The following is a 71,779-nucleotide window of genomic DNA, read 5'->3' on the forward strand; positions in this document are numbered from 1 at the left end:
TTCATCCATTCCACATATACCTACATGAAAATACTAAAGTAGATAAATAGCTCTTAGAAACCGCTCCGTAGCCGGTAACGTAGCGCGTAGCTCATCTTTTTAATCCTACTAATCTACACTAATATTATAAAGAGGAAAACTTTGTTTGTTTGTTTGATTGTAATGAATAGGCTCATAAACTACTGGACCGATTTTAAAAATTCTTTTACCGTTCGAAAGCTACATTATCCACGAGTAACATAGGCTAGGTTTTATCCCGGAAATCCCACGGGAACAGGAACTATGCGGGTTTTTCTTTGAAAACGCGGGCGAAGCCGCAGGCGGAAAGCTAGTAATATTATAAATCCGAAGGTTTGTGAGGATGGATATATACTATGTATGTATGTTTGTTACTCTTTCACGCAAATACTACTGAACCGATTACAGTGAAATTTAAAACAACGTGTAGAGGGTAACTTGGATTAACACATAGGATAGGTTTTATCCTGAAAATGTCACGGGAACGGGAACTATGCGGGTTTTTCTTTGAAACGTGGGCGAAGCCGCAGGCGGAAAGCTAGAACTTCGTAGTTTTATGCGCCTTGTTGATTCTTTCATTTGAAGTAATTTACAGTACGATTCCATAAGATTTAACATACCTACATAACTGCGCTCATACAATTTATTACATACATACATATATAACTGCGCTCATACAATTTATTTACATTTTCAGACATACGGTCCCGGCTTATACAAGCTCCTGGTATACATTAAAGATAATTACAATAACCCAATCATTTACATATCTGAGAATGGCTTTGCGACAAGCACAGGACTGAACGACGAAGGCAGAGTTAATTACTATAGAGAATATTTAACTGGAGTTCTAGATGCCATCGATGATGGAGTCAATGTAAAAGGTTATTGTGCATGGAGTCTTATGGACAACTTCGAATGGAGTTTTGGCTACAGGTAATAAATATGATTTACAGATACCTTGAAAAGGCTTAGGATATACATGAACTGTGAAAAAATTTCCATTTGATATAAGTATTTTTAGTTTTATAGCATTCAAATGCTTCATAAATTTTCCATGGGGATGCAGGAAATAACAGCAAAACCTAACTACTGAATAGGAAAACTATGTTATATAACTACTTACCTATTACTTTTCACAGTTCACTACACTAAGAATTCTAATTTCTAATGAAAAACGTTGTATGAAGGCTTATAAGCTTTTTGCTACGCAAAAATATGACACGTCTATATTGTACCTAAGTACCTAACCGTTAAAAATGCGAAAGCGCTATAAAATTCATGAAGCTTTTCATTTGGTGGAAAATATTTTAACTTACCATTTATTTACCGACCTATTAAAAGAGTAGGTATATACTATTATTAATTAACTAATATTATCTGTTATGTTATGTTTTATCAACTGCCTTTTTGATTCCAGTGTCCGTTTCGGCCTCTATGAAATCGATCAAAATGACCCAGAGAAAACTAGAAGACCACGTAAATCTGCACTTGTGTACAAAGAAATAGTGCGAACGAGGACCATCGACATGGACTACAACCCAGATCCTTATGCTAGCTCAGCTATAAACAAGAAAACTTCCATTGTTCTCTTAGCGGCTATATCATTCATTAAAACAGTATTTTAATATGCAATGACTTATATTAAGTATTTATTTTATCTTATAACGCCTAGTTATTAAAATTAAATGTTTATTGTGATATTTTGTAACATATCTTATGTATTATCTGATATATAATCTTATTAGTTAGTTACTACTTAAGACTCGAGATGGAACAAGAAAATTGAATAAAAATTGTAAAGCTTAAAATATGATACTCTATTTATTTCTCCTTTCATATAGGTACCTATAATTGAACCTTCCATACAATATTTCTCGTTTACAACACTATTCATATGTCCATGAATGCTGTATCCAAGGCTTGACAAGGCAGCGAAGAAATACCTATCTATATCAAAACTCTATTCACTAGGTTCTAGGAAAGAAAGACACGTGTAGATTATAATATATCAATTTATTATTTATTACACATGGATTATTTTCTTCAAAACGATCGTAGGTACATTTTTATTATATTTATCTACCTACACAATTTTTCATTACACGTGCGTACATATTATGATTGAAATCCTGACCTGTTGAATGTATTTTGATGATATTATACTTGTGCTATGAAAAGAATTCATGAATAATTTAAATTCACTGTTCAACGTTATAAATAAATTATCAGGGCAAACTCTCTTGATAATAATATTAATTAATATTTAATAATAAAAACTATTGAAACAAAATATTGCTCAGTTTATTTGGTAGGCGTTTTGAACTCGGTTGAAAAAGAGTGGTGAAGGTCAAAGCCAGTAGGGGCTTCAATGAAAGAATTAACGTTAGAGTAAGAGCTTAAAACAATTAAATAGACAAATAAATTCCACATCATCGTACATCATCATCACCATAAATAAATTGGTAAAGAAAAATCGTAAAGAAACGCAGCATTTCGTAGAACTAAAAATTTTGTGAAAACAGAGACGGAATCGATATATTTCTGTGGAATTATCTAATGGCAACTGATTATGATGGAAAATAACTCTGAACGGTTATTAACATATTATGTTACCAACATAATATGTTGGTAACCCACATACACACCTACAAGTACTTTTCCTTTGAAGGAATATAAATAGATCCTCTTTCATTTAAATCCGGGCCGTTATGTCATGCGCGGAATCATTATTGATTGAATATGAAGGTTGTTTTCGCTTTGAATATCTGCGTAATAAAACCCGGGAAAGCTAGCGGAGGTTTTTTTCATATTTTATAGAAACTTTTAAACATTATCAATATAATACTTAGGTATAATATACCTAAGTATTATATATTATCTACTATATATATTATCTACTTGTTACTACCACACATAATTTTCGAGTCGACCGCCTCTTGGAACAGTGGTTAACATGTGAGCGTAGAACCGAGGGGTCTTGGGTTCGAATCTCGCTGGAGATGAAGAAGCAAAAAATATGTTGGACCTGTCAGATACAGTATTGTGGTATGCTCATCACCAAAATCAATCAGTGAAACAGATGTATCAATAATTCATGTGCCTCTTACCCCATTTATTATGCCAAAAATATTATGTTTAAAAATAATTGCGTAACTATAATTATTAAACTTTAACTATCTACGTATATATTTATACAATTTAACTGTTACTTATGAAACACAGAGATCCTAATATTTTTAAATGAGCACTTTTTGGGACAATCTGTCTGCTACCATAAATATATGTAAGGGGCTTAGAAAGTCAGATGAAGGTAGTTTTCTCAATACAAATGTATCCAAAAAATGAGTTTAAACAACACTAGAGTGCACTATGGTTTTATAAATTATTGCGAAGTAATAGACAATAGTACCTATATAGTAGTTACCAATAGAATGTAAGGTTGTATGAACAAATATATATTTAAACAAATTCAATTTTAATATAATAATCGTAGTATTAACTTTATATAATAATTGGAATTAGCACTCCATTAGCAATTATTATCTCTATAAACTACATGATACATCCTTACATAATTATTGTTCTAAGCACGAAAGTGTTTTTTTGCCTAGGTACTTATTTCTTTTACTTCCTTCCTTCACGTCGCATGAGAGCGAGTTTATGATGTTTATGTGTGTTAATACTCTACAAAGCCACTTGTTGATTACCGGCTTTTTATCGCGATGAAACATGCCGTTGTCATGGTAACTTCCTTTAAGGCCTGGAAGCCCCGGGCAGAGGCTTGGTATTTTTCTATGTATAAAACTCTTGTGTCAATACTAATGATAAACGTTGTCAATATAAAGGCTTTGGTAATTCAATTTTTGTTTTTGTTTATTCCCTGGCATAACAACATTTGCCGGGTCAGATAGATATACCCTTGATATACCAATAAAAGAGCGCGTGTGCCGAGCACACGTGTCAGAAGTGAAACTTCTTTGGCCAGATTCAAAGATACCAAAATCGTCACCTTACTTGTATTGCCATGACACCTTTAAATTTTACCCTCCTCGCGCCTAAAGTTTCACTTCAAAAATTACCTAGACATCTGCAAAATAAATATAGGTACGTATACCTTCATACTCGCATAACATTTTAAAAACATCGCATCCTTCTAGAGCAATCGGGTGACCTATGTATATATACTTGTTGTAACAAGTAAAGCGCAATTCCTGGAAGCTCCACCCCATTATTGATCTCACTGCCCACGTACCCAAAGCTGGTATTGCATTTTCCATTGCTGGTTGCTAGGTACGTTCCTACGGTGCGACCTTCACGACGCTTCGCAGCCTCCGCTATTGGAAAACGGATTGATCTCGATAAATGAAAATGCTTCATGTAATTCTCTCGTTAACAAGTCTAGGTACATCTACCTACATATTAATGTAGGTTCTGACATATTAAAGGCGGTTTAGTTTTTCATCGAAAAACTATATATCAATAATTAACATTTACTTATTAGGTAATAGGTATGAGCTTTGATTTTGCATTTAGTTACATTTTTATTAGCTAAGATCGGAGGTAATATTATGAGATGGCAATAAAATATATATTGTAGTTTTATTTATTTAATTAAACAAATACACATTTAGATACATACTTGACCATGATAAAAATTTAATTTGACACATATTTCGTTAAATTTTAATAGCTAAACATTTATGAGATTTCAGTAAAGGAATTTGGAAACAAGCTTATCATATTATGTAGTAACACATAAACAAATGTTTCTCTATCATATAACATTGATTTAACATTTAATTAACATCAATCTTATAAATCTATAACTACCCTCCAGAAAAGGAAACATTGACAGTTATTTTAATACCATTGCATACTACCATTGTATTAAAATTACTGTTATTTCAAGCAACATAATTCTGAAAATTTTAGTGAAATCATAATTTTGTCATATTTAAATAGAATTAAACTTGTATTACACTTATAATAGACATCACACACATATCTCAAATATAGTAAAGTTTCTTTGCTTTGCTTTCAACATTTAAACACCAATTATAAAATAAAACTAACATCAAAAAGTTGTAAAATCCAATATGTTTGTAATAATATGTTTAATAGACATGTAACATTCATTTCTTATACAATAAATCTTCGCATTTGCTACTACCACAAAAAGTTAGATAGAGTAGTTTTTAAAACACTACTTCAAAAATATTGATTCTATTGATTTTTAAATCCAAATTGAGCGGGTAATAATATGATAAATAGACATTTAACACAGATAATTCTAATATGTATAATAAAGTGTATTCGCATTTGCTTTCATCACATAAACAATAATTAAAATTTGTTGAAGTGAAACTTCTTTATAGGGGTTGAAAAAAAATTTAGTGTAACATTTTTTCATTACACGTGTCATTTTTCCGTTACGCGCCATCTTTTTCTTATCCACCACACTACCACGCGTGATTCGACGTATTTCTGTAAAGTTGCATATAGTAAATTTTTTTTTGAAAAATAAGGTCATAAAGAAGTTTCACTTCTTACGTGTGTACATTAGTACACGCACACATTTTTTGTCTACTCAAAAAGTTTTGAGTTCAAAATCCAATAAAGCTTATCATAATATGATTAATAGACATTTAACACATATTTCAAATATTATAGTAGTATCTAAGCACTTGCTTTCACTACTTAACCCATTGACCACCGAGCGGCCCAATGAGACCGATACACAATAGATTTTCTATTGTGTCTGTGATTCCGGCCTGAGGGGTTAAACACCAATCAAAATTTATAATCAAAAAGATTGCATCATGCCAATAATTGTCTTTTTTTTCTTTCACATTACAATTATCACATAAAAGTGTTCAATTGTGCACTGCTTCTATTCATAATAGAAATAATCCATCACATTCAGTGTTAAGGCTTTACAAGCCCATAACACATTCCTCCTCATCATCCTGTCAAGAGGAATCATCATCGTCGGAGTCCAAATCTGATGTGCTTTCAGACGAAGAAGTAGAAGAAGAATCTGTAGAATCTGAGGAATCTGAGGAATCGCTACTGCTATCGTCATCATTATTATAGTCACTCGCCCTTCTCACCCCTTGCACTAAGGACATAGAGGCCATTTGCAAAGCCATCTCATTACCCACAACGTGACATTCTTCCCTTTGAACCATTTTCGCTGCAGCTTCTAATTCCTCCAATTCTAAGGACAGGTCGCTCTTCTTTAATTCAACTTTGGAGAGATTATCGCACAGCTCCATCAACTCCTCAGGCTTACACTTTTGTAAGAAAACCAAGTAATCAGTTATATACAGCTGATTCAATATATACCTTGCGTCCTGGCTCGAATTGAACAGCCTGTGAATTCTGACCATACATTTTACCACAAACTTCTTACCAAGCTTTAATACAGAAATCACATCATTCCTCACCTTGTGACACAGCTCAAAATTTCTAAATATTGGATATGACAAAGCTCGCCTGTAACATGCAATCAATACTTGTTTCATATCATCAAAAACACAAAACCAACTCAATGTTGATGATAATTTATTTATTGTCCAGCAAGACTCAACTGTGCCTTCATTGTAGGTGGTTCTTTTATCATAGCAAAAGGCATACAGTATATCTATGAGGCCTAAAAGCACTTGATTGTGTTCAGATTTAGTTAAAACATAATGTTTGTTAGGCAATTCCTTCAACAAACTGATCTCATCATCATTAAATTCTATATTTTTATCAAAATCTTCAGCTTGCCATGTCAGGGTAAGTATTAAATAGGGGCTTATAAGTTCTTCGTCAAATAAATCAGCGAAATAATGATCAGAAGAGAATTTTCGATTTTCGTGCTGTTCACGTTTAATATGGCGCTCATCCAAGCTGATTTCTTCGGGTACTCTCAATTCAAAAATTTGATGAAATTCATTACCGATATCTGCGAAATCCGTGCAGACCTTACCCCCAAAACCGTAAGAATATTTCTTTGAACTACATGCGCCACCCACAGCACCCTCGTCATCCTCAATCGTAATACCGTCTTCTTCGAGCATTTCGACTAAACTGGGATTAACATTTGGTATATCCTTAGGAGCTAAGAGACTCGTAATCATGTCTAGGTGTTCAAAATGCTCGCCGGGTGTTACTTTGTCGAACGTAAGGTTGAAATCACCAGAATCGCAAACGTACGACCCTTTAGATTTATCATTTTCAACTATTTTTCCTGGAAGACACAGTCGCAAGAAATAAGGACTAGAAACAAACAAAAAATTCTCTCCATCAACATCGATTTCCGTATCTTTAACATTTGTGTATGGTGCGTGCACCGTAATAAACACGTGGTTTTCGTCTTGTGATAATTTAAAACTTGGCGTCAACATTTTGATTTTTTAATATTAAGTCTATTATGATTCAGTAAATGGAGCATAAGATTCACACCATTATTTATTTATTTTTACCGATCTCACAACACAGCGCGAAAGTCGCAACCATCGTCCATCAACCATGATAGAAAGTAGAAACTGAATGACACTTGACAGTTGACAGAATTATGAAATGAAACTGTAAACTGACGTCTGACACTGAAAGCTTAGAGTATATAATATTATACATCTATAGAGTGCAAACAACGAAGTGGGAACAATAGACACAGGTGGGAACAACACGACGTTCCCGCCTGCGGCCGCGCTGCGCCGCAAGCGCTCGTAGTCCGCGGGCGCGTAGACGTCACACTCACAGTCATAGGAGTAGTTTCCCCTTATATTACTTTACTCTTTGGGAGTAGTCGTGGTTGAGTGTGTTTCTCTAGGGATTTTTTTCATATTTACGAATAAACATGGTGAAATGTGCAGTTCGATCTTGCAAGAACGATACTAGAAAAAACATAAAATTGAAATCCAGTATCACATTTCATCGGTAAATCGATTGTTGTATTTAATTTATGAAAATAAATCTAGCACCGCGGGGGTGAAAGGGAAGTGGGAGGGGGACACCGCACCTCACTGCCGCCACGTGATCGTAGTGATGTTACTTGACCAACGCTGTACTCGATAGTTTACAAGAAGAACTATATGATAGCGTCATATTATTTATTTAACTTTATTTAAAACTAAAACTCTTTAAAAAACGTATTAAAAATAATTTTGTGGTGTGTTTTATAATATCATACACCTTCTAAAATTATGAATGCGAATGTATTATAGTGTAAATGTAAAGTATATAATGTTACGATATTATATTTTAACCGCTAAATTGATTTTTGAAGAGTTTGGTAGGTATAGAATTGATAAATTTGAATAAAAAAATTTATTTACATTGTTTATTATTCCATTTTTTAAATACTATTATTTGATTTACCTATTATTAAAAAATAGTACTAAAACCGATCTTTTATTTTATTAACTTTAATATTTGATGCCTCCTCCACACTACTCGCGAAGTTCCCCGGCGAAGTACTCGGCCGAAGTTGACTGAAGTCTGCGGTGCTACACTACACACTCGTTCAACTTCGCGAGCAGCGCTTAGGTTCATATTCAGAACGAACTTCAGGTAACTTCGTGCCCTTTAACTCGGGCGCAAAAACCGACAACAAACGGAAGTCGGCCGAGGCGAGGTAAAGTTGGACGAAGTAAGCCGAAGTGCCTCTCTACATTATTCTATTCGTCTAACCTCGTTCAACTTCGCGAGTAATGTGGAGGAGGCTAAGAAGTCCACACGTTTTTTCAGGTATTCCAATTAAACATTTTTTTTATTTTTATACTTCTAATACAAGACATATTTAAATGGAATAAACACACTTTATTCACTTGGCAAACAAATTTAAAATTACATATTTATACTTTATTCATACATTTCTCCTTTAATAACATATTGAACATAAAGTTTACTTATGATACATATTTATTTACATAACTTATCGATAGCTCAACACGCAATTGATATCTACCCATCCCTATTTGTCACACACACATCTATATAGTATCTCATCTGCCTACGATGTGCACTTATAAGCAATTTGTGCAATACACGTGCTCTTTATGTACTAATGTAATATATACTCTAAGGTCACAGAATACAATATAATAGTAGCTAAATGCTACAGAACGGACTCTGGTATCTGAGGTCATTTTCTTCTATTTTGTTATAGCGTACAAAGAAAATTTCAAATTTAATGGTGTGCCCATTAAATTTGAAATTTTCTTTGGAAATTTCCGTCTATTTTTTATAGTGTGGCAAACGCATTACCCGGTGTTCGGTGACTTAATTTTAAAATAGTTATAGGATGCAACTTATTTATCTGCTCTAATGTTTCTATTTTAGGCTTTCTAATAATAATACGAGAGAGCAAGCACTTGGAAAGTGGGTGTTAATACGTGGGTAGCTTGCAGTAAGACAACTTGATACAGTTAGAGAATTTTTAGATAAAGCTCCACACTTCAGAGTAATTTTTAAATCCATTCACTCATATACCATCAAATAGATTATTCTTCTTTCCACAGCTTTTCTTAATTTAACACGAAATAGAGTTCCATAAATTAAACTTAATATGCGGAAACTGTAAACACCCACCAGTGAACTTCACATTGACAAATTCACTTGTGCCTTATTTTGCAATTTGCCAATTGCCAAATTGACACATTAGGACACAACAATCGATTGATAAACGTGATTTTTTTTAAATAATTATCATGGTTAAAGTAATATAATTAAAATAAGAAAGTTGTTTTTCTTTTTGTGACGTTATGAAATAATGCCTGTAGGAAGAAAACGTTGGAATCTACATGGTAAGTAATTGAAATTCAATAATTATAGTGAACAATAATATTATTATGTCCCTTTTTTTTAGTTATATGTTGTTCGAGCAGCGAATAAGCATGTTATGTACCACCTTAAAGTTGAAAAATTGATATAAGTCATGTAAAACATCGATATGAATTAAGTTTACAATTCAATGAAAAAGGACATAATATGGAATGAATTGTTTCACTAACAACACATTCATAAATATTAAATATAGCATGAAAGAACCAAGCCAACCTGTTATTGTTTGTCCTATTATTCGAGTAGATACATAGAATAAAGTGATTTTACTTTTCTATTTTATCCTTTCTAAGACTTAGTTCAATTGTTGCTATAAACTTGTATTGTGATAAACTCGTTCCAAAGATTTCACTTGGATCAAACTTACACTCACTGCAAGCCTATAATTAAATATTATAAAAATATAAATTAATTCTTATATGTATTCTTAAAGAAGTGCTTTATTGAAAAGGTTTTAAACAATTTAAAGTGTTTTTTTGCTATTCTCTTAGTTTCTACACACATAGAACACAGTGCATGAATACAATACAATAATTGGTTCCTTATTATTTTTGTTGAAACTATTTCGTTCAGATGGACCACGAGGATCTCTGAAGCGTCTCCGAAACCAGCTAGCTGAAGATGGGTGTGCCGAATCACAGGTTGTTCTGGCGAAACAATTACTAGAGGAAAAATGTGGTGAGTAAATTAATGTTTTTATTTTATTTTTATTATATATTATGTTATAATTATTGTACATAGTGAAGTCTCTTGTGGCCTTGTGGGGAATGGGGCATTTTTTTATATTTTTGAATGTTACAGATCATATAGATCAAATATTATAGATCTGTTTTAATTAATTTTCTTTATATAAAATGTATGTGATAATTGATGTAAATATGCCAGTGTGTGACTTTTTATCCTGCCAAATTCAGACTTCTTCGTTATGCCCCTATACCTCATGTTTTAACTTGTAAGTATAACAAGGAAGCATAATATTTGTAAGAGCCAGCGCGCACGAGCAACTTTGTCTCCGCAACTATTTTGTCTCTCCCATCAATTTGTATGGGGAGTTACGTCGCTACGTGCGCGCACTTTCATACTAGCCCATAGGTGGGAGAGACAAAATAGTTGCGGAGACAAAGTTGCTCGTGCGCGCTACGTCTAAGAGAATCATTATCCAAACCTATTCTATGTTTTTGTTTCTATTGTTACATGATACTGATACTGATATACATGGGACTTTCAATGAGTGAAAATTAATTTTTTGTGTTGTTCTAAACCACTGTTATTTGAGATATTTTAATGAAAAAGTTGCTAACAAATAAATTTATTTTTCAGAACTAGAGGCAGATAAAATATCAAACTTCAAACAGGCATTGGAATGGCTAATATGCGCCACTGAACAGGCACACCCAGAAGCAAGAAGAATGTTGCGAAGGTATGTTTATTAGCGAAAGCTTAGTATCGTGCCGTGTGTGAAATTTGTCCTGAAATATTTATTTTATTTATTCCAATATAATTGATATTATTTTTAAAGAACCTTTTTTAAAGACCTAATCAAAACTATATTTAGTGTGAGGGGAAATGAAAGAATATGTTAATCATATGGGTTCATAATGTTTGAAGATGGCATAATTTTTGCATGTTTAATGAATATAATATTTATTGCATATGGAAACAGAAATAAAAAGTGTCTCAATCAAAACATTATTTCCTGACACATTAAATAAAGGATCTTCTTAGATATTTATGTTTATTTTCTGTAACTGGCATTCATAATAAATAGATGACACTAAACGTCAATAATTTCAAAATTGCACGGATTGACGACATACCAACGCAAATGCCTAGTGAAAGAAAATAAAAATGCAAGAAATGATATTATGAGGTAACAAATAATGTTGTACAAATATTGACATTCCTTCTTCAACAACAATAAACATATTCTGTAAACAAATTTTCCGCTCTGACCACCATACTAGGATTTAATCGTAATGAAGTGGTAGCTTTAATAAATGAATGGGAATTTTCGTGATTTTTTGCTTTGGCAAAGGAGGTGGAGTAGGGTACAGATTGAGCTGCAGGAATTTATGTGAGTGTATAACGCATGTTGTCATTATTTCTCGTTACGACATAATAAGTGTATAAATGGCTAAACTGTACATTATAGGGCGTGGAGTTGAGAGTCGTAAATTTTATTGTGGATAGCTATTGTCCTATGGAACCTAAATCTGAAATTTCACACCGCGCAAACTTTTAGTTTTTGAGTCACGAATTTTTGAAAATCGGAAAATTTGACTCCATTTTAGCTTTGAAACGCGAACTTACTGTTATGACATTGTCAAATTGACATACAGCGATTGTCAAACGCGATTCATTTAAGGTAAAACATTTATATCTAACAAAAAAAAAATTATAATAATTTAAATTTTATATATGAAATTTGTATATTTTTTAACAACATCATTAAAAATAATTATTATTATGTATAGTTATTGTAAAATAGATTAAATAAAATAAAATTATTAATATTCGCAATTTATAATTTAACAAAAATATTAATTGTACGCTTTGTACCGTGCGGCCGTGGAACAAAACAATAACGACGTCATTTTCAGTTACCGTTCGTTTGCCGCCTTTCAGTCGAGTTCATTTCGTGTGTACTCCTGTAAAGCCCTAAAACTGTACAAAACTATTAAACTTTTACTTTTAGTATTCAAATAGGTAGCGAGGAGCGAAGCGACGAGCGTGTTAGGTTAACTCTTGAACTGCCGCACGAGCCGAGCGAGCGAAGCGAGCGTGCCTCGGCAGCGGCCGGCGAGTGCCAGAAGCGACTTTAGGGCGATTCCCACTCAAACAAAAAAAAAATACAGGTCAAGAAACTAAAAAGAAAAGCAGTTTACTAGTGAAAAGTCCCTTTATCGATTAGACACCTCAAAATAATGAAATTCAGGGAGCATGTTTCAAAAATTTAACCATAATGTCTATTACATTAAATCTGTCATATTTCAAATCAAAGAGCTAATGCAATATTACTAGTATTGAAAACTATGATTGTAAAGTAATAATTTTTATTAATTGCTTCAGATCAATGTGGACCTGGAAAAAAATACATGCTTTAGTTATAAATTGATGTTAATTTGCATCCTTGCCTGCCAAAAAGTGGTAACAATCCAACATAACCTCAAAAACTTCATTTGTAAATATGTCGAAAACTATTAATTTCCGCGCCCCCCCTTTACAGGGGAAGTTCCTAGTACCCATCCCCCCTCTCTCCACCCCCCACCACCCCCAAATTCCACGCCCTATAATGTACAGTTTAACCACCAAAATACACATTATATCATACCACTAGCTGCTCCCCGCGGTTTCACCCCCGTGGCTGCACTCCTGTTGGTCGTAGCGTGATGATATTATATAGCCTAACACACATGGGCTATCTAACACCGAAAGAATTTTTCAAATCGGACCAGAAGTTCCTGAGATTAGCGCGTTCAAACAAACAAACTCTTCAGCTTTATAATATTAGTATAGATATCTTATCCATGTCCGGTTTTATGATTTTTCTTTATATTTTGAAGTTACCTGGTCGATTCGACTCAGGCACAATAAATCGTATTGTTTCATGTTTCATACATTTTTTCTCTGTTTTACCAAGTCTTTTCTATTTTACCAACAATTTTTTTTTATCAAAATTCTTACCAACAAAAATTCGTATTACTGTCATGTTTTATACCATTTTTTTCTATGTTATCAGGTCAATTCGAATTCTACAACAAAAAATCGCATTTTTTCCTCAATTCTCACGTATTTTTTATTTTTCCACTGATAGGTGCATACGCAGCGGCGTCATAGACGAGGACAGTGCGCCGATAGTGCGCGCCAAGTCGTGCCTCGCAGCTAGCCGGCAGGAAACGGTAGCCAGGAAGGCCGCTAGAGACCTTTTCGCTAGGTTTGTATGCAAGAATAAAAATATTTTTTTAAGGAATAGAAAAAAATTCCATCATGAGGCGGGATTTGTACTCGCGTCTTTCGCCATGGCTGGCGACGCCTTGCCCTCTCAGCCACCAATTCAAGTATATAAAAAAAATTTTTTTGCTTTGTTCGGTTTTGTATATTAGGCAAAAAAAAAAAAATTACATTATTTTATATGATACAACATTTTTTTTTCTGTAAATTTGTACACCACTATTGAGTAATGAATTTGTGTGATGAAATATTTGTGTTGAAATGTATTTGATGAAATTTATTTTTATGTGATATTAACAATTAAAATTTCTAATAATAATTTAATTTTCCAGTTTATCAAACGGAGAGCAGTTTATAACAACGGCGCAGTTAGAGCGGCGCATCCGTGAGATTTGTACAACTACCCTCAAAAAGGAACAGGAAGATGAGGCTTTGGATGAGTCACATGGTATGTTAGTAAACTGTTTGTTTATTTAGGGCCGATTTTTCAATCCTTGGTTAAAATTTATCCGTCCAATAAAGTATTACACGAACATTTTAAAATATCACCTGTAAACTGTCAAATACGGATAATTAGAATACATTTTTGAAATGGTAGTTTAATACGTTATTCGATGAATAAGTTTTAACCAAGGATTGAAAAATCAGCCCTTAAAATAATATATTTGTCTGTATGATATTATAACTTTAAAACATTCTTATTGTTCATGACAGGATATAAACATCTATCTCTGTTTAAATGGAGTATATTCAAGTTAATTTTTGTCAAATCTGTGATTTCGCAGTTGAATTATCAATAAAACGCGAAAAACGTGACGACGCGGTTGGCGCAGTGGTAAAGTAACTACCTACTGAGCCGACGGTCCCGGGTTCGATCCCCGGTCAGGGCAAATATTTGTGTGATGAACTCAATTATTTGTTCTTGGGTCTAGGTGTTATTATCTATATATGTATTTATTAAATATCTAGACACGCGGCAGCGTGTCAAGCCGAGTTCAAGCGAAGAGAACTGGCGAGCAGCAGCCGTGTGTATGTTTACACGAACCATTTCGAGCCACTTTTCACCCCCTTATAACTCGAAAACTATTTAAGTTACATAAACCAAATTTGGTACATATCAAGAGGACCTCAAGATAAACAAGAACCTTAAATTTCATAAATACAGATTAAACAGTTGCGTAGATATTAATATCCAAAAATCGCAATTTTTAAGACTGACTGACTTATAGACATATACAAAACCTAACCCACTTCCAGATGACCTAGAAAGTTCAAATTTTGTAATCAACCAGGTAATAGTGAGTGTACAAAGGAAAAAATCAGAAAATACTGAATTTATTTGTATTTAATTTTTTTTTCAATGACATAAATTTTGTTTGTATGGAAAAATGGAAAAGTTTAAAAAAAAAGAAAATAGTATATTCACCTTACTAGTCTTAAAAAATAGATCAAAACTAATCAGTGGCCGAAAAAAATTTTGAAATCCATCAATAAATGACTGAGATATAGATTATTGAAGTTTACATATTTTAGGACGAAACATCTGTAGATTCGAAGCGCCTCTGACATCACACTCACTCGCGCTAGTATCGCTAGGGCGGATTACTTCGATTGCATGATTTCTTTTAGTTCAGGATACATCGCCCATTTTTGCAAGTGACTACTATCAAGCTAATTTTCCGTTTGTAGCTTTATTTTGATGAGACGCCCAATAATTTCGTGTACGAAAGTCTCGATTGCGGTAGCTAACAGAAATAACAAGGATACAAATTTTTGATTTGATGGTTCTCAAATATTTATTACTAACTGAATTTTTTTTTTGTTCAATCTCAAGATAATTACCTAAATTATTCGAAAAAATATTTGTCCTACAAAATCTATGATTGGTTCAAAGAGTCCCCCTTTCCAAAGTGTATCGATAACGAGGTCATCATAAATGAATATAATTAAATAATATTAATATAATATAATTCAACAGACATATTGTTCTACAAATTGCGTAATAAATATTTGAGAACCATCAAATCAAAAATTTTTATCCTTGTTATCTCTGTTAGCTACCACAATCGAGAGTTTCGTACACGAAATTATTCGGTGTCTCATCAAAATAAAGCTACAAACGGAAAATCAGCTTGATAGTAGTCACTTGCAAAAATGGGCGATGTATCCTGAACTATTTATTCAAAACTGTTATTAAACGTAAAATAAAAGAAAATTGTAATAAAAATATTGCCTTTATTGCTCATACAGTTAAAAATAATATGTAATTTTACATATTCACATTTATTTATTCTTTATTTATGAGTGTTTAGTTTAGTTTTAATTTCAGTGTAAATAAATAAATAAATAAATAAAATCTTCATTTTGCTTTAAACATGGTATTCAATGATGATACAATTATATTAATAAAGCACAAACATGTTTAGCCAATACAAGCATGCAAAAATAATTACCATAAATGGTGTAATGGAAGAAGGCTTCGTCGAAGGTCGAAATGATTTAATTTGCGTAATATTAATATGAGTGAAACAACCTTAGGCGCGTTTAGAGTAAAATTTCAAGATCGCGTCATGGCAATACCGTAACGTCATGGAGTAAGGCGACGATTCTTCTACAACGATCTTTGCATCTTGGTAATAGTGTGTGTACAAATTCACGCTGGATGTTTAGAAAATCATATTGTAATCTTTTAAACAGAAAACGAGTTTAAAAAATTGCAGATAATGACGGGGCAATGTGCGCTGACATTCATAACATATAAGAAAATATAGAAAATAATACTAAACAAACCATACAGAGAAACCGCAAGAAAAAATAAAAAAAATCGTATATAAAAAGTATTATATTCATAAAGTAAATCAAATTTGCAGAGTAATTTTCTGTACAAAAAGTAATGATATCCCACCAAAAACATTAATGTAAAATTTGGAGCCGAGTTCAATCGTTGACTTAATTTGCCAAAAAAAGAAATGAGATCTAAATGTGTGCCAAGTTCTGCAGACAGTCCAGAAATTTATTTACAAAGATGTATTAAGTTCTTAGGTTGACTGAAAGCTCAATTGTTTTATTTTCCCTTAGAGAACAATGTTTATTCCAAAATATAACTTTTTTAATTTGAATAATATAATTATTTTCACAAAGCAAACAACTAATGACCTATTGAACCCCATAATTTGATGAGGCTAGTTTTACATACTGTTTATATTTTGTGAGGTTCTTAAAACTAGCCTCATCAAATTATGGGGTTCAATAGGTCATTAGTTGTTTGCTTTGTGAAAATAATTATATTATTCAAATTAAAAAAGTTATATTTTGGAATAAACATTGTTCTCTAAGGGAAAATAAAACAATTGAGTTTTCAGTCAACCTAAGAACTTAATACATCTTTGTAAATAAATTTCTGGACTGTCTGCAGAACTTGGCACACATTTAGATCTCATTTCTTTTTTTGGCAAATTAAGTCAACGATTGAACTCGGCTCCAAATTTTACATTAATGTTTTTGGTGGGATTATATTTATCGTCGCCTAGTACCCACAACACAAGCCTTAATTGAGCTTACTGTGGGTCGTGGGACTAGGTCGATTTGTGTAATAATGTCCTATAATTAAAAAAAAAAAAACTTGGTTATGTATAAATAGAGAGTAGGATATGAATAATTTCTGGTAATTTAACCATGCTTCAAATTTTGTCAATATCTGGTATAATACTATTATTATTTAAATACCAAATTAAAAATCATTTTATTACGAACTAGCTTTCCACCCGCGGCTTCGCCCGCGCATTCAAAGAAAAACCCGCATAGTTCCCGTTCCCGTGGGATCTCCGGGATAAAACCTATCCTTTGTCCCGGGGTAAAAAGTAGCCTATGTCCTTTCTCGGGTATCAAAATATCTCTATACCAAATTTCATGCAAATTGGTTCAGTAGTTAAGGCGTGATTGAGTAACAGACAGACAGACAGAGTTACTTTCGCATTTATAATATTAGTATGGATTTTTCAGATGAAGCCCCAGCATTGAATGATGGTCAAGCATTGGAGTCACTTCAAGCCGGAGACCACATTCATGGCAATGGAACTATTCGAACCGCCGAAATTAGTCGTGAAGGTATGATTTTTAAGTAACTGATTCTTTAAGAGTCAATTAGAAAAAATGTTTTAAACCATGTAAATATGTGCAAATTAACTCCTCAATAAAACCTTGCATATAACGGAATTGTTAAGTTCTCAAAAATTTTATGGTGATCTATTTCTCCTAACATTATGTTAGTCTTAATTAGTCTTGATACTATTGGCATGGCATAGTAATGAGTAGGTACTAGCGTATTATTCATGTAAAAATTGAAAGATTTCGAAGATTCGATTAACTGTTCGTGTACGCAAAACATATTATTTTCATATTATTTTCAGAATACCCAGAGCAGTGCAGTTCGAACGACGAAATCCGAAATCTCACAGTAGATAATCTAGTTTCCGCCGCCGTAGACTACTGTCAGGGCGAATTGCCTCTAGTCAGCCACGAATTGACCCTAACAGACCCTAGCCTTAAGGCCCTAGACCATATCCCCATATTACAACAGGCCTTCTTACATCCCCAAGTGTTCATACAAGTTCTATACCTAAAATTGCTCTATTATTTTGGCTCGCTATCCTTCAGATTGTCCAATCTAGAACTCTCTTTGCTACTCGTAGCCTATCTGTCAGTTAGCACGGACAGTCTATACCATCTAGTACCTTTAATTTTGTATTATATAAGCATCGTTGCCATGGTGATTTGTACGTTTAAAATGTTGCTGGCTAAACGGCAGTTTATCGATTTTCGGAAATGGTCAGGATTGTTTCTGAGGTATAGTGATGGCAACTTGCAGCCGGACGAATCGGAAAATCTCTTTGTGCGAAATAATTTGGGGCCGTTTTTGCAATTTTTCTTGGCGCTTTTCGTCAATCTGTTTCTCTATCCGTTTATAGCTACGCAATGGGTGCCGTTTTCTGAATTCTGCGTTCTATCATTTTGCCTCATGTTTTTAACGCTGTTTTCTTTCGGTACAAATGGCCGACCGTACCCTGATGTTTTAGCATTAATATCCTTTGGGATTAACGTTCTTGCGAAGTATCCGTACGAGAAAGATACAGTCGTCCACCAAGGTTGGCGGTTCCTCGATTTGCACATATCAAACTATCCGTCTTATATACTCGGGAATAGCATTGAGTTTTGTTTGAACGCTCGCGTGTTTTTCTCTCTTTTAATACCCGTAATTCTGATAGCAATGGCTAAAAGGAGTAATTGGCAAGGGTTCTTCAAGTACACCCTACCACATTGTGTTACATTGAGTTGGTTGCAAATGTTCATAACTTGTTCGCACGGGTGTACGACATATGGTTTGATACGGGGTACTTTAGCGCTGGTGTGTTCTTTCCTGTTTTTGCCAATAATCGGTATTGTTACGGTTACGCTACCGATTTTTGCGTTTTTACAATATATACCGGTGTCGAGGTTGTTGTATACAATGACGGTTTTGCTGAGTTTCGCTATGGGGTTGGGTATCACGTGTTTGTTGGCGAAGACAGAGGCTACGAAGAAATTTGTCACTCCTTTCCAGGTATTTTATTATTTATTATCTACTTATTATTGTTAGATTTAGTTAAATAGCGAAATTGAGGTTCTTTTTGAATGAATAAAAAATAGACTAATAGTTCTTTCAGTAAACTTTTTAGTACACGTTTTTATCAACCTTTTGGTCATATAAAGTCACTTTAATGTGGTATGGTCTTACAGTATTATATACACATGATTATTTCTCTTACAGCTAAGCATCGGCATAATAACTCTAATATACTTCAGCAACCAGCTAATAGTTGGATTTCAAGATGAGGGCGTGCCTTCTGGTCTCATAGAATTACTAAGCGAAGACAAAACCAGTCTTAAAAACCTTCTCAAGAACGAATTTATAACAGATTACGAAGATAATTCGCATTACGTAAATTGGGACGACTATTACAACCAATGCCATGCGCCATCTTGGATTGAAAACAACATGGCAGCCACTCAAATTAAATGCTCTGTTCTGGAAGGTTCTAACGTTAATTGGGAAGGCTATGTTAAAGATGTTAAAATAAAGAGTGTTAAAAATAAATGGAACGATTTTGCGTCATGGCTGCCGGCGTTTATTAGAGAGTACTTCAAGTGTTATTATGGACAGGAATTTTCGACTCTATGCCAAAAGGGGGAAGGTCTAAATTTGGAGGATTGCGAATTTGTACGCAGAGTTGCGAGGCAGAGCGGGAAAAGTTGTCACTTGAATAATATGAATGAGTAAGTATGCTATTGTTATATATGTTTTGTTAGTTTCAAGTATTATAATAAAAAATGTATATCTATAAATCAGCAAAAAAATCACGTCAGTTGATTTAAGTATTATAAAATCAAGATTCTTTGCATTAAGGATCTTTATGATATATTAGTGTAATGACACTCAAATGAAAACTAAAATAATTCATTAAATGATGCTTACAATTTAGTTAATAATTATAGTCGAATAAAAAGAACTCGAAACAATGTCCAAGCCAATTAATTAAGTAAAACTGACAAAATTATATTTTAATACAACGTTATTATTTATAGATACATCTACGAAGTGAAAGTCAGCATGGAAACGAGTGGGGGTCTACTAAAGCGTCACGCGGAAATCGACATAATATTCGACCATTTCTTCACAAACTACACGAAACTTTTGCGATTAGACGACAAAATACGTTTCAAAGGGACTCTATTGAATGATCCAACAACACATTATAATATTGGCTCCAAAGATTTGAACATATTAGGTTATGAAATTAGTTGTATGGAGTGTAAAATTGCGCGCGGAAGTCGAAGTACGCCGGCGCCATCTTTGTCGAAACTGTCAGAATTATGTCGTACTATTGTGAACGATTGCATTGTTTCTACTAAATATGTATTGAATTTCCTATTGAATCCAGTGATAGTTTTTAAATGATGTTTTTTTTTTCAGTGTGTAAAAGGGAAATTCGTTACTAATTTTTGTACGTTGATCACGTGTTTTTAAAATTGCCATGTTAATGAGAGATTGTTAATTTTTAACTGTTTATAGTGTAGAAATGAATATATATGATAGTTTTTGATGTGTGTAAGTCGTTTTCTGTTGGGGGCTATTGGCTCTGCTATTTAAATTATGGGATATGAATATCATTGACATGTCTAGAGATATAAGACCAACAAAAATATTTTAATAGAAACTATGGTTTGAATTATTGTTTTAAACACAGTGCTCAAAACTGTTATTTCCAACATTGCTTTTGAAAAATGAGCCGTATTCGCCAAGGAAAAAGGTCTAAATTACTTTGTTTTATTAAGTAAAATCTACACACTTCGGCTTGTTTAAAAAGTATTTTTCATAATCGTATTAAATTAAATTTGAATGACTGGGGAAGTATTATATTTATTTGCATATAATTGTATGTTTAAATTTGTCCTATAATATCGAAAATCATGGTCTTTAACAATTAAAAAGATGATCTTAATAAAAACTGATTATATTTAAGCCATGTTAATATCCAACTGTTTTATAGTTTTAATAATTGATCTTCCTTAATTTTCAATAGTACTAATGAACTTTATAATATACAGTATGGTTTACAATCCAAATGTTCAATGAATAAGAATAATGTGAAAGTAAAAAATGAAATAATGCTGCTTAATTTTTTAATTTAAATTTCGCATTTGTAACCGACTAAATCGAACCGTATGAAACCGCCTTAGAACACTTTAATTGTTACAAATGAAATGTATTTTTATTGCAAATGTTATTTAAATTATTATTGAATGTGACTCGTTCTCAAAACGAATAGTTTTCTGTATAAATATATATTTTCACGGAACTGTATTTTGTCTTTTATTGCATTGAAATGTACTAAACCTGAGAAAAGTCCTTATCTCGCTACTTAACAGGCACAGATGTGACTATAATATCCTTGAAGGTATTTTTAATATTAAATGATTTCACTACATGGATATAAAATTATTAATTAGTAAAGATTAAATTATTAATTAGTTAAGATAATGATATTAAATTTTTAATTAGTAAAGATTACATTTTTGCTAAATTTTTATCGTCACACAGAAAGTAGCATACAAAAAACAGATAGCTTTTTTGACAATTTGAATTAAAAAAAAATTTAAGTAAGTACAGAGCCATAGAGCCGTCTTGTGAAAACATTGGTGTGGAAATGAAAGTCGCAAGTTATTAATTACATTTTTTATTATGTACTAAAATAATTTTTTAGGACCATTTTTTCTTAAACTTTAAGGCAGTCTTTGTGGATAATATTCCCTGAAAATTTCTTCCCAAAATCTCATTTCTTCGTCATTCGGAGAAATGCCAGGTGTTAGTTTTTCCCCAATATCTAGATAATGTTGATTTTTTATAGTATACGGCTGCCACTTTACTCCTAAACTGTTATCAGGCGTTGGGTCTCTGAAAATAAAGGTAAAAAAATATATTTATTTGGTGAAGTAAAAGAAGCATAGTAAATTAAAAGAAAATGTCTCGAAGACTTCTCAGGTGTTACTTATATGATAAATGAATATTAAATTATAATATTAATATTAAAAATATTTAACTTTTAGGCCTTATGTAATTATTATTATAATAAGGCTATTTTCTGCTAGAAAATAAATGCTATGAATAGTAGGTAATAATAGCTTACCCATATTTCGCAAAATTTGTCCACAATGTTGTAGCTTGATTTATCATTTTAAAGGTTTTGGATTTGGTGTCAACAGGTGGTAATCCCATTGAACAAGGGAAAAAATACATCAAATCATCGCCATGAGACACTGGAATCCTCCGTTCGTATATACATTCACAATCTTTTATAATGTGAGCAAAAATGTTCCGCTCCGATTTGCACGAAAACTTGTACAAGTAAATTTTATTTTTGTTTGTCTTCGCACAGATTTTCTGCCAAGCTAAACTCGAGTATACGAAGAAATCCATAGTAAAGAATTTCAATAATTCGTCCAGATTCTTCTCCTTTCGCGCAAATACTGTGTCCTTCAAATAATACTTCTTAACTTTCTTGCCAAGTTCCATTTGTTGATCTGTCGGAAGGTAATTTGCTATATCTTGAGGGACAAAGAACTGAGGAAGTCTATTGGCGTGATCGAACACAGCGTCAGGGTTGCACCCCAATGCAAAATATAAAACACCTTCGTCTTCCGTAAACCCGTTAATTACTTCCACTCCCTCGTGGATACCTTTTCGAAAAGTGTCAATAACATTCCCTTCAAGGAAACATTCTTGGCCCTTGAATCGTTTTTCTGAAACAGCAGCAAAGAATATTTGGGGAGATAATTTGGCAATTTCAGTATACGTTATTGGCGTCTTTTTCTTGACTAGACGCTCGGCTGGTTGATTTTTAAAGAAATCGAAAATCTCCTTGTCGTTCTTAGACTTGCAGCCTAATTCTCTTGCAAGTAGTATAGCTCTATCGCGTGCTCTATAAGATTGCACCCATGCACTGAATAATGTTCCACTTTGGATTATAGCTCTTTTAAAAAGGCTTTTACTCATCGGTGAAACCAAGTGTAGTGATACACTGGCCGCTCCAGCACTTTCACCAAAAATTGTTACGTTGTCAGGATCGCCACCAAAGTTTCTTATATTTTTCTGTACCCACCTAAGCGCAGCAACTTGGTCTTTCAATCCTGCGTTTCCAGGAATATCTTCAGTGTCAAGGCAGAGGAATCCAAGTACTTCAAGTCTATAGTTTATTGTAACTAGGATGACATCATGTCTTATTAAAAAATCTGGACCAACCAGAAAGTCGTTTCCACTTCCACTCATGAAGGCACCACCATGAATAAATACCATCACCGGTAGATGCTTGAGTGGTTTCATGTCAGGTGTGTATACATTTAAATAAAGACAGTCTTCTTCGCCTTTATAAATCGGTGGTAGAGAAAATATATCGATTTGGCAACATTCTGGTCCATGAGCGGTTGCTTGTCGAACTCCCGTCCATGGTTTTTTCGGTTTTGGTGCCTTGAAAGGAAAATTTACTTAATAATTATTATTTCTTTGTTGTTGTGATGTTTGATTTGTTAAAATAAAATAGTGATGAAAAGCGTAGTGTGCTGGTCTACTCTTCTAAGATTTTTTATATTGCAATGAAAGAATTATGAATTTAAAACGGCAAACATAGCATATTCTCAACCCAGCAAGATTATCTAGCCTCGTATTCATAGTACGCATTTGTCAAAAAAGTTGAATCAACATTTCGCAGAGTTTCATTGATGAAAGAATTCATTCATTCATGGCCTGAGACCAACACTGTGTCTTTATAACCGAACAAGTTGCACTTTCATCTTTAAACTTTCATAAACGAATTCACTTGCAAACAAATTAACGTGTAAAAATATAGGTAATAGGTATATTAACCTGAACCTGATAATGATTTAAACCACGTCTTATTTACCTTAAATCTCAGATCTCCCAGGGGAGGCTCAGCGTACGGAATACCTTTGAAACTAAAATAGGGTTTGCCGTAAACATTATCCACTTTACTACCCTCCAAGACCCCCTCATTTACTTTTACTTGGACCATTTCTTACGAGCATATTCTACTATGAAACACGGTAACCTAATGCTTTTGGAGGTCTATTTTATTTTTATCTACATTTATCTAATCTAAACATTTCTCTATCGACACCAGACAGTTGCAGCGTCATTATCGAATTCATATTTTGGTAAATAAATAAAGGTACCATGAAACGGAATTTTTGTCCACACCATGACTTGCAATCTTCCTACTGTACCTATATTTATGTATGTATGTGAATGTTGATGTCCATTATCTTGATATAGGAGTGCCGAGTGATTATTAGTTGTATAAAAATATGTTGGTTGGTTTTCCTTATATCTATTGATAAGAAAAAATTGTTTGCTATTTAACCCTAAGAAGGGCCTTAGAGGTCGAGAGGCTTCGGAAAGGAGTTAATGAGAAGAATAAGATTTTTTTACGAATTTATATTTGTAACTATCTAAGTACTTTGTATAAATTTGGAAGTTTATAAAATTGGGTGATGAAACGAATACCTATAGTTACGAGTATATTTTACGGAATATCTTTAATTCAATTAAATTTGGCGACGCTCGATCTTCAAAAAATAAATGTGCTGAAAGTAATTTTTGATCATTTCTTACATTGTTTATTTTATCGCTACAACTTTTTGTTATTTCAATGATGACGGCACCGATAGGTATTAAATATTGTTATCATGTAATTGTTTAATGATATACCTATAATTCTTACAATTATTCTAAACAAATGATTAAGTAAGTAGTTAGATAGAATTCATATTACAAATTATTGCCAATAAATTGCACGATTCACAAATCGTGTAAACATGATCAATAGTGCAATGACATAATATTATCTATTAATAAAGTTATCAGCAACAATATTGAATTTAAAAAGGGTAACAACCGTTTATAAGCCGAGCGTCTCCCTCACGCACCGGTGTAAAATTAAAACTCGCTCGTTTGCTTACGCTCGTCGGGCAATTACCTGACTTTCTTTCATTATTTATGACTTATGTAATTATAGGTGCAATATCTAAGGAATAGCAAGAATTGTCACTACATAGTATAAAACAAAGTCGCATTTTCTGTCCCTATGTCCCTTTGTATGATTAAATCTTTAAAACTACGGAACGGATTTTGATGCGGTTTTTTTTAATACATAATTAGAGTGATTCAATAGGAAGGTTTTAGGGAAGTACTCGATTGAAATGAACAAAAACTTATTATTTTAAATTTATACCTGTGACTATAATTACATAATTTTTTTTCTAAAAATTAGACATTTAAAAATGATGAAAGTGTTTCACTCATTTTTAAGTACTTATGTACCTATTATAGTTACACATTTTTCCTTTCAAGGTAGTTTTTGTGGGTAGTATTCTCTATAAATATCTTCCCAAAAGTTGATTTCCTCCTCATTTGGCGATACTCCAGGTACTAATTTTTCTCCAATATCCAAATAAGACTGGTTTTCTAGTGTATACGGCTGCCATTTTACCCCTAAGCTGTTATCAGGTGTTGGATTCCTAAAAATTAAATATTAACATATTACATATTTAACTCTGAAAATACGAATAATTAAGAATAATTCGCAAAGAAAAACTATTAGTTAAGCCTTTTTTTCAATACAAATTCCCCCCTCCCGCTATTGTTTTACAGTTCCCCCCCCCCCCCCCCCCAGGTTAGTAAATAGTTACTTATAAAACTAAAATCTCTCTGCATATACTAACAGCAATATCTTTTTGTTATGTAGTTATAATATTTACAACTTACCCGTATCTGGCAAAATTTGTCCACAATTTTGTTACTTGGTCAATCATCTGGAACGTTTTGGAGTTCATATCAACCGGTGGTAAAATACTTGATCCCGGGAAAAGATATAACAGGTCATCTGCATGAGCCACTGGGATTCTACGGTCATATATCAATTCGGATCCTTTCTCAAAGCGAGCGAAAACATTCCTCTCAGATTTACATGTAAATTCATACAAATAAATATTGTTTTTGTTTCTCTTTGCACATATTTTTTGCCACGCTGTACTGGAGTAGACAAACAAATTCATACCAAAGAATTTCAGTAAATTGTCAAGATTATCTTCCTTACGTGCAGATGCATCTTTCAAATAATACTTCTTGACTTTCTTGCCAAGTTCAATCTGTTGATCAATGGAAATATGATTAGCAATATCATAAGGAACAAAGAATTCTGCGAATTTATTGGCGTGGTTGAAAACATCATCAATATCACATCCCATCATAAATAATAAAACTCCTTCGTCTTCTGTGTATCCATTGATTACTTCAACGCCCTCGTGGATGCCGTTTCGGAAAAGATCTAGTAAGTTTCCTTCAAGAAACCATTCTTGATCACTGAATTTCTTTTCTGAGACAATAGAAAAATACACTTTGGGTGATAGTTTAGCAAGTTCTGTGTATGTTATAGGTACTTGTACGTTAACAAGACGTTCAACTGGTTGATTTTTGAAAAAATCGTAAATCTCTTTATCGTTCTTTGAATTGCATCCTAATTCTTTAGCAAGAAGAAGAGCTCTATCGCGCGCTCCGTAAGGTTCCACTAATGAGCTGACCATTGTTCCACTTTGCATTATGGCTCTTTTAAAGAGACCTTTACTCATGGGTGATACTAAGTGCAGCGATACACTAGCCGAACCAGCACTTTCACCAAAAATCGTTACATTGTCGGGATCACCTCCAAAATTTCGTATGTTATTCTGCACCCACCTAAGCGCAGCAACTTGATCTTTCAATCCTGCATTCCCAGGAATATCTTCAGTATCAAGGCACAAGAATCCAAGTACTTCGAGGCGATAGTTTATTGTGACGAGAATAACATCGTGTCTTATTAAAAATTCAGGTCCGTAAAAATCTTGATTTCCGCTTCCACTCATGAAAGCACCCCCATGTATAAACACCAGCACAGGCAGATACTTTTGCGGTTGAATATAAGGAGTATATACATTTAAATAAAGGCAGTCTTCTTCGCCTGTGTTAACTGGTGGTCTGGAAAAGACGTTATATTGAAAACATATCGGGCCGTGTTCCTTTGCCTGGCGAACACCTGTCCATGGTTGTTTGGGTTTTGGCGCCTAGAAAGATAATATACAGTTTTTCAATAAATGGCAAGAATTGTTTATGTCTTTGGCGTACACCATTCATAATTAATATGATATAATGTATTGACTTCATTACCTACCTTAAATCTTAGATCTCCAATAGGAGGCTCTGCGTAAGGAATGCCTTTGAAGCTAAAGTACGGCTTGCCGTAGGCATTTTCAACAGCACTACCCTCTAACACTCCCTCATTTACTCTTACTTTCATATTACTGTATTAGAAAACAACAACAACGATAAAGTTTTGGAGTCGACTTTTATTTCTACATACTTATCTAATCTTTAAATTAATAATATCATCAACTGTATCTTCGGTATCTTTGAGTTGTTTTTTGGTTACAAGCCATGTCGCAATATATTTTACATCATGTTGTGTCCGATATTTAAATATAATCAAATACTTATAAGCCATGATTATTCATATCCAACTAGTGGCACTAATATTAAATGTATGTTTGTTATTTTTCTACTCAAATGCTCATCGAAAGACAAGATTATAAATGAAACATGCTTACTGATTTGAATTGTGAATTGTGAATTCCTCTTTCTATATACCTAGGTAGTAATTAATTTTGCAATTCTATCAATAAATTAGAGTAATTATTAGATTCAAAACCAGAGGAGGTTTTACCTAGTGTTCTATAAATGAAACCACAAAAAATGTTAAAAATATTTATTAAAAAACCACCATATTATAAATACCCACCAATTAACATAAAATCGTCTGTTTATCCCTTAGATTACTTAATGATCTAAGGTTTATCCTAAACAAAGTACGCTCATGACAGACATTGCTTTCCTTTTATATTTCGCAATATTTTAAACGAATCTCATTGGAAATCCCGTTTATATTTGGGTACTAGCTGTTAACACAATTTTTGCGGACAATACTCTCTATACAAATCTTCCCATAACTGCATTTGTTCTTCATCTGGTGCTACCCGAGGTGTTAGCTTCTCTCCAATGTCCAAATAGTGTTTTTGTTTTGATGTATATGGAAGCCATTGTGCTCCTAAACTATCATCAGGCGTAGGGTTCCTTAAACAGATTTTTTATACATTAATCACTTTGGAAATTATCATCATCATCATCAGCATCAGTCAATATACGTTCCCACTGTAGGAACACAAGCCTTTTATTGAAAATTATAGAATTGTATAAAAATAATTACCTACCTATAGTTTTTTCTTTCATTCCCCTAATGGATTGGCGTGATTATTCAAATAAATTACTCAGAAATAAAAGAATCGATCAAGATATTAATATGATAAAAAATAAATAAGGAATAAAGTTACAAATAATTTCATGTTGGTAATGTAGTTCGTGTGTAAAGTAGTCTTCGCATACTTCTTTTGACTGCAAAACTACCCTATATATATTATTATACTCTTTGTGCAAAACCAATGAAATGCGTTTTGAGTCTGGGCTGTCACAGATATACCTAATATTAGTGCGTCAAATACGTCAAATATACAATTTACTTCGAATGAAGGTCAATATTTTTGTCAATAAATGACAAATCGAGTTACAGTTTCAGACTTTTACCACAATATACAGATACATACAGTAAGGAAACTTCATACAAAATGTTCGAAATGGCTCCCCCCATCAAGCGTGTTTTCGAGGGTATTGAGGGGGATCGATAGTAGCGGGTGACACATCCACAGATTTTGAATGACAAAGATACATAGTATAGAAAAAAGTTTAAAGTGATGTCATTTCACATTAAATAAATATCGATTGTTTCAGTTTGTAGCCCTTTCAATAAATATATTTGTAAATACCGTATCTGACTACAAGTTAAAATGAGACTATTTTTTAATTTCTATAGATATGGCAGTATGAGTTTTAAATTATGTTGACATATTTTCTACCAAAATGATAGCTACAAATAGTATCTACCTATTAGGAGTCCAGTCTGTTTAAAGATCGCATCTATTTTTACGCAATCTAGAAGAGCACGAAAATATAAAAAAAGGAAACCTTAAAAAAATCTTGTTTAAATTTATGTGCATAATTACGTAAATATTAGGGAAGAAAAAGATAGATATTATAATTATTGTATTTTTATCGATACGTGGCGTCTCCACTTTGTCAAGCACTAAGCCTGTCAAACTATTTTCTTTTTCTTCCTAAAACAAAAAGGTAGAGGTTCTATGCTTGTATAATAATAATTTTAATTTATTTTTGCATATTTTGTGTTTTTTAATTTAATTTAATTTATCGTTTTAAAAATAATTTAGTAGGTATACCTACAAGCAAGTATTGTAAATTCTGGTTTAAAATAATTATTGAATATATCATGTATAATACAAATATCAAGCATTATAAATTATTTAGGTAGGTACATTAATTAATAGCCTTCGGCGTCCATAACAAAACTAGATTTCGAAATATAGCACTGATAAAAACGGATTGTTTCTTCTTGTAAATTCATATTTAGGCTACACCATTTTTGTATTTTAACGGGTTATAATCTCCAAATTACCACAAAATCAACTGTGAAAAAAAGCAAACAGAAATATACAGGCCGAATTGATAACCTTCTCCTTTATTTTTCAAGTCGGTTAAATATCAAAAAGTAACAGCCCTATAGCTATACGTCATAATTTCATGGGGGGGGCTTAGTTTCCTAACTGTATGTACGTAGTATATATCTGTCAACTGTGCTTTTACCAAGCTTTTACCCCTACGTACCAGCTTCAATAATATTATTATAGACTTACCCATATTTAGCAAAATTTGTCCACAATTTGGTAACTTGTTCAATCATTTTATAGGTTTTGGAATCCACCTTGACTTCTGGTAGGTCATTTGTAAAAGGAAATAGATAAAATAAATCATCAATGTGCGATACAGGAATTCTCTTTTCATATATGAAACTGCATCCTATCGTATGAGCGAAAATGTTCCTCTCAGATTTACATGAAAATTTATATAAATAAATTTTATTTTTGCCTCTCTTTGCACATAAACTTTGCCAAGTTAGGGAGCTATGTATGAAGTAATACATACTCAAGAATCTTAATAATTCATCAAAATTACGTTCCTTGTTTACAAATTGATCTTTTAAATAATATTGCTTAATCTTTTTGCCAAGGGCCATTTGTTGAACAACGGGAACATGGTTCATTATGTCGTGAGGCACAAAGAATTGTGCAAACTGACTGGCTTGTTGAAACACCTTATCAGGATGACAACCCAATGCGAAATAGACAATACCCTCATCCTCTGTATATCCATTCATTACTTCTACTCCTTCATGAATACCATTACCAGTTCGCATAAGGTCGAAGAAGTCCCCTTCAATGAAACTTTCTTGACCCTTGAATTTTTTTTCTGAAACGATACCAAAGCAAACATGGGGAAATAATTTAGCGATTTCAGTGAAAATTATAGATACTTTTTTATTCACCAGATTCTCAGCTGGTTGATTTTTGAAAAACTCAAATATCTCCTTATCATTGTCGCATTCGCATCCTAATTCTTTGGCTAAGAGGACAGCTCTGTCCCGCGCTCCATATGTTTGAACCCACGGACTAAGTGATGTTCCACTTTGCGTTATAGCTCTTTTAAATAGTCCTTTACTCATCGGTGAAACCAAGTGTGCTGATACACTGGCTGCTCCAGCACTTTCACCAAAAATAGTTACATTATCAGGATTGCCTCCGAAGTTTCTTATGTTATTCTGCACCCACCTAAGCGCAGCGACTTGGTCTTTCATTCCTGCGTTTCCAGGAATATCTTTGGTGTCAAGACATAGGAAGCCAAGTATATCGAGACGATAATTTATTGTCACCAGAATTACATCATGTTTTATCAGAAATTCGGGTCCATAATGTTCATAATTTCCGCTGCCACACATAAACCCACCACCGTGAATGAACACCATGACGGGAAGTGGGTTCTCTGGTTCAATATTAGGAGTATATACATTTAGATACAGGCAATCTTCTTCACCCTTGAATTTTGGCGACTGTGTAAATAAAACATCCATTTGGCAGCTTTCTGGGCCGTGTTCTTTTGCTTCTCGAACTCCATTCCATGGCGTTTTAGGTTTCGGTGCCTAGAAAGACAAATGTAAACATTTAGCATCGGAAAGTTTAATTAATGTTATACAAGAACAATCCAAGTTTTAACGCTAATAGAGTGCAATGACATATTATTAAAGATTAAAATAATAATATAATACGCCTGGGACTTTGGAGGTCTTCCTTGTCATTCTGATAAAGCAAAGAAGATTGCGGATATCCGTTCTACATATTTTGCAAAGCAATCAAAAGCTACAGGGTACTTCCCGTGAGCTTGAAATTGGATATGAAGCAACGATTACAGCACAGATAAAGGAAAAATAATTGTGAAAAGCTAAAATTTAGAGTTGCAACGTATAACAAAAACAGGTTTGTTCGGAACCTTCGGTGCACGAGTCCGACTCGCACTTGGCTGGTGTTTTATTAAAACAGTTATTGTAGTACAGTTAAGAAAGGGCCAAGTTACATATTTTAACTAAGGTTTTAAGAGCTTGTAGAGTTAAGATGATTAGATTTTAGACTCAAAAGCTTTGTTATACACTAGATCTAATAACTTTCCAGTTGGGACTGGCAACATTTTACACGTTAAATATGTTCTTCAAAAAATATATGCGTTATGCATTTTTGTAAAAAAAAATACCTTAAATCTCAGATCTCCGACAGGAGGCTCAGCGTACGGAATACCTTTGAACCTGAAATAGGGTTTGCCGTAAACATTATCCACTTTACAACCCTCCAACACCCCTTCATTCACTTTAATTCGAACCATTATTTCTTTAAGACATGCGATCGTACTAGAGAACACAAGAAAAATGTTATGTATTAATAATAATTAATAACTAATTTAATTATTATTTTTATCTAATCAGCAGGCCTAGACAAATGGCACAAACGAGCAGGGCCGGGTTCATCCTATCAGGGCCCTTAAGAAATACAATTCTCGGGCCCCTATTCTTATAGACTCATGGGTTGATAAAAAAAAGAAAGAATCTGATTTTTTTTAATTTTGAAGAAAAAGTAAATAAGTAAACTAGATAGGTATAGATAGAGGTACAGGGATATAACAGGTCAAATTCCGTAGGTACATTGATGATATTATTTACAGAAAGAAAAAAAAGGTTATGAACTTTTATTTTTAGATGGATTCAGGTTCTTATTTCTATTTTTCTTCAAAGACTAGCCAAACTAAGTTCACGGGAACACTTTTCTTGAAGCTTTTCGCTAGATTATCGAACGCTCTTCACTTGGTTTTGCCTTGGCAGTAATAAATCTAAATCAAACTAGGTATATTTACTACATAGTGGACATCATTGTATGGGGGATACAATGATGTCCACTATGTAGTGAATATAGTTTGATTTAGATTTATTACTGCCAAGGCAAAACCAAGTGAAGAGCGTTACAGCGTGTATATATACATCAATAAATTTTCAAAATATCCTTATGCTAATAATTTTATTTTTATTTTATTGATACCTAAAAACGTTACTCCTTTCGAACTAGCAAGGTTATCTATGCAGTACAGTCCTGCTTCCTGCTAATACATAACTAGCTGCTCCGCGCGGTTTCTCCCCCGTGGCTCCACTCCTGTTGGCCGTAGCGTGATGATATGTATAAATGTATAGCCTATAGCCTTCCTCGATATATAAGCTATCTAACAACGAAAGAATTTTTCAAATTGGACCAGTAGTTCCCGAGATTAGCGCGTTCAAACAAACAAACAAACTCTTCAGCTTTATAATATTAGTATAGATATATGTATATTATAAACGCAACAATTTATATAGATAGATGAAAGGATGTTTGTTTCTGCATCAAGCAATAACCGTAATGTTTATGTATCAGTGCAATAACCACTATTCGAATGTGATTGTAATAGCGCACTAACTGCAGTGAAACAGGAGTTCATCATTACATTCATGAATGCTTTTTTTTAAATCACATTGTAGGATTAACTTTCCTAGTTTATTTTTATAATTTTCGAACAATAAATATTTTTTTTAAGAGTAATACTAATTTGTATATTGTTTTGTTGGCATAACTTCATAATATGTATGGCAAGATTTTTTTTAAATGCCATAGGAGGCAACAGAGCAGACGCGTCACCTGGTGGTAAGTGCTCTACGTCGCCCATATGTACCCACAGTCCTAGAGACATTGTGAGTATGTTGCCGGCCTTTCAGGTAGGAATATGCTCTCTTCTTGAAGGTCCCCAGTTCATAGCCGTTTGGAAAAGCCGCATCAGGGAGTTTGTTCCAGATGTCTGTAGTGCCCGGGAAGAAAGATCTTTTAAAGCGCACAGTTGTAGATTGCCAACAGTCAAGGTGGTGAGGGTGGTATTGTTGACGATGTCGTGCTGTACGGTGGTGGAACTCGGCGGCGGGCAATGTTCCAAATAACTCTTCAGAGCATTCCCCATAGTTTATAGTTTATACCATAGAGAACGCATAAGGAAGCGACATCTCTTCGCAGCTGCAGCGCCAAAGTCTCAATGCCAATCGGTGAGACTTGGCTCGTTAACAAGTCGTACAGCTCTCCTTTGAATACGGTCAAATGGAAGGAGGTATTGTTGGGGTGCCCCGGCCCAGATGTGGGAGCAGCGGTTTTAACAAAATTTTATTTTGAGGGGTGCTTTTGCAACTGCAAAAAAATAATTCTCGAAAATTTGTTTAGATAGTCGTATTAAATATTAATTATATAAACAAAAAAAAAGGGAATTTTCTAAATAAATATAAACCTGATAGAAATAAAAATCGGGTCGAAGGGTCGATAAAATGTAAATACATAGTAGTAGATAAAAAGGTCTATGATAACACCTTATCTAAAATTCGTGTAAAACTTTATTTATTAATGAGCCTTATCGAGGTATTATTTAATTCGATGTAAATATTGTGTTCGTTTGTAAATTGTAACTGTAAGCCAGACCTTTGACTCAGAAAGTTAGCTAAGAAAATTTATAGAAAGACAGATAGTCGTATAATTTTTAAAAACACGCATATAAACAGGGTTACTTGTAAAACAGTAACTTGTAAGAGCAGTGGTGGCTCAGTGGTGAGACCTCGGACTTCGAATCGATAAGTCCGTGGTTCGAGACCAGGCGAGCGCGCAGGAAATAAATTGATTTTTCAATTTATCTGCGCATGTTGTAACATCACCACTGCTCGAACGGTGAAGGAAAACATCGTGAGGAAACCGACATGTCGAAGAATTAAAAAGTTCGACGACATGTGTCATCCGCCAACCCGCACTTGGCCAGCGTGGTGGATTATGGCCTGTACCCTCATAGGAGGCCCGTGTCCCAGCAGTGGGAACGTATATGGGCTGATGATGATGATGATGATGACTTGTAAAACACCGGCAACCTCGCAGGAAAAGATAGCTAACATCATAAGCAACAACATTTGTTCTACGACTTTTGATAATTTGTTAGATTTTATTTTCATACAAAAATAAATATTCATTTACTTTTCCGTTTGAATCTTATAAACTCTACGCCTCCGAAAAATTACGTAAACAAGAAGCGAACGAAAGGGGGAAAGGGGCGTCGCGTCGCGTCGTCCATCCGATAATGAATAGAACATAAGCTCCGTCACGCTGGAACCCGCTTTAAAAAAAACCTTACTTTTTTTCAGCCTATTTTACCTACAAACGATGCTAATAAATGTAGTATAGGTCAATTTTTTGTAGTCTTATTAGTTACTTAGAAAACATCATTGATATCGTTCGAAGTAAAAAATATAAATAATAGCGTGTTGATTAGTTTTGGAATGGGTTCCAAATTGATTGTAGTTTATTGTAGTGGCAAGAAAATTCTTTATTTGCGTTGTTTTATCTCAAATTATTGCAAGAAGGTCACAATAACAAGATTTTAAAAAATAAATAACACTTGTTCAAAAACTACAAACGATGCTAATAAATGTAGTATAGGTCAATTTTTTGTAGTCTTATTAGTTACTTAGAAAACATCATTGATATCGTTCGAAGTAAAAAATATAAATAATAGCGTGTTGATTAGTTTTGGAATGGGTTCCAAATTGATTGTAGTTTATTGTAGTGGCAAGAAAATTCTTTATTTGCGTTGTTTTATCTCAAATTATTGCAAGAAGGTCACAATAACAAGATTTAAAAAAATAAATAACACTTGTTCAAAAACTACAAACGATGCTAATAAATTTAGTATAGGTCAATTTTTTGTAGTCTTATTAGTTACTTAGAAAACATCATTGATATCGTTCGAAGTAAAAAATATAAATAATAGCGTGTTGATTAGTTTTGGAATGGGTTCCAAATTGATTGTAGTTTATTGTAGTGGCAAGAAAATTCTTTATTTGCGTTGTTTTATCTCAAATTATTGCAAGAAGGTCACAATAACAAGATTTTAAAAAATAAATAACACTTGTTCAAAAATTACAAACGATGCTAATAAATGTAGTATAGGTCAATTTTTTGTAGTCTTATTAGTTACTTAGAAAACATCATTGATATCGTTCGAAGTAAAAAATATAAATAATAGCGTGTTGATTAGTTTTGGAATGGGTTCCAAATTGATTGTAGTTTATTGTAGTGGCAAGAAAATTCTTTATTTGCGTTGTTTTATCTCAAATTATTGCAAGAAGGTCACAATAACAAGATTTTAAAAAATAAATAACACTTGTTCAAAAACTACAAACGATGCCAATAAATGTAGTATAGGTCAATTTTTTGTAGTCTTATTAGTTACTTAGAAAACATCATTGATATCGTTCGAAGTAAAAAATATAAATAATAGCGTGTTGATTAGTTTTGGAATGGGTTCCAAATTGATTGTAGTTTATTGTAGTGGCAAGAAAATTCTTTATTTGCGTTGTTTTATCTCAAATTATTGCAAGAAGGTCACAATAACAAGATTTAAAAAAATAAATAACACTTGTTCAAAAACTACAAACGATGCCAATAAATGTAGTATAGGTCAATTTTTTGTAGTCTTATTAGTTACTTAGAAAACATCATTGATATCGTTCGAAGTAAAAAATATAAATAATCCAGCAGCTCTAAGAAAAAAGTAGTGTCTAAAAAAGATTTAATGAAGAAAAAAACAATACATATGCTATTTTATGTAATAAAATAATCATAAATATTTATATGCAATTACAAGAGTGATATGTGATATAACTTAGTACTACTATTTGTTATTTTTTTATAATTTCAACTAATAATAAAACTACAAACGACACGAAATCCAAGGCTCATAATTGTTTTGAATATATTAACTTATTGAACACTAAATTTTTTGTTTTTTATTGCTTACAGGGGTTTAGCAGCCACTACAAACATATGAGTTTAGCTACAATCAACTACATTGTTTGTAGTTTTTGAACAAGTGTTATTTATTTTTTTAAATCTCGTTATTGTGACCTTCTTGCAATAATTTGAGATGAAACAACGCAAATAAAAAATTTTCTTGCCACTACAATAAACTACAATCAATTTGGAACCCATTCCAAAACTAATCAACACGCTATTATTTATATTTTTTACTTCGAACGATATCAATGATGTTTTCTAAGTAACTAATAAGACTACAAAAAGTAACTAATAAGACTACAAAAAATTGACCTATACCACATTTATTGGCATCGTTTGTAGTTTTTGAACAAGTGTTATTTATTTTTTAAAATCTTGTTATTGTGACCTTCTTGCAATAATTTGAGATAAAACAACGCAAATAAAGAATTTTCTTGCCACTACAATAAACTACAATCAATTTGGAACCCATTCCAAAACTAATCAACACGCTATTATTTATATTTTTTACTTCGAACGATATCAATGATGTTTTCTAAGTAACTAATAAGACTACAAAAAATTGACCTATACTACATTTATTAGCATCGTTTGTAGTTTTTGAACAAGTGTTATTTATTTTTTAAAATCTTGTTATTGTGACCTTCTTGCAATAATTTGAGATAAAACAACGCAAATAAAGAATTTTCTTGCCACTACAATAAACTACAATCAATTTGGAACCCATTCCAAAACTAATCAACACGCTATTATTTATATTTTTTACTTCGAACGATATCAATGATGTTTTCTAAGTAACTAATAAGACTGCAAAAAATTGACCTATACTACATTTATTGGCATCGTTTGTAGTTTTTGAACAAGTGTTATTTATTTTTTAAAATCTTGTTATTGTGACCTTCTTGCAATAATTTGAGATAAAACAACGCAAATAAAGAATTTTCTTGCCACTACAATAAACTACAATCAATTTGGAACCCATTCCAAAACCAATCAACACGCTATTATTTATATTTTTTACTTCGAACGATATCAATGATGTTTTCTAAGTAACTAATAAGACTACAAAAAATTGACCTATACTACATTTATTGGCATCGTTTGTAGTTTTTGAACAAGTGTTATTTATTTTTTTAAATCTTGTTATTGTGACCTTCTTGCAATAATTTGAGATAAAACAACGCAAATAAAGAATTTTCTTGCCACTACAATAAACTACAATCAATTTGGAACCCATTCCAAAACTAATCAACACGCTATTATTTATATTTTTTACTTCGAACGATATCAATGATGTTTTCTAAGTAACTAATAAGACTACAAAAAATTGACCTATACTACATTTATTAGCATCGTTTGTAGGTAAAATAGGCTGAAAAAAAGTAAGGTTTTTTTTAAAGCGGGTTCCAGCGTGACGGAGCTTAGAACATAGACTTACAAATGTTAGGAGAGTACTATAAATTATAAAAGTTTAAAAAATCATTTAAAAATAATTTATTGCGTTATGCCAAAAGTCGTAGAACAAATGTTGTTATTACTTATGATGTTAGCTATCTTGTCCTGCGAGGTTGCTGGTGTTTTATAAGTAACCCTGTATAAAGGTGGGTTCCCACGGCCTGATTACTTCACAGGCATTGGCAGACGACAGGCGCCTTTGTTTAACTACCTATACCTACGTGTGTTTCTACCATTAATTATTCTATCCTTTAAATATGTAAGTACCTACTATGAAGAATAATGATGAATGTCAATCTCTATGTATCCTTCATAATCATATCTTTCATAACAAGAATAATTTGAATCCTAATTCCTAGATACCTATGTGTGAATATTTTGAACGATTCGATTGTTCGTAACTTTTGTGAAAACTAATAAAAAATAAAACAATTAAAACAATCACACAGGCCTCAATTATCTCCTTTAATTGTAACAAAGGTCATGGCATTAATGAACAGACAATAGCTTTTATTTGGACAGAATAATCATAATAATGATAGTACACTCTATGAGATAAAACCGCTACGGAAGTATAAACAAAAACTACATAAAAAATAGCGTATGTCATATGTGCCGAGCACTGCACGTGTCAGAAGTGAAACTTCTATAGATCAAATATCAAATTAGAATCAAATGAGACCAAAAACGTCGACTTTCTGTTTGTGACGGTATTGCCATGACGCGACCTTGAAATTTTAATCTCAACGCGCTAGAAGTTTTACTTCAATAATAGCATACCTAGATTACCTACCTAGTTACAAATATGAAACATTATTACGCGACGCAATTCTTTTTTATTTTCAACTACTTAAATTGCCACAACGCGAACGTCACCCAAGGATTTTTTTTCCGCTCTTTGTTAACCGACTTCAAAAAAAAGGAGGAGGTTATCAATTCGGCCGGTATGTTTTTTTTTTTTTTTATGTATGTACACCGATTACTCCGAGGTTTCTGAACCGATTTACGTGATTCTTTTTTTGTTCGATGCGGGATGGTGTCGAATTGGTCCCATAAAAATTTTGTTCGGACAGGCCCAGTAGTTTTTATTTTATGGGCATTTTTGCAAATGCAAGTTTGAAGTCGGTTGTTTTTAACGCAGTTATCACTTGTCATTAATTATATATGGAAAACCAAGGATCCAATCCGAAGTAATATGGATATAATATAATAGGTAGCTTTAATCCAAAAAAAGGTGAAAAATGAAAATATAGTTTTATCCCAAAAAATTGCAACGAGAACAGAAACTACAAGGGTAAATTTGTATAGATTTATTTATTTTTCTATTTTTGGAAAATTACAAAAGAATCTTATTTTACTATTAAAACGAAGCACTAGTCTATTTATATCGACCAAGGTCAATGGCCTTCAAAACGTTGATATATTATTATTAAAAATATCCAAAACATCGATTACCTACTGCTTATCTGATTGATCATCATTCGCATGTAGGTAGTTGACGTTCTTGCATGACTAAACATTAATTATCATATTCTGGTTCCATCTATTTACAAAACCATTGAGCAGTATTTTATAAGATCTAAGTTATTCATCATGATTCCAATCTATGATAAATGTATTTAATTCCTGTTTATTTATAGTTTTTTATAGATTTAAGCGACTTTATCTTTTAAGTTTTATATATATATATATATATATATATATATAGATATCTCCATGGGCACTATGTTGATCAAACGTGCCATATAGTTAGTAATTATTTGATCCGTTTTCACTTGTTGATCCGGTTGGTATTTGTGGATCCATTGCCACACCACCGTCCGTATGTGGATCCGAACGGAGCCACAAGTGTCACCATCAGTAATAATAATAATTACGTGCTTTTTATACAAATCCACCTTTTTTGCGTTTTAGCTCTTGTTGATCCGATTCAAATGAGCCAATCAGAGCCCACCGAGCTCAGCCATTGGTCGCTTGCGGCCTTAGCCATTTGAAGGTTTAAAGACATTTATTCCCGTTAAAGAAACGTATGTTGCCGTTCGCCTTCCATAATTTGTTCGGATCTTCGGGAGGGCAAGATAGCTAGCTCGTCTATTAGGATAGTGGCGATTTGATGTTGAGATTATAATATTTGTATTTATGTTTTTATGTAGCGCTTTGCGGATGAACATACACGTATTATAAAAGTATAATTGTTTTAAATTCATTATTTTAGTGTCGTCGTAGATTTTATTTGTAGATGTTAAAAAAGGATAGTTAAAGATAGTTTTAATGATTTTATTTTGTAAAATTTGGAGTGGCGCTAATTTATTTTTGTAAGCACTCCCCGATACTTCTATTAAATACATTAGGTGCGGCTTTACTAACGTGTTGTAGATGGTGTGGCGTAATTTATGAGGAACGAGCTTCCGCCCACGACTTTGTACGTGCATCCCCGTTTTTCCCCGTTCCCGCAAGAATTTCGGGAAATCCTTTCTTAGGGGACGCCTACGTTATAACATCTACCTGCATGCCAAATTTCAGCCCGATACGTCCAGTGGCTTGGGCTGTGCGTTGATAGATCACTATATCAGTCACCTTTGAGTTTTATATATATAGATGCAAGAAGTAATATTATGCAGAGATCTAGGAAGTGCTGATAATTTATTTTTAGGTGGTCGATGTGATAATTCCATTTCAGAGAGCTGTCGATTCGCAAACCTAGGCATTTCTCGTGGGTTTTATGTTCTAATACAACACCGTTAATTATAAGTGGAGCGTGTGGTGGAATAATTTTGTTATGAGCTTTGAATTGAGATATATATTTTATTTTTAGTAGATTGCATTTATTTATTTAATTTATTTAAATCATTTTGTGCTTGCGCTATCATGTCATGTATAGAGGGACCAAAATAAAACAGACAGGTGTCATCCGCATAAAGTGTTAGGTGACCATTTAGCTTTAAATCTTGGAAATTATTAATATAAATTAAAAAAAGCAATGGGCCTAGAATCGAACCTTGTGGTATGCCACATGTAATTGGTAAGGGAATGCTATCATGGTTATCTATTTTAACTATTCGTGATCGATTTTTTAAATATGATTTCAGCATATCTAGTGCTTTACCATTAATGTTAGTGGATGCTAATTTCTTTATTAAAAGTTCGTGAGAAACGGTATCAAAGGCCTTTTGTAGGTCAATAAACACTCCCAAAACTATATTGTTTGCGTCAATGTTCTGTTTTATTTTAATAGTTAGGTCCATAGTCGCTGACAGAGTGTTAGTGTTTTTGGCTTTAATCCGTATTGACGCACTGAAATAAAATTAAATGAGTCTAAATATTTTTCTAATCTCGTGTGTAAAATCTTCTCCAATATTTTTGACAATACTGGCAAAACCGAAATTGGCCTATAGTTACCAGTTTCAAATTTTGAGCCACTCTTATAGATAGGAGTTACCTTCGTTATTTTTAACGAGTCCGGAAAACGTCTTTGACTTATGGCTTGGTTAAAACTTAAAACAGTCGCTTAAGGTATGATTTAATTTTTAACCGACTTCAAAAAAAAGGAGGAGGTTATCAATTCGGCCGGTATGTTTTTTTTTATGTATGTACACCGATTACTCCGAGGTTTCTGAACCGATTTACGTGATTCTTTTTTGTTCGATGCGGGATAGTGTCGAATTGGTCCCCTAAAAATTTTATTCGGATAGGCCCAGTAGTTTTTATTTTATGAGCATTTTTGTCTGTATTTGTAAATGTTGCGAGTGCAAGTTTGAAGTCGGTTGTTTTTAACGCAGTAATCTACTTGTTCTTTGATGCATTTAATTGCTTTTGTAGTAATACCATCAAGACCTGTACTACAGTTTGAATTAAGGTTATTTATAATTATATATTTTTTTACTGGCTTCGGTAGGTCTGAACTTATTAGTGAGGTAATTTTTTAAAATTTCGTAGTTGTCTTTAGATTTCCTCTCCTTTGAGTTATAAGATGTCAATTCTGGGAAACCAGTAAAAATTACATTTTTTTCGCGGCTCTTTCTGTCCCGTAGTTCCTTGATTAAGTTTTAATTTATATGAAGTTGATTTTTAGATGTAAAACCCGATGGGTTGGCTGACTGATTTATTGATTGAAGATTTAATTCCAGTGATTTTAATTTACTCTCACCCTAGTTTATCTGGGATTCTAATTGAGAAATAGTACTTTCAATATGTTTTGTTCAGTAATTATCATACATGCTGATGACTTAATTTCATTGATTTGATTCGTATTTTGGCGAATTAAATTCAAAGATTGTTCGTTGGACGATTTAATTTCGGTAATTTGTGTTTTTACCTCAGAAATGTTTTCATGAATTTTGTTTACTATTTGTTCATTTGAGCATACATATTTTTCAAGTAATGTACTAATACGGCTCAACTCCGACCGAATATCCTTCATATCATCACTAAATCTGCAATCTTGTTCTAGCGATTGTTTCCGTTTTCTGTAAGTAATTTGAGTATCAGTTGGCGTAGAACTCGTAGAAAACGAACTTAGCCTCGATAGATCGGGATGCGATCCACCGGCAGTACCCACTGCACCACTGCTGGTTAAACGTGTTGGCGATCTGCGTACACTCATATTTACTCCGTAATGGATAATTTGTGCAGGAATATGAGTCGTCATTTGTTTGACCTAAATCTAACATTTTAATTATTTTATCAGATTGATATCAGAATCAGGGCATACGCGAACGCTACACGTTAATAAATATTATGATAATTATCTTGATATTTATTATTTACTGATGATTCAAGAGGTAGGTTGTTATTTGTAGGATGCATACCTACTACTTGAGAATTATCACCGTCACTGTATGATTTTTTGCTAGCCCTAATTTCATATTCCCATGTCAATGTCATGCAAGTGCATATAAATGGAACTGATCAACATACGACTTATGATTTGGTATATAAAACGGAGTCAAGAGGTGTTTGAGCATTTCAAAATTGGAACCGTTACGGAGTCGAGTTCGTCTAGTCTAGGCGGATTTAGCAATGTATGGAACATTACCTAACTATAATATGTTTGTGTACGGAGCCAACAAATACTGTAGGGTTTACGAAAAATAATCTATGTTACTTAATATACAGTTTCATTTTGGCGGATCAAATAAAGCTGTAATAATTTTGATAATATAAATGGATCTGATCAACATACGACTTTGGATTTGGTATATAAAACGGAGCCAACAAGTGTTTATGGGTTTCTGAATTTCGGCCGTTACGGAGTCGATTCAGTTCGAGATCTTAGCAATAAAAATGTTGAGTATATCAGTTTCTCTATGAATACGTTTGGCAACATCGCCCAAATATTTGCGCCGTTGCCACTCCGGGCAAGATCTATGCAACCGGAGTCGAGTAATATCGGGGTAAAGGTGGAGTCAGGAATGCACGGCAGTCAGGCTGGATCAACTTAGTGCCCAAGTTGGTATTTATATATATATATATATTATATTAATAACAAAATCACAGCATACTCGATTGCCTCAAATAATTTGTCTATAAACAAATTATCGGCTAATAAGCTAAAAGAATAGGTAAATGTGTCATTTGAAGCAATATTGAAGTGAAATTAGAAAAAAAGTGTAACATTTTTTCGTTACGCGCCATCGTTTTCTTATCCCTACCACGCGTGATTCGACTTATTTCTGTAAAGTTGCATATAGTAAATTATTTTTTGAAAAATAAGGTCATAAAGAAGTTTCACTTCTTACGTGTGTAGTGTGTACATTAGTAGGTACCTACACGCACACATTTTTTTATCATATTAGAAAACCTTTTTCCATTGTTAACGTTGGTTAACACAATCTTTGTGGACAATACTCTCTGTAAAAATCTTCCCAAAATTGCATTTGTTCTATATCTGGAGATGTACCGGGTGTTAACTTCTCTCCAATGTCCAAATAATGATTTTGTTCTGATGTATATGGAAGCCATTGTGCTCCTAAACTATCATCAGGCGTAGGGTTCCTTAAATAATTTTTTATATATAAGTAAATCAATTTGGAAATTAGATTATATAAATATATATACTTTATTATTGTTTTAAAACTTGTCCTTATTTCAAAATAATTAGGCACTCAAAGGGGACGGTAGCTAAAGCTAGTGAAAATAAATAAATAGGTACATTAAAGGTTATAACAAATTATTTCAATTCAAGTCTTTTACATATCTATGAATATAATTGCATGTAATAACGAGACAAATATCATACAATTTACTTCGAACGAAGGTCAATTTTAATTAGTATACATTAAATGTATCTTTAAAATAAATGACAAACCGTCCTCCATTATTAGTCTCTAATTAGCTTCAAATTACATAGAACAGAAATAAACACATTATCAACTTACCCGTATTTCGCAAAATTAGTCCATAATTTTGTAAATTGATCAATCATTTTGAAGGTTTTGGAATTCACATCAACTGCTGGTAGACCAATTGAAAACGGAAATAGATATAGTAAATCATCAACGTGCGATACAGGAATTCTCTTCTCGTATACGAAACTGCATCCTATCATATGAGCGAAAAGGTTCCTCTCAGATTTGCATGAAAATTTATATAAAAAAATTTTATTTTTGCTTTTCTTTGCACATAATTTCTGCCAAGTTAAGGCTCCATGTATAAAATAATCCATACTCAAAAATTTCAGTAATTCATCGAAATTACGTTCCTTGTTCACTAACTGATCTTTTAAATAATATTTCTTAATCTTTTTGCCAAGAGCCATTTGCTGAATAGGGGGAACATGGTTCATAATGTCGTGCGGCACAAAGAATTGTGCGTAATGACTGGCTTGCTCAATTACCTTTTCAGGAGGAGAACCCATTGCAAAATAGAGAATACCCTCATCCTCTGTGTATCCATTCATTACTTCTACCCCTTCATGAATACAATTTCCATTTCGCATAAGTTCAAAGAAGTCCCCTTCAATGAAACATTCTTGACCTTTAAATTTTTTTTCTGAAACGATGGCATAGCAAACATGAGGGAATAACTTTGCACTTTCAGTGAAAAATATAGGTACTTTTCTATTCACCAGGTTTTCGGCTGGTTGATTTTTGAAAAACTCAAATATCTCCTTATCATTGTTGCATTCGCATCCTAATTCTCTAGCCAAGAGGATAGCTCTGTCACGCGCTCCATATGTTTGTGCCCACGGACAAAGAGTGGTTCCGCTTTGCGTTATTGCTCTTTTAAATAGTCCTTTACTCATCGGTGAAATCAAGTGTGCCGATACGCTGGCTGCTCCAGCACTTTCACCAAAAATAGTTACATTAACAGGATTGCCTCCGAAGTTCCTTATGTTATTCTGCACCCACCTAAGCGCAGCGACTTGGTCTTTCATTCCTGCGTTTCCAGGAATATCTTCGGTGTCAAGACTTAGGAAGCCAAGTACATCGAGACGATAATTTATTGTCACCAGAATGACGTCATTTTTTATCAGAAATTCGGGTTCGTATTGATCGTCATTACCGCTGCCACACAAAAACCCCCCTCCGTGAATGTACACCATGACGGGAAGTGGGTTCTCTGGTTCAATATTAGGAGTATATACATTAAGATATAGGCAGTCTTCTTCGCCCTTGAATTCTGTAGATTGGGCAAATATAACATCCATTTGGCAGCTTACTGGGCCGTGTTTTTTAGCCTCACGCACTCCAGTCCATGGCGTTTTAGGTTTCGGTGCCTTGAAAGAAAATTATACACATAATTAACTACTAGTATGATCCTATTATTATACTAACAGAGGGTTTAATAAATGTTATTCACCATCAATTCCAAACTCCAACGATACTAGAATCTATTAACTTATTAAAATTAAAAATTATTAAGAAATAAGATGATAGAACTGGGTGGTCTTCATCTTTATTAGAAAAAGACTCTATTTTCTATTTCTAAATATTTTTTCTTCTATTTCTAGATTCTAGATATTTTTTCAATAGAAGAGAAATAATGCGGTATTTTTCTCCAATACCCGCTGGTAAAAACAAACGGAAGCAGATAACATAAATGTACCTAGTTAGCACTATCAAATTATTCAAGCTATATAAAATGCCTCAAAACAAAAACAAGAAACACTAGAGATAAGAACAATTAAAATATTTTTGGACATTGCTTAATATCGTAAAATATCTTAATTTCGTTACCTTAAATCTCAAATCTCCCAGGGGAGGCTCCGCGTACGGAATACCTTTGAAACTAAAGTAGGGTTTGCCGTAAACATTATTCACTTTACAACCCTCCAACACCCCCTCATTCACTTTAATTCTAACCATTATATTATCTTCAAAACATGTGATCGTACTAGAGATCGCGGGAAAAATGTAAATATATTTTGAAACAACTCATTTATTTCTGTTCGTATCTACCTGATCAGGTTCCATAAAGACTATTATGTCGCAGTGTGTTTTTAAAATTCAGCCGTTTTGTGATATGCCCAGTTATTATTATACGTAAAAATATTTAGTTATACTTAATTTTTTTTCTAATCGTATGACGTGAAATCTTGTCTTTTAACGTAATTTAAAAGACAAAATTTCATAGATGTCTTGTAATGGGTGTACATATTTGGATTAACCGTTATTAGTTTAATCAATAAGAGCGAAGCGAAGCGTACTCGAAAGTGGACCCGTATTCTACCTACATATTATTACCACAATATTACTTTGGTAGGACATAGGGTTTGGTTTTAGCTTAGCTAATGAAAATGATGTTTGTTTCTTATTTTCACTTATACTCACTGGTTATTCATTTGGATTCATTAAGTAAGTATGCAATAAAATAATGAATAAAGCAGTTAAATTAACTAACAAGTCGTTTCATTAGGAATCTGTGTAATAAAAATAATAAATGAAGCAGGAAAATTCAATACGTGTACATCAACAAATCATAAGGCGTGTTCACACAGAACGAGCAGCCTGGCGAAGCAATTTTTGCGATAGGCTGCTCGATCTCCGCGGATGGGGCCTACCTACCCGTGAAAAGCGATTGTGCTGCCGTCATCGGCCGAGGCACACGAGGCACGCAAAGCATCTCGCTCTGTGTGGATCTGCCTACAGAACTAATATAGTTCTGTGGATCTGCCTATTTACTTTTTATGACAGTTCACTATAATAACATCGGCACAGCAATGTAACGTGGGCTGGCTGATTGCCATTGGTATTAGAATAAATGTTATCAAGTACACGAACATTATTAAACAACAATTAATTTATTTATATACCTAGCTAGTTATTATTTATTATATAGCTAGTTACTAGTTATTTTATATAACCACATTCTGAACGTAAGTTCTTAGTTACTTGATCAGTCATTTTGAATGAATGAATGAATGAAAAATACTTTATTGTACACCTTAAAGACACCTTTATTGTACACCTTTATTGTACACATTTTGGTGTGTAAAGTAAAAAAAAAATCTTCTTTAGTGAGATAGGCATTTGTAAAATTGGCTAGTTTTACTAGAGTTGTTACATTTTTAAATGATTGTTTGTCATTAGATTTATGTAAAACATTATTTCACATTTTTATGAGTTCTTTCTAAGAAATATTAAAAAAAATCCGGATTTTTAGACCTGTCGTTTTAACATAACTATAAATGGTTAACCTCGGAATGAGAGATAACATCTTATAGTTTAAACTTTATACATAAAATTAACGTATGCAGCGTGCATAATTTGCGAATTTTTTTTTTCAAGTTTTTATAAGGAAGCGGATACGCGTACGGCACAGGAAGTTAATTTTTTTTTATAATATTCAAAATCTCCATCCTTTAAAAAAAATGAATCCCTATTTCCCTTGGTTACGACATCACGCGTGAACGGGTGGATCGATTTCGAAAATTATTTTTTTATAATATTTCTTGAAGTACGAGGATGGTTCATAGCGGAAGGCTTTACACTGCAGTTCTATAATATCCGCGAACCAAAATGTTTCTTATTTATTTGAAATTTGATGCCTTCCGGTTCGTCTTATTTAAATTTTGTCTAGTTCTGACAGTTTAGTTTTTTGTTAATGTAATTATTAATTAGGTAGTTACTTAAATTTTTCCATAAAAATCTTTTAGAAAATCTAGTTAAATAAAGGTCATGGCCATAGAGTATACAAATACTACTGTCATGGAATATCCGGTTCGTTAACATAAAACAACACGTTTTTTTAACATGTATTACCTGCATGGATTACATATTGTCTTTAATGTAAATGAGGCTAAGAGCAATAAACCTATAGAGTTCTTATATTGAGACAGAACAAAATACATATTTTCTAATCTACTTACTCTTAGTCAATAACAGCATAAGCCAGATTGAGATAGCGATAGGGTATCTGCACTGTCTTCAAACGTAGCGCGCCGGCAGTCAGTTTGTTTTCCAACCAGCTGGTGGGCTCAGTGTGTCAAGTGTTTTTAACGAAATATTTAGAAAATATAAAGTGTACAGTGTTTCTTTTTATTTGTCAGTGTGCTAAAATAACTATTGTATGTTTATCAACCGGCTATCACTAGTCGAATGGGAGTTTTGGATAAAAACAATGTGCAAATATCTTTCCATCGGTAAGTGATTTTCAGCAAATTGATAAATATTTATGTTTTAAACCTATTTGAAGGTTTTATCAAGCGCTTTTTTGTAATTTCATGTTGTAACTGTAACATTTACCCACTTTATGGGGTTGTGGAATATAGAATAATGAAATAATTTTTTAAAAATGTCACAATAATATCACGTTTGGCATTTTGTTTACCACCGTAGTGTTGTAACACATCTACCGTATATTATCGATTTATGACAAAAAATCTATTTCATATTAACGTTGATTTATTTATTTTGTTTCTTATATCAGATTTATATTAAGTAGTTGTTGTTGCAAATAATAGATGTAAATTTTTTACCGCAGGAAAATAAAACGGCCACGTGGTTGTTTTATTTGCCTTATGTGTTTTAGTTTTCGTTCGTTGTTTATTAATTTATCTTTCAGATTATTAATGAATTCATTTTGTTTTAGATTTCCAGAGCTAAATAAAAAATGGGTATAAAACATGAGACATGAGTTGATTGGACGCCGCCACAATTTGCTATATTGTGTTCACTGCATTTCGAGCCTGCGTGTTATCAAGATGGATACTCTAGAAGAATTGTGCAATCTTACGCTTACGTTTTTTTTGTTCCTGTAGTTAGATAATAAATACATTTGATTAAAGAGAGTGAATTATTATTTTGAAATTTTTTACACATAAGTTACTTTAAATGTGTAACTATGTGAAAATTAAACGGTTGATTAAATGACAGTTCTCATAGATGAGAAACTACTATTGAAATACATACTTAATATACATGCGTTTTCAAAGAAAAACCCGCATAGTTCCTATTCCTGTTGGATTTACGGGATCAAAAGTAATTTTTCCAAATTTCATTGTAATCGGTTTAGTAGTATTCGCGTGAAAGAGTAACAAACATTCATCCTCACAAACTTTCGCTTTATTAGTAGGATGTTAGGAAAATGTTTTCATTAAGACTGTCCTTTTATTAACTTGTTAAAATGCTGCATGATTCCTTCATGCTGACTGTGCCTTTCTCCTCACTCCTTTAACTTTATCATCATTTCCTTCTTTATTTTAAATTACATTTCAAGTTTTAAAATTTCTTTTATAATATACTAGCTTTCCGCCCGCGTTTTTAAAGAAAATCCTGCACAGTTCCCGTTCACGTGGGATTTCCGGGATAAAACCTAACCTATGTGTGTATGTACAAAATTTCATTGTAATAAAAAAGAATAACATCCATTCTCGCATAATTTCGCATTTATTATATACAAATAATGTATTCAACTGAAATTAATTATAAGTTTTGTTTTTTTTATTTATTATTTCACGAATCCGTAAATGCAAAATACATTCACGATTTTATCGATTGAAGCACATCCCATCACTATCACCTTCTATCTATCTAAATACGTACCTATAGTAAAAATGGTGCCATGACTATGTTGAAACGTAGCTTGTTGTCTATAGCTGTCTCATTCTTTCATACGACGTTTTCTTTAGATAGAGAGAAACAAATATATGTAAATTGTATACGCTCGATACAAGTACTCTATAGGTTTATTGCTCTTAGAAATGAGGTTTCTTAGAATAATTTATTGCACAGATATACCTAATCGTGTATAAACTGACATTGAGGCAAGACTGTAATTATAATGTGTTTATTATTAATGTTTAACCGACGCGGACGATCCGAAAAACAAAGGTGGTTCTTACCTCGTCTGTATTTTTTTTGGTTTTGTTACTACATAGCTCCGAAACTTCTTAACAGATTACGTTGATTACTTATGTTTGATAAGAAATTGTTTTCATTTAGTCGCATTTTAGAGTCTGGTGTCTCTCTCCTCTGGATTTCCTATTAATAACTAGGTACCTATGTAATATATTACAATATATAATATATAATAACAACACGTTCAATATATATACCTATAGTATATATATTGAACGTGTTGACGCGTGAGCGTAGCACCGAGGGGTCCTGGGTTCGATTCTCGGTGGAGACGAAGAAAAAAAAATGTCTCGGTCTGGTAGGACACAGAAAGCTGATCACCTACTTGTCCCTAAGGAAAATCGATCAGTGAAACAGATGTATAATGCATCTGCCTCTTACCCCAGTCCCCACTAGGGGACATAGGACTTCAGTTTTATGTAATATATTACGTAGTTAACCAAAGAGTAGGTACCTTTTTTATATAGGTACTTACCTACCTACTGAAATAGTTAACTAAGTGAGCTCGTGACTGATACAATGTGGTTTTTATTTTTTAAACCAATTAGCACTTACTAATACATTATAACAACTGTTAATAAACAGAAAACACATAAACATGAATTATACTCTTTTCAAGGTCTATGCTGCTACTATAATATAAACACGACATTTTACGAAGATGAATGGTTATTATTTTGTTTTTTTTTCTATTATTCAAAAAGGTCGGATTTAGAACAAATTTGTAGGCACACAGCGAAATTACTTTCCGCCGCCTGACTGTCTGTTCAATGTTCATATTATGCTTAAAACTTTTAAAATATGCAACGGATTATGATGCGCTTAATTTATAGAGTGGTTCTCGAGAAAGGTTATTATAGAATATAATATGTTAAGTTTTAGTCAGCGGGCGAAGCCACATGAAGAAAGCTACTCTATAATATAACAATGAATCGCAAAATGTGTTGGTAAGCGCAAAGCGCATTTAACTCGAGAACGGCTGAACTGATTTCGTTAATTATTTTTTTATAATATCCCTTGAAGTACGTGGATGGTTTATTAAGGTTTGTTAAGGAGAGCTAAGGGGCGGACCACGGCGGACCGCTAGTTATAAATAAATATTAAAATTTGTTTTCGGTTCCAATTTATTTTTTGTATAAAACATAACGACCTAAGTAACTAGGTATATACATACATCAAAAATAAGTTAGGTACTTGCACCATATGAATGCTATATTATCTCCTTAGTTCTTATCAAAAAATAATAATAAAGAGCTTTATCTAGGTAATACGTTTCGATAATCAACATTATATAGGGTCATTGCGCCTGTTCGCGTCCACCTGCCTATTCGCGTCCATTTTGCGGATATCTTTTAGAAAATTCACGAAAATAAGTATACTTTATGTAAAATTGTAATAAGAAAAATTTCCGATAATACCTCAATGTATAAGAGACATGCACACATATTCAAAATATGCCTGCGCACCGCCTATCCTATTTAAAAAATATATTTAATTTTGGCTATTAAACGAGAGAGCTAAAACGCGCGGGATTTTGAGAAAAAATAGTGCGCAGCGTCGCGTTTGACGGTAAGTATCTTATTGTTAAATGTGAATTTTTGAATATGTAACTGTTTCTTTGCTTTGCTAACAAAACATGGAATAGTATGGATTATAAATAAGCTTATTTCTTTTACAATTAATAGCTAAAATAAGGTGGACGCGAATTACTACACCGAATTTGTACAACTTCCATTTTGCGTCCACGGTGGGCGCAAACTATACCTGTAGTGCATAACAATAGAACATATTGCGTCCACATTGTTTTTCATTACGTAGCAATGAATTGTTTGTTAAAATATGTAATTTAAAATAGATTGTAAATTTTTGACTAAGACCACAAGTTGATAATTTAAATTTTCATTCAAATTAGCAAATTTTTATGCTATTTTTTCATTTTAAAATGGGTATTCTAAGAATGAGACTAGTATTTTTGAGAATGAGAGTCTGTGGTTAAGAAAATAATATACAAAAGAGAAATTTAATTCTTTAGAAACTAAAAAATAGGGTAGGTAGGTAATCTTAATAGAACTGATTATTATTTATTTACATAACGTAACTTTGTTTTTTGTTAATTTTTGGTTCTAATAATGATGAGAAGATAAATATAATTAAGTTTTTCCAGTTTCCTTACACAGTGAATTATATTAATAATAATGTTGATTTTAGGGTTCCGAAGTTCCGAACCTAGAAAGGAAAAACCGGAATCCTTGTAGGATCACTTTGATATCCGTCCGTCTGTATGTCCGTCTGCCGGTCTGTCTTTCTGTCAAGACCCTTTTTCTCAGTAACGCGTAGAGGTATAAAGCTGAAATTTATTTTGAATACTCAAGTCTACGGTCCCTTGAAGCAGTGAAAAAATCAAACTTATAAGCCAAAGCAATCAAAAGATACAGCCGTTTATGCTGCCAATTTTCGCAAATTTCGACATTCGCAAGGGAATCAAAACCTACAGGGTACTTTACGTGAACACAGACACTTGAAGTTTGGTGCGAAGCAACGTCTTATAGCACAAATAAGGGAAACATTGAAAAAATAATCATTTACAGTTAAAACATATAAAAAAAGACAGGTTAATACGGAACCCTCGGTATGCGAGTCCCACTCGCATTTGGCCGGTTTTTATTAAATAACTGTATTCGTAAATAAATAATTTATTAAAATCTAATTTTTATTTGCATTTATCTGATAAAATATCACCCAATACATTCTTAATTCCTTTTCTAAGCTGGTGGACGCGAACTGGTCCACGGGTGGACGCAAAAAGGCATTTTTGGACGCGAACTGGGTAAAACGCCAAATTCTGCTGTTTGTCTAGATAAATAAAAACCACATGATATTTCCAACACAATTGAAAGTAAATCTTAAAATAGACTATGTAATGAACACGTTACATAAATTTTGCGTTGAAATTTGTTCTGGAACATTTTTATTTTCTCCTTCAGACTTTCCAACTGCACTAAGTGGACGCGAACTGGCGCAATTACCCTAGTCTGGATACAACTAGTATATTATAGTACCTATACTATTATATTATCTGTGGCTATACGTAAACTTCGTCACTCACTTTCTCTTCCTATCCTATCCTATTCCTACTTCCTACTAATATTATAAATGCGAAAGTTTGTGAGGATGGATGTGTGTGTATGTGTATGTTTGTAACTCTTTCACGCAAATACTACTGAACCGATTACAATGAAATTTAGCACACTTATAGAGGGTAACTTGAATTCACACATAGGATAGGTTTTATCCCGGAAATCCCACGCATACGGGAAGTATGCGGGATTTTCGCGGGCGGAAACTAGTCGGTTAAAAAAGTTAAAAATATTGTTCAGTGTTGAAGTAGGTATTTTCTATGTTCATAAGTTTGTGTATTTTTTGTTATTATTATATAGGTAGTTGGTGAGATGAACAGTGGTACCAACATCGAATAAAAATTTGATTATTTGTTTCTTATGCACTTCTTATGATTTAACTAAAAAACCACTCGATTAAAAAATACTTCGACAGAATTTTGAAAGTAAAAGTCATCTATACTAATGTTATAAAGATGAAGAGTTTGTTTGTTTGTTTGAACGCGCTAATCTCAGGAAGTACTGGTCCGAATTGAAAAATTCTTTCGGTTAGATAGCCCATTTATCGAGGAAGGCTAGGCTATATTATATCATCACGCTAAGACCAACAGGAGCGGTACAATGCGAGTAAAACCGCGGGGCACAGCTAGTAAGGGATAAACACGCCGCGGAAATTAAATAAAACAACACAATAATTTCATAGTAAGTAGGTATATTATAAAAATATGAAACTTTATCAAGATGTAATCAGTCACTTTAATATTTACTCAAAAAATATAATAATAAGTAATAACACTTATTATTAATTTATATTCCTTACTTATAATTCGATTAATTTCTTATTTCTAAAATCAGTTTAAAGCTATTATTAAGTATACAAATAAATACATTAAAAGTGTAATAATAATCTTCGTTTTTAAAATCAGTAAATTAACATTTCATAATTTACTAAAATACTTTTACACTTTTGTAAAACAATATACTGAATGGATGTTTAAACGTACATACAAATTGAGTTAATAAAATAAGTAAACAATAAAAACTTTAAAAATATTAAGTTTATTTTTAGTCATTATTTAATTAACTTTGTACAGATTTATTTGTCAGAATTAATAATATATTATATATTTAGGATTATTACAATTCTTCATTTATGTTACAAATCTTTAAATATAGCACCAAAAGTATTTTTTTTAATTTATTTATATAAACATGTGTTTCTTATCAAATAAAACGAGTGTAAAATTGTTTAGAAATTTATCTCATAAAGTAAAAATTCATAAAACAACAACAATGGCAAGAGAATCTTTTAGAAATAACAATATTCCTGTACTAATATAAATTATTAATGTTTTATTTCCATTAGTCTTCATAATTTTATTAATAATAAAACATTTTTTATTAGATAAAACATTCATTGAAATTAATATCTTATTATATGGCAGTCAGGTTCAAAGTCTATTGTATATAAACTCTGCCCAAAAACGCATGGGCAGAGTTATGTTTCGGACAATTTTTTGCGTGATAGTATTTTTTTTGTTATTAATAAACGCCAATGCTGTTTATCACAAAAAATGTAATAATTTTGTGTTCATTATTCTTTCCTTCACTCACGATGATGGAAGACGACAATTATTTTTCAGTTTCTTTTTCTTTGCAACAAAGTGATATCCACTCAATTTATCGAGTAAAACCGCATGTAAAAGCTAGTTTCACGCATAATGTTTCCCCGGGAACTCCATAGCGTCCAAACGTTTGTACACTTCAAGCATAGTGGGTCTCTCTTGTCGCAGATACTTTGTGCAATGTAAGCCGATTGCTATGAAATCTCGACACATTCGTGGATTTGCGTTTGGCGTGTTCTTTAGTATTGGATCTTCGAGGGTAGCTGTGGAAATGAAAATACATTTATTAAAATAGGAAAAATTGTAGTTGTATTGAATGAGACATATTATATTATGTATAATATTATTATTGACATGAAGAGTTTGTTTGATCGAGCTAATTAAGGAATATATTTTTTTATTCAGATAATTTTTTTAGTTTTGAAACATGAAAATGCTTATACATGTTTGATTTTTTTAACAATAAAAAATTTCGATTGTCAGTGTTCAAAACCAGTGTCTTGAACCTATCCTTTTTTTTTATTATTTGGATTTGTTTTCCGTTGTAATGGATCTCTTACCAAAATCCACCCCCTCCCTTGCTTGTTGCTGCATATAATTACTCAGCAACATGATGTTTCTCTCTCTACAAAACACAACTTGTATCCAAAAATAGTTTCTTGCCAAAATCCACCCCCTCCCTTGCTTGTTGCTGCATATAATCGCTCAGCAACATGATGTTTCTATCTCTATAAAACACAATTTGTATCCAAAAATAGTTTCTTACCAAAATCCACCCCCTCCCTTGCTTGTTGCTGCATATAATCGCTCAGCAACATGATGTTTCTCGCCCTTTCTATAGCTGGTAGTGCTGTTGCAACTTCCAACATAACAACACCGTAACTAAACACATCTACTGCGGGAGAGAGACAGCGCGATCGGAGGTACTCGTCGGGCAAGTATGGACGGGTTCCGTGCACTCTGGAATGTGTGAAATTAAGTTAAATATGGTAAATTATCATTTTATACATTTATTACGCACTAGCTTACCGCCCGCGGCTTCGCCCGCTTTGTCTAAAACCTAATAAATTATATACGAAAACCTTCCTCTTGAATCACTCTATCTATTAAAAAAACCGCATCAAAATCCGTTGCGTAGTTTTAAAGATTTAAGCATACAAAGGGACATAGGAACAGAGATAGCGACTTTGTTTTATACTATGTAGTGGTTCAAACACAAAATAAGATAAAGCACCGAACAATATATTTAAACATTATATAACAATAAAATTAAAGTGAATATCGATAATTGTAATAAACCAATGTCAATGGCGGCAAAAAGCTGAAGACCGAGTTCTATGGCGTGCCTTAGGAGAGGCCTATGTCCAACAGTGGACGGAAAAAGGCTGAAGAGAGAGTAATATAACCAAAACAATATTATAATAAATTATTTTAGGACGTTTTAGATTAGAAGAAAAAGAAGAAGAACATAATTTCCATTAAATTTATTTTCTGTGTATTTGATTATCGGGTTTGGAATGGCTGAACTAATTTTGCTGCTAAGAAGATAAGGTACGGTCTACAAAACAATGCTCTTTCTGTCTATATCTAACAAATGAAGTATAAACCACACAAGATAGCATAATAATTACTATTCTCTTTTAAGATTTTTTTCGAAGTGAAACTTCTTTATATGCTTTGAAAGTAAAACTGAAAGATCGCGTCATGGCAATACCGTCACGTCATGAAAACGACGATTATAAATCTTGTCAAAGAAGTTTCACTTCTGACACGTGTGCTCGGCACACACGCTTTTTTTTAACTAACTTGACACAGCTTATCGATTGCATAGAATCTTATACTAATTAAAAACTACGACCAATAGTATATTATTTATCGAATTCCTCACCTAGAAACCTTCATATGCGTTCTGTCTTCACCATATGGACCCTTTCTAGCGAGACCAAAGTCACCAATTTTGGGCATCGTACATTGGTCCAATAGAATATTAGCCGGTTTTATATCTCCGTGTATTAATGGTGTTCCCGCCATTGTGTGGAGGTATTGGAGTCCTCTGAAATATTACGGTAAATACCTACTTCAATATAAACGGTATAAACCATTTTTAATAGACTTTAAATACACAGACTTGTTTATATGCTATAATTCGCAAAAATCCTATCAGAACAGGAATTTTGCGAATTATCGAATACAAATGCACTAAAACTCCATAAGAATTGGTCAAACCAGGAGGAGTTGAATTTTAATTTTTAAATACGGACACCAGAATTTTATAAAAATGGTTATGGCGTGTCTGATAAGTTGATCACTATATTTGTATTCATTTATTCTTATTCACTTTTAGGTTGCCTGAAAGAGTTTTACTGTTTGTACATTTATATATATCCATGCGTTTTTTTTTTATATTTTTTGTGGCTTTTCAATTTTTTTTAATATATTTTCTACAAAAATTAGATATAATATAAAAACATAGACCTGGCAACACCATGCACTATTCTATACCGCTGCCCCCAAGACAACGGCGGGTGATGAGATTTACATCTAAGTCTTTGCTCTAAAGACCCTCCCGCCATTAATTGATATACTAAACATGCTTCTGGACCTGAAAATCCATACTAATATTATAAATGCGAAAGTAACTCTGTCTGTCTGTCTGTTACTCAATCACGCCTTAAGTACTGAACCAATTTGCATGAAATTTGGTATGGAGATATTTTGATACCCGAGAAAGGACATAGGCTACCTTTTATTGCGAAATATGTACCACGGGCGAAGCCGGGGCGGACCTCTAGTTATAAATAAATATACTTTTAAAACACGAATAACGAGATGGGATTTTCAAAATTTGTCATTTGTCCTAGTACTATTAATATTATAAATGCGAATGTTTCTGAATATGATGGACGTTTGTCTCTTTCACGCAAATACTACTGAACCGATTACAATAAAATTTGGTATGTAAGACATAGGCTACTTCTTATCCTGGGAACTTTTGCGGGTTTTTGAAAACGCGGGCGAAGCCGCGGGCGGAAATCTAATTAAACATTCAAGTGACTGAATTATAAAACTTTAAATATTCTAAATTCATTAAAAATAATATGAATGTCTTGAACAGAAATGTTTTTAAGCAGTTAAAAATGTAGGTATTAAAATTATACTTTATTATGGCAGACATCTCTGTTATGTAACTGTTTCAAATAAACTGTGGTATAATATAAAAGAAAGTTCTTTTAGCTGGTTTCCAAATAAATTAATTCAATTAAGGTATGAGAAAGCTTAAGACATACATATAAAAATATGTAAGCACCATTTAGGTATGTTTTGAGACTTTCCTAACAACAAATACTCAATTCATAAACCTGCCGTTAATTTACTAATAATATTATTTTTGGTTTATTTGCTTGGATTATGATAAAATATTATACTAGAATATATTACTATTGTTATACTTTAATATTAAATATTATTAGTTTTTATACAAAAATATAACAGATACATACAATATAATAATAATGAAACATACCTCCTAAACTATATCCATACAATGGCAGTATATTGTCATGTCTGTACTGATTGAGGCACATTTCACGAATTAATTCTTTGTTTTTGTCATCATTATCTCTTAACCGTTTAACAGCTACGGGTAAGAGTTTCCACTCTCCTGAAATTAAAAAAAAGTTAATATTAATAGTAACATATTTATTATTTACCATATTCAAGAAAAGTTATCAATTGCACTTAATTTTAATATTAATGGATAAATAGAAGATTCAGATTGCCTTTTCTGTTTGGGATTCATAAAAATAATTAGAATTTTTTTGCTGCTCATTTATTTTGACGAAATAATCTGAATAACAAAAAATAAGAATCACATTTTTTGGTTTATATGTAGTTCAAATGTGCTGTTTACGAACTGTGCTGTTAATTATAGTAAGCAAAAGAAAAAAAAACAATTATAAATTCAAAATATTTATACTCTATGACGCACATCAAAATCTCTATTATTGTCTGTGGTAAAAAAAACAATACCTTTAAAAACCTGTCCAAAACCACCTCTGCCAAGCAAATTACTATCATTCCAATTATTCGTCGCTTCCCGCAGATCCTCATACCTCAACATTGGTATGGCTGATACACTCTTAAGGAACTCGTCATCTAAAACATCACCCTTTCCACTTTGTGCTGTTGAACTATTCTGAAATGAAAAGAAAAATTGCAGATTTTTGTAAACGCAAAAAAAATGTATTATGTTTTGTGATAATTTTTTACACTATAATTTATACGTATATGTATGTTTGTATGTTTGTTACTCGTTGGCTGATGATGTATTTTAAGGATTGGTATTTAACAGAACAACATTAAACATATAGATTTAATTGCTTTTTTGCTAGTTAAAAACTATCAATTAAAAAATCATACTATGTTTTTAAAAGAAACAGTATTTGTGAATCATAGTTACCTTTGTGGAATCTGTATTTGAATCGTCTGTATTTGTATGAACTTCTACAATGCGACTTGGAGTAGGGAAATGGGCACCCTGAAAAGATAAGTTATATTTGTTTAAAAATATAAAAAATAGTTTTAAATAATAAGTTTCATTTATCATTATTTTTTTGTTAAGTAACTACATAGGTTATATATATTTTTATTATTACTTCACGTGAAATTAACTTCAAAAATTATTATCGCATTGTTTACCTCAACTTAATTGAAATTTTAAAGTTATTAAAACATATTAAAATAAAATATTTACCTTCTCTATAAGCATAACAGGAAGAGGCAATGAAGATTCGCTACCGTCCATTTTTTGTGTGCTCTGTTTATTTGCATTTTCTGAAAAAAAAAAGTCAAAATAAAACTAAATACGTAAAAAAATTATGAATACTGGCCTCTTTAACCACTTCCTCAGCTGTTTTAAGTAAAATTGAATGTTCACTTTTATTATTTTCATATTATCCTGTCGTCAAAATTAATTTGTATGAACTTACTCATCCATTCTTAGAAATTAAAACAATCAATCCTATACCTTTATTAATGATTCATTTCATAGAATTATAATTGTACAGTTCATGACCTATAGGAATGATTGTAAGTGAAGTTTGATGTTTCATTTTATTTCTATAAGGGCCGATGTTTCAATCCTTGGTTAAAACTTACCCGTCCAATAAAGTATTACACGATAATATTAAAATTTCACTTGTAAACTGTCAATTTTGCATGCAATAAGAATAATTTTTGAAATGGTAGTTTAATACGTTATTCGACGAATAAGTTTTAACCGAGGATTGAAAAATCAGCCCTAAAAGTAACATAAAAGTACTGGTACATTATGTTATTGTTCACTGCAGTTATGGCATATTGAAAATGTACCTTTTTAGTCTTTGATTACTTTTAACTGTGTATAACTTATAGAGCATGAAGCTGACAGTAGTCTATGGTATTTAATATTATATTACTGTACTTTTCTAAATTTTAATCACAGTTGAACTAAGGCAAAACCAGGACAAGCAGCCATTATACATGAAAAGTTATATTGTCTCCAATTAGATGCAATATTATGTATATAAACATTTCTACAAAATGTTAATAATATAAATTAGATATCTATTCATACATTTGTGCTTAGCATAGCTTCTTAACCCATTGAGCCCCGAGCGGCCCGATCGGGCCACGACACAAATCACAATAGATTTTCTATTGTGTCTGTGATTCTGGGGGCTGAGTTATTAAACAAAGTCTATGTTTAGCTGCTTACCAATTAAATTACTTCTATCCTTTATACTCCTACTGTCATGTTTCTGTAATAACTTGTGAAAGCGACTATCCACCACAGGAACTAAGCACCTTAAAGCTGGTATATGTTTCATTCTGTATAGTAGTATGAAAAGTTCCTCCACTCTGTGGTTCTGTTGGCCCCATTTTGTGAATAGCTGGTTTGTTGGTGATGTAGCTTGCCGTTTTGCTGTTTGTTCTATTTCCTATAAGAATGTATGTTATTATTATTTATTTCTTCAATAGTTATGACTATAGATAAGGGAAATTTTGTGACAATTTTACACAAAAAAACAGTAGTTTTTTAAGTGGCCTTATCACTTAGTACTGCTAAGTAGTATGTCTAAGCTGTATATATGTGTAATCATGTAAGTTAATTTATCTGTAACATTATGTGTAGGAAATGTTTATATTAGGTATAACCCAATAATTTTATAAACATATTTCAGAGTCAACGTGAATTTAAGAAGGTAAGTAACTCCAATTTAATAACATCATTATTGATGAATTACGTTTATTGTAAAAGTAATATATTAGAAATACCATACATATTTTAAAGGTAGTTATTAAGTAGATATGATTTGAAGATCGGGTGATGTATAATACAAATATTGTTAGTTTTTGAGATGATTTTCCTTAAGATAGTTCAGATTGTTTATGATTGAAATAATTAAGAATAACAATGTCATTTCAAAGAAGAGGGAGATAATTTAATATAAAACTGATCTTATCATTAATTTTTGTTTATTTTATAATGTTAATATTCACTCAGAATGAAATATTATGAAGTTATTATTTTCACTACCTATAGATAAAATGAGATTTAAAAAATATATTATAATTCGACAACACCTCTGTTTATTAAATAATGTTATTTATAATGTTTAATAGTTTGAGATTTGGTTTTAACTAAGTAGATAACTGAATTAATATTTAAAAAGATGATTGTATATCAAATAACCATTCAAAAACCGTTTTAGTAGATTATAGTATGAATAAATAGTTTTGAGTTCAAGCTCCCAACGGTAATGTATAGAAATAACCAACTTTATGGTTTTAGTTTATACATTAGGTACGTAAATTTGTTATAAGGAAAATTATTATAACGTAGAAGATACGAGAGAAGACGGTTTTAAGGCAAAAATGTATATTTAGTTTGGGAAATCCAAAGAGTTATATGCTTGCGTGTGGGGAAACCCGAAACTCCCAACAAATTATAATACTTACTGACGAAACTATACTTACATTGATATCAAACGCAGTATACTTCATATAAACTCCAGAGAGTTCCTTCCAGTCGTCATCGTTGTCTAATAATCTGCACAACTCTTTATTTATATCAAAAGGTAACTCGTAAATATACATTTTACACTTTCATTTATTTTATAAGGTTAAACAACATAGACACATCCTCGATAGACACCTGAAATTGACTGCGTAAAATTGACACTTGCGGAATGCGGGCTGCGGAGTGGACCAATGGACCAATGGAGTGGACAGCTGTTTACCTGTCAAATCAATGTCAAATTGACATTAATTTAAATGTTGCCATTTATAAAAACAAATAAAATATAGGGTAAGAGGTACAATGATTGGCACCTAAAGCAATTTACTGACTTTTAACGCTTGTGTAAAATCAACCGTTTATACTAGTGACCTACACTTTATGGCATTTGATTGTAAAATATATTAGGAACCATTTCGAATCAAAATTTAGCTGTATTAATAAGACTTTACATGATAAAATTAAACAAATATTGAAAAAGTCCCCAGGGCACTATTATTGGCACTCGGTGGTATAGTGATTAACATAGTGAAAGGTACAATGACTGGCACTCCAATAATTATACACGTGGTATGCCAATCAATACGACGGAGAACAAATAGTGTTGGGAATAGGCTTGTAATAATAAAATGCTGCAACAAATAGTAGCTAGGTATCTATTAACTGTTATAAGCCATGCAGATTAAAGAATCGAATTGAAAATGGGCGTCCGCTCGCTTCGTGATTGGTCCGCCTCTCATACGTTCTCGCTCTTCCTAATAGAGATTGAAAAAAATGCAAGATGTAAAATGATTTATCTTGAATATCTTTGTTGAATTGAATAATAATTAAAAAAATCTGGCTTAATTCACACAGCACCATCCAACATTGTGTTTACTACCTAAATTAAATACCTTTTTTTAATTACATATTATTATACCTACATGTTATAGCACCTTAGACACAACATGATTTTGTTATGAAGAAATCAAATCCAGGACCTTCTGCGTAGGAGGCAATGTTACTTTCTATCAGGCCTGTTATTGTTATTATAATTATTTACCTAATAAATCACATGAACGTTAGCACATCACTACTACTCCTCATTAAAAGTAGGTATAATTATTGGCACCATACGAGTATAATGATTGGCAATCGCCTTAAAAGTACAATAATTGGCCCTGCCAAAATTTGGATGCAGACTCACTATCACCATAGTATGGCTTTTTATGAATAGAACTTTTAATGCACGTCATAAAAAGTCCAAAATCTAACATGGATAATTGTTAAACCGTTATCTATTCATTGGCCCCCGTGCCAAAAAACTGTACTCTCATACAAAACATGGCTCATAGTCATTGGCACCCCAAGAACTCAATAATCAACAGATTTTTATGACAAATTTTGCTTTAAAACTGTAATATAATAACACATTAACAAGTACAAACAACACACCAATCATTTATTAATCTAGTAACAAAGAAAAACAACTTACAAACTAACCCAGTATTAGCAAAATTTGTTAAAAAATCACGATAAAGTTGTTGCGCTCGGAACCATGACAGAAAAGATTTTTTTTCTACGTGTTACGAGTTATTAAAATTCATAACTACCATTTAGTGTTGCCCATAAATAATGGGGGCATTATTTGGTAAATTTTATTTTTGGTAATTAGTCAGCGAACCATAATAATTGCATGTTAAACCTCAAAGTGCCAATCACTGGGGGGGTGCCAAGGTTAGTACCCGTTACCCTATCTTTCTACGTTTATGTTAGGTATTGCTGCGGAAATGCGAGCGGAAAGCGAACTAAATTTTTACTGATATGATGAAGAATATGCTGTTCGTATAATATTGTATTCAGTCTAAACCTTGGTCTAAACTCAAAATAATAGAGTAGCCATAGTATATTTGAATAAAAAAAAATGTACTATATATCTTCGAAGATGTCGTAGCACTGTGTCGTAAGATATAAATCTCTAAATTGTTAATATTTTTTTTAAACTAGGTAAAGACAATATGAAATATGAACATAATAATAATTATTAAGTAATTATTTTATTCGATCTTATAGTGAGATTACGAAAGACTTTTTGTTTTGGGTATTTCAAAACAGTCGTCTAGCTTTTCTATCGCGGCTTAGCCTGCGCAGTCCAAGAACACAACAAACACGCACAGTTCCCATTCCCGCGGGATTTCCGGGGTAAAATCTATTATCTATCCTATGTCTTTTCTCAGGTATCAAGCTATCTTTGTAGAAAATTTCATCCAAACCGGTTCAGTGGTCGAGACGTGAAGAAGAGACAGACAAACAGATTTACTTTCGCATTTATTATATTAGGTAGGATTTATAGCCACGCACACATAAGGTACTAAAATATATTGAACAAGGATTGTAGGTTTGTATTATTGTAATATACTTCTAACATCCGATGGCACAACATCTAAAATTTCGCGGTTTTACACCGCAATTTACAATACCCTTTGTATCTAGTTTACTTATATTATGTCCAGTGTATCATATAGAAAATAATGAATTTCACGTTCCTACGTGCCAAAGATCAAAATAATCAATTAAATTAATATAGGTAGTTTAATAAAACTCGTGAAATTTTTGAATTGTCACCGATCCTTGATAAGTGTACAAAATTTGAATTAAAGCTGTCTAGTTCAGGATACATCGCCCATTTTTGCAAGTGACTACTATCAAGCTAATTTTCCGTTTGTAGCTTTATTTTGATGAGACGCCCAATAATTTCGTGTACGAAAGTCTCGATTGTGGTAGCTAACAGAGATACTTAACAAGAATAAAAAATTTTGATTTGATGGTTCTCAAATATTTATTACTAACTGAATGAATTTTTTTTTTGTTCAATCTCAAGATAATTACCTATATTATTCGAAAAAATATTTGTCCTACAAAATCTATGGTTTGTTCAAAGAGTCCCCCTTTCCAAAGTGTATCGATAACGAGGTCATCATAAATGATTACTAACAAGCAGATTTTTTTGTTTTCACTTAGTTAATGTTTATATTAATCAACAGACATATTGTCCTACAAATTGCGTAATAAATATTTGAGAACCATCAAATAAAAAAATTTTATCCTTGTTATCTCTGTTAGCTACCACAATCGAGAGTTTGGTACATGAAATTATTCGGTGTCTCATCAAAATAAAGCTAAAAAAACAAACGGAAAATCAGCTTGATAGTAGTCACTTGCAAAAATGGGCGATGAATCCTGAACTAGTCCGTTTTAAATGGGTCAAAATCGAGCCTGAACTCTGAAGTCTCGGTTATATACAAACATACTGTTATAATATTACTTATTATGTGAAGCTAATAAAAGCGTGATAGAAAAAAGAGATAGTACGGAGTACCTTTAGTAGAGTTTTAAAAGCAGTATCTTATGATTGATTGTTATTAGCTTAGAAGAGGAATCCGTTATGTTTCGCTCTTGTTATAAAATATAGTTTTTGGCCCATAATTTAATTAATATTTAAGTAACTAAGGAAATTTCTTGCAGACTTGTGCATTTTATACCTATTATTGAAAAAATTAAACGATATTAAAAAAAATATAAAAACCTACATTATGCTTCATTTCACATTACAGTTGGTTTAAAATGAGGGCATTGAGTAACATTGTTTGAACAACTGTGGATCTGTCGTCTTGTATTTATAATAATAATCGATTAAATAGATTTTGGGTTTATAGTGATATCGATACAAATAGTATTCTAATGGAGCATTGTCTTTACATGGAATTTTTGTTGGAACTGAAAGGTCACCGACTTTTAAACATAGGTACTACTAATTCGTTACTTACCTACTTCGTTTTTGCGTGGATTATATCAGCTGTAGGTATAATAAGCCAATATATTGTATATTTTAATATGCCAATATATTTAGGGAGATGATTAGTTATTACATAACTATAGGTATAAACAGTTTTTCAAATTGAATTTGCATTTTTTCTTATTTTCCTCAAATTATTATTCCCTTTTTCCTACGAAAATAGTATAGATTTATACCAAAATAGTTATTATAAATGCGAAGATTTTGTATATGTGATCGTCAAATGAATGCACAATTGCAAAAAAGCTCTTCTACTGATTTTTCACACTTAAGAAAGCTATTGTATTATAGGTATGATGGTACTTAGCTAGCATTCATTTTTATGTTATTTCCTGGCAGCTTTTTTTTCATTATGGAGATAAATATGGTCAATGGTCGAATATTAGTTATTACCTATCTAGTTTTATTCATGTAATGCGTTGATCAGATTGTAGACATTAAAATAACAAATGTAAATGTAGAGCTGGAGAAAAGTATCAGTTTTTTCAATAGTTATCTATATTTTGTTAATTTGCGGCTACTACGTTGTCGTACATGCTACAGTTTTAATAGGATATGATAATTTATGTTATTAAAATATCCGATAGAAAGAAAATATTAAAAAATAAATATTTATATCGACAGGACTGACATGATTGCTCAATGGTATTATTACACAAGATGAGACCACTACAGGATTTTCACTACATGCTTTTACAGTTGTAGTTTTTCAATATGCTGCAAGCAAAATGAAAGCTTATATTAAGTGTAAGATTAATTTCCAAAAAGTAATTATAATGAAATACATCTTAATGAGCGGTAGGTACCTTCGAGTTACACTTACGCAGGAATTAGAACAAATATAGAAGACACTTGAACACACACAAAACCACACAAGAACAGGGCTGTACTTGTAAATGTATATGAATGCAGAGTTTTCTATTTTATTTTTGGGTACAAATTATCGAATTTTAAAAAAATATGTTTATTATCCGCTCTACCTATATTTTCAATAGATTTAGTAACTAAGTGACCTTGCTTCATTCTTGGTTGTAGGTTGCTAGTGATTCCTGCAAATACACCTAACTACTACAAAATACGATAAGTAACTTTGTAAAAAATAAACGTACCTATACCTATTGGACGATATCTTATAAATTGAAATAAGTAAAAGTTCTTCATTCTAATGAAATTTTAAGTGTCGCTGATTTAATTGGAATAGATAAGTATTTGATTTTACTTGAATAGATATTATTTACAGCTTGTTAAGTGGAGGAGTAATGGCGGGTTAATACGTATTAATCTTGGCTAGATTAACTACTTGACAAGTAAACCAAAGCTTATTCATAAATTGATTTATCAGCGACCTAGCGTAGCGTTCTGCTCACTTTAAAGACAACGATGCAGATGCTACTTGTCGTCTTACAATGTTACAATTTCTTCTTAAAGTATAAGTCGGTACGTATCAACCCCTTGAAATAATAATAATAACAAAAACAACAGTTTTTCTTGTAGGCTCTTCTTCGTAGTAACTGTATTTCCGACCGGGCAGTGGTAACTGGAAAAACTATATTAGGACGACTCTAAAGTGCTTCTAGAATAAATAATTCGTGGATATATGTTTCAGTCTCACTTTGAATTAAGTAACTACCTAATAAATCTTATTTATAATAGTAGAAAATTATCTATTGTAGAGGCTGGAACTTGATATAATACAATATTTATTGAAATATTTATTTCCATTTTCTACCATCTCTTAATACCTCTTATATTCATTAATATGGTATATTGATCTATTTGTCAAAGTAATAAATATTTCTTTTTTTGACCACGTTACATCCCTGTAACCGAAGGCTGTACTCAAGACCTACATTGCCGAACCGCAGGCGATATCCAGCTCAGTGCAGCCTCAGTCTTCTACAGAATCAGATCTATTATTTTATTTGTGCTTCAATGATGGTAAGAATTGTTTTTTTTTTTATGTCTGTTAAGTTCTTTACTTGAAGTGTCTGTTATAAGCCTTGTTAGTTGCAACTACCTGCCTTTTGCAAGCTATCATGGTAGAGAGGTAGTAAGGCGGTATGGTAGTGTTTGGTTGTTGATGATTAAGGAAAATTTTTCGAAAATTCAAAAGAAATATGTTAAAGTATTTAAGTTTTATAGAAGTTTAAAATTAATATTACCTTAGCATTGCAAGTCCTTTTTTAAGTTCGTATACAAGGTCCCCAGTTTGACTGTATTTTTGATATCTCCGTGAGTTTTCACCCCATTGACTTTTATGTGTTTAATAGATTTTTTTTTGTAATTTGGTGCCATTATAACATCTGGAGTGGTACATCCCTTCTCAAGAACCACATCGATAAAGTTTTTTCTAGAAATTTATTTCAAATCTAGAGAGCTTCGGGTCACCAAGCAAGGTTTATTTTTCAAGTTACCAACCTAATACATATTTTACAAGTGTAAAAATAATTCCACATTAAATGAAGTCCCATGTCCCCTAGTGGGTTAAGGGGCAGATGCATTATACATCTGTTTCACTGATCGATTTTCTTTAGAGACAAGTAGGTGATCAGCCTTATGTGTCCTACCAGACCGAGAAAATTTTTTTTTCTTCGTCTCCACCGGGAATCGAATCCAGGACCCCTCGGTGCTACGCTCACGAGTCACGCGTCAACCACTGTACCAAGGAGGCGGTCGGTAATTCCACTTAAGTAAATAATATATTACAGCATAATGCAAATTCGTTAAAATTGGTTAGCAATAAATGTCAAACTCTCTTACAATAAATTAAAGTATTTTACAATTTCGATGTAGCCAACGTGAAACACTTGTTCAAACAATTATACGGAATGCATCTTATTACTCATTTAATATTTGTCTATATATTAACCGACCTTCGTTATTCGTATAGGTACATTCGTTTCAGAAAAGAAACATATTGTTAATATGTACACCCTGTTATATAGGAACGTATTTAATTTTATAAAGAATTGGAACATTTTCGATTAAAAAGGCGTTCGTACTTTATTATGAAAGTAAAACATTTTATTTTACAGAACCTGGGTTCGGCAAGCTGGTTCCGCAAATAAGACGTAAGAGATAAAGAATACCCTATTCTCTCAGTAACTACAGCCAAACTGGAGTTTCATAGATACATAGATGGTCAGTTTGAAGTACGGATTTTCATTCTTCTCAATGATTGTCTGAAGGTGGTATCCAGGGTAAAACTATAACCGCAAAGGTATCGCTCTACAAAAGCATCGAATTTGTAAATTTTGTTTGTCCATGTGTACCTACAAGGTCCATTTTTGTTTATCATGTGTTATGTATTAACTCTAACTGCACCTTCGTGGTTTCTAAATCGAAGTTTACGAAAAAAAGTCGGGAAATATGAACTGTCAAGCATTTTAATTTTCTCGTCAGATATCGATTCTACTACCTTTTTATTAAAAAATGCATGTGCACCCTTGAGGTCGTCATTCTTCTGAGTTTATTCATAGTAAATTTTTATGACCTCCAACAAAACAATTGAGCCTAATGACTTTCATTTGCAGATTAATCTTGTTTACAGTACTACATTATTACAATGCATTAATTATACTGTTTACATCCATTACTTAACAAGAGGCTACGACATTAAGTATTTTACTAAAATTTGAAGTTCTATAGCGTTTAATATTTGAGAATGTGATGATTATTCATTATGATATATTTTTTTTAGATTTAAATATATGTGACTCTATATTCTAGGTTCTGGTAAATTGAAAATGATAATTGTTTGCAATAGCTCATATTTTACATTTCATTTCAGAAGTTTTACATGAAAATTGGACATGAAGTCAAGGCTCAAGAACTAGAGCTGTAGAAAAATTACTGCTTATATTTTTAACATAATAAAATCAATATTTCAGGAATGACCATTTATAATTTTGAAGTGAAACTTCTTTATGCGCGTTGAGAGTAAAATTTCAAGGTCGCGTCATGGCAATACCGTCACGTCATGGAGTAAGGCGACGATTTTAGTATGTTTGAACTTGCCAAAGAAGTTTCACTTCTGACACGTGTGCTCGGCACTAACGCTCTTTTTTTCAAGGTGAATACTATTGGACACAGAAGACACAATTTAGTTAGCGAAGTTGGTTTGTGACCGTCACTAACGGGCAGTGTGTATGTTTGCTCGTTTTGACGATCGCAAAATGAACTCGTTTGACTATATACCTACGACTATGAAGATTATGAAGATTCAAGCTTTCCACGAAGGCACGAAGCCTTATATAGATTTCGGAGACAGCTACGTAGAAGTTATGGATTATAATTGTATTAACTGTTGTTGTATTGTTGTATTTGTACTTTTTTTATCATTATAATTACTACCTAGTATAAAGACAAAATTAACATATTGTGTGTTACGAATAAACTCCTGAGAGCTCTATCGATTTTACCATGTCTTTAGTATAAGAAAGTTTCGTCACTGCCGAGTAACGTAAGTTATTTTTTTGGTAGAAGTAGTAGGAAGTGACGTGTTATTTTCAATAACAATGTGAATTATAATATTAGTAAAGATTCGTTAGTAGTTAATTGACTCAATTTTATTCCGTAAATTTAGAGCTTAGATAAGTAGATATATCTACTTAAATAAGAAGTATGTACTGCGACGAATAATAACATAATTTTAAGACTTGCCTATTTACTTGTGAGTAAATGATAAGTTCAGTGTTCACGCAATGCCTAGATGATTTCAGTGTTAAAGAGGTATTTTTTATAAAATACTAGAGGTCCGCCCCGGCTTCACCCGTGGTACATATTTCGCAATAAAAGGTAGCCTTTGTCCTTTCTCGGGTATCAAAATATCTCCATACCAAATTTCATGCAAATTGGTTCAGTAGTTTAGGCGTGATTGAGTAACAGACAGACAGACAGAGTTACTTTCGCATTTATAATATTAGTATGGATTACATAATATATGATTTTGCAATAAATACTTTAAACTTAATTATGCCAAATTGTGTGTATTATGTAATTTTACATTGAAATAATTTATTAATTTCAGGAAGTATTTAGAAACAAGGATTGATTGAATTGATGATATACTATAATATTATGTATTATACTGTTGTAAATTATTTTATTTGATTAAAAAATTTATAAAATTAATAGACTTTGTTTTATTTTTATACGATACCTACTTGTTTCTACTCCTAGTAGTGAAAAACATTGGTTCAACAATCATTTATAGTTACAATTAATATTTATTTGTAAAATAATTATCATATATGAGTAGTTACAATTGAAGGGAACAATCATGAGTATGCGCTTCCATGAATAGAGCTTTTTTTTCGTTAGATTAGCAAAAATGTTAATCTGTTTTCGTAGCACTATATTTTTTCAAGTTTTTGAAAAAAATATCTTACATTATTACAATATTATAAATAATAAAGACAAAGAAAATGAATTATGGTATGTAAATGTTAAAAATACGTAATGACGATTCGAAAGTGCTTCTAAAAGAAGTCTAATTGAATAAATAAATGTTTAAGTTTGATTTGTCTTGTTTATGGCTTCAA

At 32.4% G+C, this 71,779-nt stretch overlaps 7 protein-coding genes across 9 annotated transcripts; 1 reads left to right on the top strand and 6 right to left on the bottom strand.

Moving 5' to 3' along the window:
• Window positions 1-5,824: 5,824 nt before the first annotated feature.
• Window positions 5,825-7,533, bottom strand: LOC123702830 (protein SHQ1 homolog). The gene has a single exon (XM_045650641.1). It carries the CDS (start codon window positions 7,410-7,412, stop codon window positions 5,991-5,993), a length of 1,422 nt encoding a protein of 473 aa, XP_045506597.1. The 5' UTR covers window positions 7,413-7,533; the 3' UTR covers window positions 5,825-5,990.
• A 2,105-nt stretch (window positions 7,534-9,638) lies between these two features.
• Window positions 9,639-21,703, top strand: LOC123702760 (wolframin). Of its 2 annotated transcripts, none has more exons than XM_045650543.1 (9): window positions 9,639-9,815; window positions 10,426-10,530; window positions 11,173-11,272; window positions 13,667-13,786; window positions 14,136-14,251; window positions 17,806-17,910; window positions 18,213-19,402; window positions 19,610-20,115; window positions 20,425-21,703. In XM_045650543.1, exons 1-9 carry the CDS (start codon window positions 9,782-9,784, stop codon window positions 20,795-20,797), a joined length of 2,649 nt encoding a protein of 882 aa, XP_045506499.1. In that variant the 5' UTR covers window positions 9,639-9,781; the 3' UTR covers window positions 20,798-21,703. The 2 variants fall into 2 exon arrangements, with proteins under 2 accessions (XP_045506499.1, XP_045506500.1); XM_045650544.1 differs by having other exon boundaries at window positions 10,429-10,530.
• Window positions 21,704-22,115: 412 nt separating this feature from the next.
• LOC123702717 (juvenile hormone esterase-like) lies at window positions 22,116-24,434 on the bottom strand. The gene is made up of 3 exons (XM_045650501.1): window positions 24,297-24,434; window positions 22,527-23,863; window positions 22,116-22,294 (listed from the first exon to the last, which is right to left on the bottom strand). The coding sequence occupies exons 1-3, from the start codon at window positions 24,423-24,425 to the stop codon at window positions 22,123-22,125; spliced, it is 1,638 nt and encodes a 545-aa protein (XP_045506457.1). The 5' UTR covers window positions 24,426-24,434; the 3' UTR covers window positions 22,116-22,122.
• A 1,323-nt stretch (window positions 24,435-25,757) lies between these two features.
• On the bottom strand, window positions 25,758-27,743 carry LOC123702643 (juvenile hormone esterase-like). The gene is made up of 3 exons (XM_045650404.1): window positions 27,618-27,743; window positions 26,177-27,510; window positions 25,758-25,929 (listed from the first exon to the last, which is right to left on the bottom strand). Exons 1-3 carry the CDS (start codon window positions 27,741-27,743, stop codon window positions 25,758-25,760), a joined length of 1,632 nt encoding a protein of 543 aa, XP_045506360.1.
• Window positions 27,744-28,228: 485 nt separating this feature from the next.
• LOC123702695 (juvenile hormone esterase-like) lies at window positions 28,229-32,357 on the bottom strand. Its single transcript, XM_045650474.1, has 3 exons — window positions 32,207-32,357; window positions 30,262-31,601; window positions 28,229-28,573 (listed from the first exon to the last, which is right to left on the bottom strand). The coding sequence occupies exons 1-3, from the start codon at window positions 32,333-32,335 to the stop codon at window positions 28,402-28,404; spliced, it is 1,641 nt and encodes a 546-aa protein (XP_045506430.1). The 5' UTR covers window positions 32,336-32,357; the 3' UTR covers window positions 28,229-28,401.
• An 11,673-nt stretch (window positions 32,358-44,030) lies between these two features.
• LOC123702694 (juvenile hormone esterase-like) lies at window positions 44,031-46,700 on the bottom strand. The gene is made up of 3 exons (XM_045650473.1): window positions 46,482-46,700; window positions 44,682-46,021; window positions 44,031-44,298 (listed from the first exon to the last, which is right to left on the bottom strand). Exons 1-3 carry the CDS (start codon window positions 46,608-46,610, stop codon window positions 44,127-44,129), a joined length of 1,641 nt encoding a protein of 546 aa, XP_045506429.1. The 5' UTR covers window positions 46,611-46,700; the 3' UTR covers window positions 44,031-44,126.
• Window positions 46,701-54,961: 8,261 nt separating this feature from the next.
• On the bottom strand, window positions 54,962-62,544 carry LOC123702696 (serine/threonine-protein kinase pelle). Of its 2 annotated transcripts, XM_045650476.1 has the most exons (11): window positions 62,362-62,544; window positions 61,100-61,322; window positions 60,098-60,177; window positions 59,804-59,881; window positions 59,374-59,539; window positions 58,868-59,005; window positions 57,820-57,946; window positions 57,233-57,397; window positions 56,166-56,304; window positions 56,008-56,062; window positions 54,962-55,607 (listed from the first exon to the last, which is right to left on the bottom strand). In XM_045650476.1, exons 1-11 carry the CDS (start codon window positions 62,479-62,481, stop codon window positions 55,432-55,434), a joined length of 1,467 nt encoding a protein of 488 aa, XP_045506432.1. In that variant the 5' UTR covers window positions 62,482-62,544; the 3' UTR covers window positions 54,962-55,431. The 2 variants fall into 2 exon arrangements, with proteins under 2 accessions (XP_045506432.1, XP_045506431.1); XM_045650475.1 differs by lacking the exon at window positions 56,008-56,062 and having other exon boundaries at window positions 56,111-56,304.
• Between the last annotated feature and the right edge of the window lie 9,235 nt (window positions 62,545-71,779).

Source organism: Colias croceus, chromosome 24 (genome assembly GCF_905220415.1).
Source record: "Colias croceus chromosome 24, ilColCroc2.1".
NCBI lineage: Eukaryota > Metazoa > Arthropoda > Insecta > Lepidoptera > Pieridae > Colias > Colias croceus.

What these genes read in the sequence shown, in the direction of transcription:
- LOC123702830 (XM_045650641.1), bottom strand. Translation starts at nt 7,412, where the DNA reads ATGTTGACGCCAAGTTTTAAATTATCACAAGACGAAAACCACGTGTTT.
- LOC123702760 (XM_045650543.1), top strand. Translation starts at nt 9,782, where the DNA reads ATGCCTGTAGGAAGAAAACGTTGGAATCTACATG. An exon ending in GCTAGAGACCTTTTCGCTAG is followed by an intron (nt 13,787 to 14,135) that starts GTTTGTATGCAA and finishes TTAATTTTCCAG; the next exon opens with TTTATCAAACGGAGAGCAGT. An exon ending in AATTTGTCACTCCTTTCCAG is followed by an intron (nt 19,403 to 19,609) that starts GTATTTTATTAT and finishes TTTCTCTTACAG; the next exon opens with CTAAGCATCGGCATAATAAC.
- LOC123702717 (XM_045650501.1), bottom strand. Translation starts at nt 24,425, where the DNA reads ATGGTCCAAGTAAAAGTAAATGAGGGGGTCTTGGAGGGTAGTAAAGTG. An exon ending in TGGGAGATCTGAGATTTAAG is followed by an intron (nt 23,864 to 24,296) that starts GTAAATAAGACG and finishes TTTCCTTTCAAG; the next exon opens with GCACCAAAACCGAAAAAACC. An exon ending in ACAAATTTTGCGAAATATGG is followed by an intron (nt 22,295 to 22,526) that starts GTAAGCTATTAT and finishes CTTTATTTTCAG; the next exon opens with AGACCCAACGCCTGATAACA.
- LOC123702643 (XM_045650404.1), bottom strand. Translation starts at nt 27,743, where the DNA reads ATGAAAGTAAGAGTAAATGAGGGAGTGTTAGAGGGTAGTGCTGTTGAA. An exon ending in TTGGAGATCTAAGATTTAAG is followed by an intron (nt 27,511 to 27,617) that starts GTAGGTAATGAA and finishes TTATCTTTCTAG; the next exon opens with GCGCCAAAACCCAAACAACC. An exon ending in ACAAATTTTGCCAGATACGG is followed by an intron (nt 25,930 to 26,176) that starts GTAAGTTGTAAA and finishes TTTAATTTTTAG; the next exon opens with GAATCCAACACCTGATAACA.
- LOC123702695 (XM_045650474.1), bottom strand. Translation starts at nt 32,335, where the DNA reads ATGGTTCGAATTAAAGTGAATGAAGGGGTGTTGGAGGGTTGTAAAGTG. An exon ending in TCGGAGATCTGAGATTTAAG is followed by an intron (nt 31,602 to 32,206) that starts GTATTTTTTTTT and finishes TTGTCTTTCTAG; the next exon opens with GCACCGAAACCTAAAACGCC. An exon ending in ACAAATTTTGCTAAATATGG is followed by an intron (nt 28,574 to 30,261) that starts GTAAGTCTATAA and finishes AATCTGTTTAAG; the next exon opens with GAACCCTACGCCTGATGATA.
- LOC123702694 (XM_045650473.1), bottom strand. Translation starts at nt 46,610, where the DNA reads ATGGTTAGAATTAAAGTGAATGAGGGGGTGTTGGAGGGTTGTAAAGTG. An exon ending in TGGGAGATTTGAGATTTAAG is followed by an intron (nt 46,022 to 46,481) that starts GTAACGAAATTA and finishes TTTTCTTTCAAG; the next exon opens with GCACCGAAACCTAAAACGCC. An exon ending in ACTAATTTTGCGAAATACGG is followed by an intron (nt 44,299 to 44,681) that starts GTAAGTTGATAA and finishes AAATTATTTAAG; the next exon opens with GAACCCTACGCCTGATGATA.
- LOC123702696 (XM_045650476.1), bottom strand. Translation starts at nt 62,481, where the DNA reads ATGTATATTTACGAGTTACCTTTTGATATAAATAAAGAGTTGTGCAGA. An exon ending in GTATGGATATAGTTTAGGAG is followed by an intron (nt 57,947 to 58,867) that starts GTATGTTTCATT and finishes ATGGATTTTCAG; the next exon opens with GTCCAGAAGCATGTTTAGTA. An exon ending in ACGCATATGAAGGTTTCTAG is followed by an intron (nt 56,305 to 57,232) that starts GTGAGGAATTCG and finishes CACACATTCCAG; the next exon opens with AGTGCACGGAACCCGTCCAT.